We start from the raw sequence: 72089 nt of genomic DNA on the forward strand, positions 1-72089 counted from the left end.
GTGATCCCTGGTCAAAGTGATCACTGGTCTAATGGTCCCTGGTCAAAGTAGTCCCTGGTCAAGTGGTCCCTGTTAAGTGGTCCCCGGTTAAAATGGTCCCTGATCAAGTAGTCCCTGGTCAAAGTGGCCCCTGATCAAGTGGTGACTGATCAAAGTAGTCCCTGGTCAAGTGGTCCCTGGACTAGTGGTGACCGGTCAAAATGGTCCCTGATCAAGTTGTCCCTGGTCAAGTGTTACCTGGTCAAAAAAAGATTGGGAACCACTGGACAGAGATCAACCTCAACTCAAACCCGATCCAGCTATCCAGACTGCTCCAGAGCCCTGGGATACTCAAATTTTCAAGCAAACTTTAGAGTGCCCCCTGACTTTGCCTAAATGGAGCAAAGCCTGTTTAAGCCAAAACAACAACAACAAGAAAAAAACTGGGATATGACCAGAAACTGTTATGCATTCTGAAAAGTGCAATTGGTGCATTCATGCTGAGTACAGCTTTTCTGTCCCATGTAGATAAGCCCTTAGATTGCTTCTGTCAGGCACAACAAGAATGGTGGACTTTTCATCTTACCATCTGCCAACTGATGAATGGTGAGATGGAGAAAAAATATTTTGATTTATGGGATCTAGGTCTTGTAGGCAAGACCATAGTCTATAAAACTTTTATTCTCATAAACTTCATTACTGTTATTATTCAAAGACATCGTCTTGTTAGTCTGGATCAGTCTGCAAGGGGATACTGTGGCAGCTTTGAATCTGAGAGAAAGAAGTTTGTAACATAAGCTTTCATAAACTGAATCTGCTTCATCAGATGTATAGAGATGCATTACTGTTAATAGTTTTTGAGAAAGCAAAAGAGCAAATATAACTGTATTAAAGCTAATAGACAAGTTTGGCTATAAGAATATCTGTTTAGAATGTCTTGAAATTTCATTGAAGGCTGTAAGGAAAGGCCAACTGGGAATTAGTGTTTTAGGTCGTGAGTTAATAGTTCTTCCAAGTCTATTACAAATCTTTTCCCCTACTCTTTTTCTCTGTCACAGACAATGATAAATAACATTGACAGTGTAGATTTCTGATGCTGTCTGCTGAAGAAGGTATTTGTCTTGCTTTACACCTTCTGTTGCTCTCTGCAAACACAAGCTGTTATAATGACCTTAACATTTTTTTTTAGTTTTGCTTTCTATTCAAAATCACGGGATGTTTATGATCGAGTTGCCTCCCACTTCTTTGCAATAAATACCAACACAGAGAAGACTTGTAAATCTGCTATTCAAGACATAAAAAACAACATGTCAATCTTACTGACTCCCTTCCAACACTTTTCTTCTACAAAGAAAGCTTTTTCTCTGATATGCCGGAGAGTAATGTTGGCCAGAAGCTATACCAGTAAAGGAGACAATTGGTGTGGAGGAAGATGAAAGATCACATGAGGTTTAAGGCCAAACTAAATCTTCAAGCAAATATGTGACTGCTACCCCCAAATGACTAACTCCCTTCCCCTTCTCCATATGGTCTCACTCTTTAGTTGTGCCATGATGCCATACTAAAATATTACATTCATCCATCACTGCTCTGTGTCATTTAAAGATGTTGGTTGGAGGTGAATTGGAGAAATGGGGTACCTCGTTTTGTTTGAGTCTTTCACAGCTAATTTTTTTCCCGTGTCAGGGGTGACTTGAGAAACTGCAAGTTGTTTCTGGTGTGAGAGAATTGGCCACCTGCAAGGACGTTGCCCAGGGGACTCCCAGATGTTTTACCATCTTGTGGGAGGCTTCTCTCATGCCCCCAGCATGGGAAGCTGGAGTTGACAGACAGGAGCTCACCCATCTCATGGATTCCCACCAACCTTCACGTAAGCAGTTCAGTCAGCACAAGGGTTTAACCCATTGTGCAACTAATGTTGACAACTCTCTCAATTTATTGCAATTTATTATAATTTTGGAAGTAATACACTTTATCTGTATTACTGGCGCTCCATATTCACTGATATTATATCTATGAAGTCCACCATCTACAAATTAATATTTTTTTTAATTCCTGAAAACAAACTTTGATTTGGCCTTTTCCTGTAAGGGACGCAATGTTACTCCACAATTATATTAATGGGACATGAGCACTGATGGATTTTGGTGTCCATGGGGGGTGCTGGTACCAAACCCCAGCATATATCAATTACCTCTACAAACAGTAGTACACCAATTACAGTAGTAATGGGTTTTTTTTACAACTTATATGCTACAATAATGGACATATATACAAAGAACATAAAACTGTTGTAAATGCAGAGTCTGTCACAATGATTCCCTTATGGAGCGTAGTGTAAAGATCATTAAAAAGAGTCACAAGTTTATAACCATAAATATTTTAAAGAAGACTTTTTCTTGAGGGCTTATATTCTTTACTCTCTTGTTTCGACTATATTAAGTCTATATTAAGTTCCATAGCAGTGCTTGCTATGGAATCAAACGAATGCAGAGCACCTTTTTATGAAAATCGGATGTCCACTTCATTGTAATAACTTTATACTTTTCTACCAAGTTCTCCAAAATGTTTAATTTTGGAGAACTTGATGTCCATTGCATTTTGTGATTTTCATCACAAGGATACCATCCATCCATCTTGCCCTTGCCCTCTTACTTTTTCCTTCCATTTTGGAAGCAGGCTAAACCCTTTTTATTCAGACAGGCTTTTAAAGATTAAGGTGTTTAATCAGGGAGTGCTGTGGTTTTTAACTCTGAATATGCCTCTGAAGATGCCTGCCATAGATGCAGGTGAAACGTCAGGAGAGAATGCTTCTAGAACATGGCCATATACCCCGAAAAACCTACAGCAACCCAGTGATTCCGGCCATGAAAGCCTCCAACAATACATTTTAAATACTGTTTATATTTAATCCTATTTTAAAGTTTGCATATTTGTATATTTTAAATTGTATGCTGATGCTTCTATGCTAAGCCATTTTGAGTCTCCTGCAGGAGATAAAGCGTGGAATAATAATAATAATAATAATAATAATAATAATAATAATAATAATAACAATAATAATAATTGTTGTTGTTGTTTTTTGAATTGAGGAAAAACCACAGCAAAAACTCAGCCTGGCATAAGCCAGTACAGGCGATCCCAGTGGTCATCAGCACACTGGGTGCCATGCCAAAAAATCTCAGCCGTCATTTGGAAACAGTAAACTTTGCCTAAATCACAATCTGTCAACTGCAAAAGGCCACCTTACTTAGATCTGCATGCATCATTCGAAAATACATCACACAGTCCTAGATGCCTGGGAAGTGTTCGACTTGTGATTTTGTGATACAAAATCCAGCATATATATCTCATTTGCTGTGACATACTGTGTTTTTGTGTTAGTAAAGTAATAATAATAATAATAATAATAATAATAATAATAACTGCATTATATGGTTAGTGTAGCAGTGCCTTTAGTCTATCCACCTCCAATGTTGTATTTTTTCTCTCTTGCATTCTGCTTTATCAAGCATTGCACTATATAACAATATTTGAAAAAAGATCTCTTCCTGGTTTGAAAGTGTTATTCCCTGTTTAACTGTGCAGTATTTACTTTGAAAGTAGTCATTGTACTTCAGAAACTTTGTTTTTATGGCTGCCACAAACTATGTTGAATTGGTTGAGACACGATGAGATATCCATTGAAAAACTAGCAAAATGTGCTGCAGGATAACCTTTTCCTTTTTTAATGATGGAACCAATTAGGAAACAACATATATAACCCAACATGGTGTAACATGGTGTTATTTTCTTTTCTATTGAATCATGTCTTCTCATGATGCGTCCAAAGTATGACAGTTCCAATTTTGTCGTCTTGATTTGCTCTTGGAGCCATTTATTTGTCTTTTGTTTGCATGGTTCAAAGGTATGTTAAGCAGCTTTGGCCTGTATTAATCTGTAGCTAGCTGTCACAGAGAAGATCCCTCCTCCCTTTCAGGATAAAGTGTCCATGTAGATGTGTTTGTGAATAGTCCCTAAGCTGGATAATCAAAAGAAATTGGCCTGTGAACTCTTGAAAATCTGTTCAGCATCTCTTCCCCATCTTCCTCCTTGCCTTCTTCCTCTTCCTCCTTCTTAATGTCAAGTGGCAGATTATTCCATTGCACCGAGGCAAGAACCAGATGGCGAGAGATATCTTTATGAACTGCAGAGTACTAGCACATTTCCTTTCTCTGACTACCTTCCTTGAGCCACATTTTATTCACTTTCTGTGTTGATATCAGGCAAGTAGCAACATTTGTGTAGGTTTATGGACCATGTTAGGAAAATGTCATATAAGGATATCTGTGATATATGATGCCACCATAGGAAAACTAGCTCATGTTACAACAGACCCTCGTCTTGATTATGATTTTTTTAAAAAAAAAATTAAATGTAGGGCTGAGCATACAAAATAAAAGTGCTGGACCATCTGTTGGTTTTCCATCTGTGCTCATTTGCTAAATACATACCGAGTTACCCAACCCCCACTATTTATAACCTTCCTTTGAAAACAAATATGACTAATGTATTGCAAACTAAAGTTAGTTGTTGGTGTGTTGAAAATACAAGTGGCTGTGTGCCTTTAGTAACTGATCACCTCATGTGACTTTGCATGCACTTTTATGGCTTTGGGTCTCATATGAAAATTTTCATTTTGTGTTGTTTCATTCACAGTAATAAATAACCTCAGAGTGGGCTGAAAGCAACCTGTATTCAAATGCAAGGGATCGCTGTAATTTATGGAAGGCAAAATATCTGTGGCATGGCATTTTGTTTGTGTTTTTTTAAAAAAAGATTATAAAACTGTTTTCCAATGGAAATTTCAGGCTAAAATTCTATTACTTATTTATTATGCTATAAGACTAAATACATAAATAAATAAACAATATTCACAATATTTCAAAATACATTATTTATTTGTTGAAATATTTATAGCCCATTTCTCATAATAAGATCTTAGGGCTGTGTACAATAAAATCAATTTATCACACTCTAAACCAATTGTAATTAAAGCATAAAGAAACAATTGAAATGTTGATATGTCACAATTTTAAACAAATTAAAACAGTTTAAAACCATGTGTGTGCATGTGTGTACCTTCAAATCACGTGTTAACTATAGTGACAGAATTAATTTCAGTGTTTTCAAGAGGTGGTTTTGCCCATCCCTTCCTTTGAAATATAGCTCACAGCACCCAGTATTCCATGGCGGTTTCCCCTTCAAGTATTAATCAGGACTGAACCTGCTCAGCTTCCAAGATTAGATGCCTTTAAGGTGCACATACCATAGAGATTTGGACAAAATCCCTGTTTTCAGTTGAAAGTGAAATACATCTTATGTTCAGACATCTTATTAAAGGGTATTCCAGAACTGGGGCAACACATCAGAAAAGGTCTCTCTTGCCCTCTCACAATGTATATTGCCCACTTGTAGAACATGGAAGAGGGCCTTTCCAGCACATACTGGATAGAGAGTCACTCCCTGAAATATCAAAGTACCAGGCTGTTTGGGAGTTTAAATGTGCAGCAATGTTCATTCAGACTAGATGCATTTTTGTCTCCAGAAAATGAGTTCTGATTACCAAAACAATATTTGCTCCAATATTGTTTAACACCATTCTTCATTATGAACAAGGAACCCCCAGCGGTGCAATGGGTTAAACTCTTGTGCTGGTAGGACTGTTGACCAAATGGTCAGCGGTTCAAATCTGGGGAGCAGGGTGAGTTCCTGTTTGTCACCTCCAGCTTCTCATGTGGGGACAGGATGCTAAAACATCTGGGCATCTCCTAGGCATCCCTGCTGATGGCCAATTCTCTCACACCAGAAGAGATTTACAATTTTCTCAAGCTGCTCCTGACATAAAAAAAAAATAGGAACTGAGTTTTGGGACCCTTCTACACAGGCACTAAAATCCAACTTGAAGCCAGCTCAAGGTTGGGGTGTCTATATTATGTACACCCCAATAAACACTGCAGCACACATTCAGCCAGAAACAGCATATTTTAAAAACTCACCAGAAATTCCAGGTCAAACCATAAAATCCACTGAAGCCGATCAGTATATGAACAATGCAGAGCAGGAATCCGAGACCAAAAATGTGAAGTGTTTGCAGAGGCATCAGAGAAAGAAACCAGATACACAGGTTAGCTGGAAGGTAAACAAACATATCCCCACCCTGCCCTGAGAGGAAATCAAAGTGTTCCTATGGGAAAACTCACTTTCACTTTCTTCCTTTGCCCAGCTTCCCTCCAGTGCTCATTCCTATCATTCTTTCTGCATTTTATCAGTTCATTTTGTTGGAGGAGGTAAGAAAAAATGTTCCTTGGGTCAGATTGATCCACAATCAGTGAATCTTTGTAGCCAATATCCCATTGAACAGGTTTATGGGATGCATGTGTAGGCACTCCACAATGTTCTCTTTAATCCAAATCCTGACCTGGATTAAATACTGTAGATTTGGAGAAGCAGCCTTGGACTCCCAAGAGTAATATTGATGGTCTGAGAACTACCACAAAAAGGAAGTGAATTCACTGTATTCATAGGCAGACAATATAATATACACATAACAAGCTGAATATATTCAGTCACCTGTGTGTACCATCTCATTCCCCCCATTAGCCTGAAAAGCTTAAATTAAATACACACATACACCACACACAAGCTTGTATTTCTTTTTGTATAATAATAAGAATAATAAATGGTATGTATCCATTTTATATACAAAGGCTGTTTGTGTATGCTACTTTTGACAACAGACACATTTCTACATGCATTCTGTGAGCTGAGAAATGGCTTGCAAAGGTCCGTTATCTCAAAGCTTGGAATCCATATAATAAATGAGCCTTGATGTACAAAGTACAAATTTCTGGATCTAATAGTCCAAAAAGTACAAATCAAGTTGGTTTTGAGGCCAAGAGAGTACTTAGGCCCCTTCCACACAGCTCATTTGAACTGGAATATATGGCAGTGTGGACTCAGTTAACCAAGTTCAAATCAGATCTTGTGGGATTCTCTGCCTTGATATTCTGGGATATAGGGCTGTGTGGAAGGGTCCCTTGATGCCTGGGGTCTCATTATAATAATTATTGGAAGAAAGGTGGGATATACTATATTTCATTGCATAGTAGTCATATTTTTAATCCCTTTTTTTGGCTAAAAAAGGGGTGTTGACTATCATGCCATGAAAAAGTCCCGACTACCACACCTCCCTCACCTATGTATCACTCGCCTCCTTTCAGCTACAGTACTTCATTCAGCTAAATCCAAAGTGGGGCGAAAAGATATCGTATTGCTTTCACTGGAAAGGAGGCAGATGATTTGGCAAGTGAAGCACTGTAGTTCAAAGGGGGTGGGCACACAGGTGAGTGAATCAATTATAAGACTATAGCTCGGTGAAATTAAAAATCAAAATTGGGGGACCAGATAGGGAGTGCGACTACTACACGATGGTGACTATTATGCAGTGAAATATGGTAAGAAAATACATAAAGACGAATTAAGACTCACTCAAAGTCATCCAATAGGTTTCCATGGCCAAGCAGGACTTCAAGCCCTGGACTCTAGTCATGGTCCATCACTTTAACCATTATACTTTACTGGCTCAAGAGGGATAACCAAATTGGTATAGTGGTTTGGTTGTTGACCTACAGAAGTGTCATGAAACTATGGATACCCATTTGGTAATCTTGACCAAGTTATTATTTCTCTGCCTAGGAGGAAGGGTATTGGAAACTCCTCTAAATCAATCTTGCCAATAAAACCAATTCTGTGATTACTCATAAGTTGGACTTGACTTGTTACAATAATAACAAAGGACATGAAATGTTACATGCAAAAGGTACCCATGATTGATTGATTGATATTGTACATTTACATGTCTTAGTGGAATAAAATACAGTAAGAGCATCATAACCATAGGGACCATATCTGTGGTTTCATTTTCCTGAACCTGGCAGTGGAATGGAAGATGGTTTCCCTAGGAATTTGTTAGGTCCTCCAAGTGATTCTATGGTATACTTCCACCAGAGGATGTCACAGCATTGCCTTATAGGACCTAGCAAATTCCTAGAGAGTGTACCTCTCTAGGTTTCCAATGCAATTCTATAGTATCCTGGGACCAGAAATGGGGTAATTCGATGGTGGTTGGCTATGTCCGCAATTACACATAACCACAAGGCAGCTGGAAATGTAGCCTTCACAAAGACAGGGGTCTTACTGTACATCCAAGTATAACTTCTATGAATTATTGGTTGAGTTCAGTGGGAAACACTAAGGATGGGGTTGTACTTACTAGTTGACTATAAAAATAGAGGGAGAACGAGAGAATAAGCAGAGAAAGGTAGACATAATGTTTAAAAGTCCCTTGGAACAATGAATTAGATAACATAATTTTAATGTATGTATTTAGGATGGAATGGAAGCATAAATTCACTATAATGAAATTGCTTTCTTTTCTTTTTTAAAGGCCTTTGGGGCTGCCTCTAATATCTGTTGATCAACAAGATTTCTGCAAACAAAAATTTCATTTATAAACCAGCATATCAGTTGAAAAGGCTATCTAAATATTAAACATGCAATCCTGCCTATATTCTATTGTAACTTGACTACAGTACATCCAATCAGTGGGATTTATCAATATGTTGACACGCCATCCAACAATTGATCAAATCGGGCTGTTCTAGTTGGAATTAAGCTACAGAATGCCAAACTATTATTCTCTTTGTCTTACTTTCAAATGATTGATTGATTTGATCTGTTTGTTAAAATTTCAACAATGTTGTACACAAGATATAGCCCTCGTGATGTGGATGTATAGATCAGTTTGGGTTAAGGAAGTTTGGTAAGGGAAGCCAGTCCCCTGTCTTACACTCTCAACTTATCTGTCCTTCCTCCATCTGTGATGTCCGGGTCCCCACTTCTTCTCAAGATTCTTGCCCTTTCCTTTGAATTTTCCACTTCTGTGTCTTCCCAGGAATGAACTTAGCATAGCTAGCTTTAGGAACCTAGTCTATACTCTATCAACAATGTAGATCTCCTAAATAAAGTTTACTTTTAACTTTAGTACTGGTATTTGCTCCTTAAGAGTGGCATCTCATAATTCCTCTGATATGCACTTTCTCTGCTAACACTGTGTTTGGTTTATAGCCCACCTTTCTCCCAAAATCAGTACTCAAACAGGCCACAAGAAAATTAATATCAAAAGATATAGACAAAGGATAAAAAATAATACATAAATAATACTGAATAACATTCATTTACACTTCAGTTCAAAAACAATGAAAATAACAGCAATAAAGTATTGCATCCTACACACTGAAAATTCCTTCCTCAGCAGCCAATTAATTCTCAGACAACTGACACTATTAATGATTCAAATGTAGGTAACTAAAAATGTACAATACAATAGTTCTTCCTCTCAAATCAAATAGATTTTGACATGCATCTTAGAAGCATTATTTCTGTCTCTCATTACAGCAGGCCTGTGAAAACTAACAGCCCAGACTGGCAACCTACCAGGCACCATCTTGTTTTAAAAGCTTTCTCCCCCTCACTTCAGTTTTTACAACTTTGCAACTAACAAGCAAGCTGATGCCGTTTTGAAATCTTAGTGGTTTTCTGTGCCAGCTTAAAGCCTTATCTTCTGGAGAGAGAAAAGGGTGTGTTTTTTGTCAATTAGACCTTGGTTACCAGATGAAGCTCAGCATCTTGTACCTGTTCCCAAGGAATCCTTTTCCCCAGTGCAATCTATAAACCCGAAGAAGGCAGCTATTCACTCACAGACCAACATGGGTCCTTCTCTGATTTCTGACAGAGCAAGGAAAGTTATCAATAATTGAGTGACCATGCTACAGGAGAGAGAAAAATGGTTCTTGTTTGCGAACCTCATGAGGGATTTGAGAGGCAAATTAAAATCACCTTTCTACAAGTATGTGAACTTAATCACATTCTTTATTTTATCTTCACAGCTCTATGAGGTAGAGGAGGGGGAGGGGAGGGGAAAAGGAAGGGGCAGGGAAGGAGATCTAGATCAAGGCAGATCAAGGAAACGTTCTGATCTCCATGGCAGATAGGAAATATTGATCCAGGCCTCCCATGTCCCATAAAAATAGAATAAGCACTATCAGGTAGCATAAGATGAGAGAAGAAAGAAGGAAAAGAGAGAGATTTAAAAAAACTACTCATTGTCCTTGAATTAAATTAGAACCATAAAGATGGAAAGGTCATTTTGTCCAACTCTCTGCCATGTGAAATAAACAAGTAAAAAACTCTCTAACATCTATTTAAAGCAGTGATTCTCAACCTGCAGGTCCCCAGATGTTTTGGCCTTCAACTTCCAGAAATCCTAACAGCTGGTAAACTGGCTGGGATGTCTGGGAGATGTAGGCCCAAACATTTGGGGACCCACGGGTTGGAAACCACTGATTTAAAGATCTCCAAACGAGAAAGAACCAGAGCAGTCCACTGTCAAACAATTCAAACACTTCTTAGAGTAGAGAAGTCCTTCTTAATGTTTAGATGGATTTTCTTTTCTTGTAATTGGAATCTATTCGTTTGTGTTTCGGCCTCTGGAACAACAGAAGCTTGCTACATCTTCTACATGACATCTCTTCAGATATATAAAGACGACTATCATGTCACTTCTCCATTTTCTCTGACTCAAGAACATATACTTTTCTCCCCTAAAAAGGGTAAGATACTGGACATTTATCTGAAAATTGGAACTAAATGTCCTGCTCAGTGACACATTTGGATGTAGCCTTTACCTCGTTTTTCAGGAGCAAACTTCATTTTCTCCCAAATGGAACATACTGAGAAGTCAATATGCATCCTTATGTAACATTATGAAGCTTTTAATGGTTTTATGTTCTGGAGAGGAGTGCTTTTCTGCTCTCATTCAGTTGCTAAGCATGGTGGCACTGTTGCACCAATCATGGAAGGAAATTTCCCCCCTATTATGGATCATGGCAGATGGGGGGATTTACACTCCAATCACAACTCCTTCCCTGAGTCATTTACCTGTTTTTGTTTTATTTGTGTTTTCTTTTTTGGCTGAGCACTCCATTCTCCATGGCCATGCAGTGGCCAGGAAAGGACAAGCAGTGGCCAAACAGCCAAAAGCTCTGAAGGAAGAAAAGGCGTTGTGCAGGGCCTGGAGCCCTCCAGAAGTTCAGGTGGATGACGCCATATCCCTGAGGTTGATGGAAGAGACAGAACTGGCTGGCTGCCTGCTCCCCCTCCTCTCAAGGCTACTGAAAGGTCATTTGGGATAACCATCCAGAAAATATGAGGGTTGAATGAAAAGTAATGTCTCCACCTTCGTAACTCCTCAACAGATGGCAGTACTGGTATGCGGCAGGTACTGGCTTGTTCAGTAGACTCTCCTCTACAGTTCCATTTTGGCAGGAAGCCTTTGTATTGAATGGTTGTGTTGTTAAAGTGCGAAGTATGGAACCCTGCGCAGATGGTCGGTCGATGTGACTTAAACAACATGCAGTCATTGAATTCTTGAGAGAAGAAGGTGTCACCCCAAAAGAGATTCATCAGAGAATGCAAGCTGTTTATGGTGATTGTGTTGATGTGAGTACTGTGCCTCATTGGGCAAGAAAGTTTAAAGATGTTGAGATGGGAACATCTGACTTGCGTGACAAAGAGTTGGATGTCCTGTGACAGCAACCACTGAATATCACGAGCAAAGGGTTGATAGATCGATTCAGGATGATCGTTGTATCACTCAGAGAGAAATTTCAAGCATAATCAGCATTTCACAAGAACATGTGGGTCACATTATTGCTTTGCTTGGCTATCAGAAGACCTGTGCACGATGGGTACCCAGGATGCTGATGCCTGAAATGAAAGCGCACAGACTTGAAACTTCAGAGACTGGATCTCACCACTGTACAACATCCTCCATACAGTCCAGATTTAGCACCATCTGACTTCCATTTGTTCCCGATAATGAAAAAGATATGGGGACATAATTATGCTTCTGATAAAGACATTGAGAGAACTGTGAGGTGCTGGTTGGGGAAACAGAGTGTCGACTTCTTCCATGACGGCTTCAGAAAACTTGTTCATCATTGGCAGAAATGTATGCAATTGTCTGGTGATTATGTGGAAAAGTGAATAGTGGTAGTTAAAGAGAACATTCTAAGGATTATTTCTGCATTTGATTTATTAAAATATTCCCATCCAAACCCAAGTAATGAAGGTGGAGGCATTACTTTTCATTCAACCCTCATAGATAGATCAAGTGTGCGGGGAAGGAGATAAGACATAACTACTCACGGTGGAACTTTGTGATCTATCAGTGTGATACAAGAAGTTGGTCAGTGGTTTTGTGTTGTATTCACAGTGAAGCATTAAATCCAATACTAGAAAACGATTGATGGAATGAACAAAAAGGGGTGGAGAGAAGTCTGAAAAAGTTAAGATCCTTGAAGGGTCTTACTGATATTCTGTGCAATTAGCATCATTCTAAATATGTCAATTTCATAAAGCATAACCGTAGTGTTTATGGTAGGTCTTTAGGTGTTTTTAGGGCATTTCACATTTTTAATTAGCACTGTTCAACTACTCCATCTATTTCTCTTCAATAGTTTTCCCCAAGTGAGGGGCGGGGGGGGGGGGGAGCTGGAACAACCAGTGGGAAAAAATGGAGGATTATGAGTGGAGATTGAAACCATGCAAGGGTACTGAAAATTCAATGAATGAATGATGGAACATGATAAAATTTTCATCTGAAATCGCTCTTATCTAAAAGAATGCTAGCTAACAGCTCAGAAGTGAAAATCATGTTTCTTTATGAGCTGGCAATATTTTCCAGTAGATTGTGTCATTTTAAAAACTGAAGACAAAGATGGCAATAGAATATCAGTTGTAACAACCCTTTCACAGACAGGAACATTATGCTTTTGTTCATCCAAAACCTAAACGTCTTATTTATATTCCTTTACAACAGGAATGGACAACCACCAGCCATTAGAGAAATGTTCTTTCCCTGAATAATTTTTAGGGACAGACCCCCATTGTATCCCCACCAAAAAAAAAACAAAAACAAAAAGTGATTTTTGGCTGGCTCATTTACTGTTTTTTTAAAATGCCTCATTGTGTGTTTCTGTGTGCATGTGAATGATGGAACATGATACATGGTACAGGCCTTCAAAACACCTGCCAACTTATGGAAATGTCATGAATTTCAAATTGTTTTCTTAGATAAGGAGTAACTCAGACAGTTTCCACATAGCCACTTAATCCAAGTTTGGATATGGATGGAAGAGAACCAGTGTGCTGTAGAGTACCTACATAGGCATCCCTCCAACCAGCACCAAGCTGGGATGGTGACCATAAAGATCTACCGATTCTGGATTGTTTTCCTACCTCTTCTGGATAATGTGCTGATAAGAAGCAGCCTGTCCAATGAGAACCAGCAGTGGATGAAACCATGACAGAGAAAGGAAGGAGTGAGCCAGAATGCTGTGGTTTCCTCTCTTGGGGGGCGGGGGTGTATAATTTACCTTCTCGCCGAGCAGTGTATGCAGCTTCTTGCTCCAAATCTTTCAGCGCTTGTGCCCTGCATATTGGTCTTGAGTCCTACTCTGCATGGGATCGGCTTCAGCAGATTTTATGGCTTTTATATGCTGTTTCCATATGCTGGATGGGAATTGCATTGAAGGTGCATGCTTTATAGACACCCTGACCTTGAGCTGACTTCAAACTGGTTTTAAGTGCCTGTGTAGAAGGGCCCTCAGAGAAAATTCTGCTAGTACTTTCCTCTGAAATATAACCTACAGTATCTGATATTCATTTGTGATCTTTCATCCAAGCACTAACCAAGTAATAAGCTAGATCTAGTACCTTTAGACTATTTAGGCCAGGTCCTGGACCTTAAATGGCTCAGGAGGGTCAAAACATGGCAAACTGCCCCACATCCTCCAAATAACTTTTCAGACTAAAAAAAAAGAATTTTAAAAGATGGGGACAAGGAAACTTGAGAGCCAATAAACCAGCCATGGATGCTGCAACTGGTCCACAGGGTGCAGTCTGCCCACTCTTGCTTTATGGTACAATCCAAGGGACCATGGCAAAACAAGACCTGTCCTGTGTGTTCTCCAATCTAGTCTCTCCAGATGGTGAAATACACAACAGGGTCTCTTGAATTCCAGAAAAGGGTCATATATATGGGAAGAGGTGGACTTCCAGATATCCCATCCTTAAACCAAGATTCCAAGTCTTCACTCTTCTGTCCAAAAAACAACAAGAATTAACACTGCTTGGCTTTCAAAAATCTGACAAGGGTAGGTGCTTCCAGAGTGAAACAGTTGCCCATACCCACCGCTCAGTGCCACCGAAGAGAGCAGAAAACATTCAGTTAAAAGGAGACATCTTGTGCCATATAATTCCACAAAGCACTAAACAAACCTCTCACTTTTTAAGAGCTGCAATCCGTCGCTCTCTAGTTTCAGAGAAAAAATGGTTTTCAGCGTATGAACTACAAAATGATCATTTGGGAGAGCGAGTCTTTAATTTTCCACCATCGGCAACAAAACCGACTGCCATGCTTCAGAATGCTGTGTACATTTTGGAAAGAAAGAGATAATCAGAACAGATGCGAGAGATATAAAAATGAGATAGCCTACTGGGTTTGAATGCCTAGAACAAAGCAAAACAAAGCAACCCCCCTACAAACATTTTAAGTGTTTACTAACAATTTAATCCTGCTACCCTGTGCCCGTACTCTGATTTTTCCATACTATATGGCAATACTTCTCCCTAAAAATGTGTCAACTCGAGGTCATATTTCCTATGACATCAGCCCCATGTAAACAGTTGGGCCAGTTTCAAGACAGAATGGATCACAATTGTTTATACTGCCATCCCATGTTTCCCAGGATAGGGCAGGCCAGGGACTTGAGATGGCACTTACTGTTCCCTCCCATGGCAATCTCTGGGCAAAACATGGGTCCTCCTTTGGGTTGCCACCTTTTGGCTCATTTTAGTTGTTGTTGTTCAAGTAAGCATTCATGCAAACATTCAGGCTTTGCCTGGTTTTCCTTTCTTCTGCTTTATAGGTTTAATATGTGTATTATCACACAAGTTTAGCTGCAGATCTAACCTCTAAAAACTGTTAGTTCTAATTCCTGTTATCTTTAGTCCTCATTTTGTAACTTATAGTGTTGTTTCTGTTGCACTTAACCTCAGGTATTTAAACCCAGAGAGCTCTGATACATTATCATTTGGTAAAGGAACATCTATAGAGTAGTCAGTCCCCAGTGGAATGCATTTGGGAATCTTTGTGTGACATATATAATATCACGTGGATTTTGCAAGTGAAGCTCAAAGTGTTTATCTTAAACTGCTCAGGATTTGTGATGCTGTAGCATATATTAGGGTCACCTTTTGAGAAGACAGGCCTTGAAGCATGGTTCCTTAAGCATCATCATAATTACTTGTCCTGACAAGAACACAGATAAAGTTAAGCCATGTTGCAGTATTGTCAGGGCTATGGTTATTAGTATGATTATAATTGGGATACAGGTAAGTAGATGCTTTTAGAATTATGCATTCATTTATTATTTTCTCATACCAAAAAGCCAGCTTGCAGAATCATGCAAATCTGATTATATTTCAAAACATGAAAGCCTTCCAGAAGAAATATTAATCAGGCAGCCTGAGGTATGTGCATGTATTGGATTTACATTATTACATTCTGGCTTATATCATTTCATTTTTCAATATGTCTATTCACAATAATTTACGCCTTGACACTTTTAACATTTTCAATCATTTTGTTGCTTTTAAATAAACACTGATTAATATCAGATGTATCAGCATGCTGTTATTAACTTTTACACAGGTTTCAACTACCCCTTCCTTTTGCTTTGCAATGTGCATTTATTCAACAATTCTAGTCGGGGAAATTAAAAACAGGTATGTTTAAAAATCATTCCTAAACAAGGAGTAGTGCATAAGCAGGAAGAGCAAGTTTCAAAGACATTATGCAGGTAGAAGATTATGCATTTTAATGTTCTGTCTGGAATTTAATCTTGAAATAATTTGAATAGTGCTTTAAATAATGGTTCTTTAAACTTATTAGAGGTTATCCAGTAACACCTAACCCGGTGTGCCTATATTATTACAACTATCATATTTCCTTATTAAAGAAAGAAGAGGTACAAGGAGATAAATATATCTGCAATTAATCACAGAACTATGGAAATTGCCAGAGCTTTGAACTTCAGCAAAACAAGTCATTTCATGTTTGCTGATAGTGGTGGAGTTAAATGTTCACTTCTGGTGTGGGGATGAGTCTAATGGGTGGATTAGATGTTTGTTCCAAACATTAGCCCCAAATGTATGCTAGATAACAAACAGGAAAGCCCGGGATTGCAGAAGCACTTGTGAGTACTGATGGAAACAGAAGAGTGGATAAAGGTTGCCATTTTAAATTCCTCACATCGCCTTTCACTAGAGCATTCTGGTTGATTTTAAATGGCAGTTCACAGCTTAAGAGCTTCTACACAGGCTGCAAGCCTCAAATTGTGCTAGAAGTTGCTTCTGGGTGCCCACATGATGCCCAGGAACTTCCAGCATTAATAATAATCATCATCATCATCATCACCATCTGCACTACAAACCAAAGCAGACAGATGGCACAACAAAGCATTGCATGGGCAGTTCCTTGACAAAATTAAAGGAAAGGTTGACAAGGAGAAGACCTGGTTATGGCTCATAAATGGAACACTGAAGAAGGAGACAGAAGAAGCCTGATTCTTGCAGCCCAGGAGCCAGCCATCAGAACAAATGCCATTAAGGCCAGGATTGAAAAATCAGCTGATGACCCAAAATGCAGACTGTGCAAGGAAGCAGATGAAACCATTGATCATATCCTCAGCTGCTCCAAGAAAATTGCACAGATGGACTACAAACAGAGGCACAACTCTGTGGCTCAAATGATTCATTTGGAACTTATGTCACAAGTACCACCTGCCAGTAGTAAAGAACTGGTGGGATCATAAACCTGCAAAGATAGTGGAAAATGAACAGCAAAAATACAGTGGGACTTTCGAAAGCAGACTGACAAAGTTTTGGAACACAATATGCCAGACATCACGATTGTGGAAAAGAAAAAAGTTTGGATTATTGAAGTCGCCATACCAGGTGACAGTCGCATTGAGGAAAAACAACAGGAAAAACTCAGCCATTATCAGGACCTCAAAATTGAACTGCAAAGGCTCTGGCATAAACCAGTACAGGTGGTCCCAGTGGTAATCGGCACAGTGGATGCCAGCTCAAAAGACCTCAGCCGGCATTTGGAAACAATAAACATTGACAAAACCACGATCTGTCAACTGCAAAAGGCCACCTTACTTGGATCTGCGCGCATCATTCCAAAATACATCACACAGTCCTAGATGCTTGAGAAGTGTTTTGTATAATAAAATCTTGTGATTTTATTATATGAAATCCAGCATATATATCTCGTTTGCTGTGTCATACTGTGTTTTTGTGTCAGTAAAAATAATAACAATTTTATTTCTTACCTGCTTCTCCTCATGGCTTGAAGTGGGTTGCGGAATAATAAAAACTCAAAAACATTGTAAAAATACTACAAATGCACATATTAAAATGAATATCTATAAAATATGCATATTAAAATGAATTTCTATAAAATACATATTAAAATAAACAAAACAGATTAAATGAAGGACACACATTTCCCAGTTTAAAAACTGTCTGGGTAGGCTTGCTGGAAGAGATACATCTTTAGATGCTTTTAAAATTCCGACAGCTAATCTAGCTGTCTGAGCTCTTCCAGCAGATTGTTCCATGGTCTTGGGATGGCTGATGAAATGGTCCTCTGGGTGACAGTTGTCAGTTGTTTCTGGTGGACTAGAGCAGTCACCACCCTGAGGACATCAGTGTGTGGGGCAGATTGTACAGGAGAAGACTTTCTTGTAGGAAACCTGGACGCAAACCATGTAGGGCTTTAAAAGTGAAAACCAACACTTTGTCCTTTGCCTGGAAACTAAATGGCAGCCAGTGGAGTCATTTTAGGATAGGTATATGTTCACTCCTAGATGTTCCTCTAACCAACTGGAGTTTCCAAACTTGGTACAGATATAGCCCAATGTAAAGCACATTGCAGAAATCCAACCTTGAGGTTACCAGTGCACGCACCACCAACTTAAGGTCCTCCAAGTCTAAGAAACAGCACAGCTGGTGTATCTGCCAAAGCTGAAAGTAAGCACTTCTGATCATCGCACCTACGTGGCCTGACATTTGGAGAGACAGATTCAGGAGCACTCCCAAGCTGTGAGCACTGTATTTGTGGGGGGGGGGGGGGATATAACTCCATCCAGAAGTGGTTGACTCACCACCATCCCCAGATTAGGACCCTTGATAGCAAGCACCTCTGTTTTGTCTGTATTCAGTTTCAATTTGTTTTTCCTTGTCCAGCATTCATTCAAAGGTTGAAGCTGTTTTTGAAAGCATGGAGAAATATGTTTGGGTGTCATCAGCATGCTAACACCCCACCCCATGCCTCCAGATGATCTCTCCTCACAAGCCTGGTTCAGCCCAACTGGATGGTCTGTATTCTACAGACCATCCAGTTGGGCTGAACTGTGCGATGCTGCCACAGTGAGTGGGCAATATACCTACATTTGGGACTGGTCCAGAGTATTGCCACTGCAGCCTTCTGTAGATACAGGATGACTGATTAATGGCAATGCCAATAGAACTGCTAGATAACCAGGAAAATGCCCATACATGGCAGATTATGGTAGTGAGCCAGTCAATAAGGCCCATCTGTACTGTCATATAAAATCCTGATTATCTGCTTTGAACTGGATTACATGGCAGTGTGGGTTCATATAACCCAGATTCAAGCAGATAATCTGGATTATTTTCTTTCATAATCTGGATTATATGGCAGTGTAGATCCAGCTTGTGTCTACTCAGATTGCATTCATCAAACCCTCAAACTGGAGTAGTCCATGTGCCAAAATGTTTTTGATTTTTTGGAGAAGACATAAACTCATTAATATTAACTACAAGTACATGTTGTCTGTGGCCCCTTCCACACAGCTGAATAAAATCCCACATTTTCTGCTTTGAACTGGAATATATGGCAGTGTGGACTCAGATAAACCACTTAAAGCAGATATTGTGGATTTTCTGCCTTGATATTCTGGGTTAGATGGCTGTGTGGAAGGGCCCTATGTTCATTGGTGCTTTTCACAATCATCCCCTCTTCAGTAAAATGTCCCTTAAAGCACTATTCTCATTGTGTCACAAGTTATTGGATTATACATTCCTGGGTATTATTATCTTTTTAAAAGTTTGTAATATTTTCTATAAACTTTTCCTGAAACAACTGTCCAGATAATAATACAGGATTTAGCTTCCATATATAAGTTCTGCCAGAGACATTTGAAAGGTATCAGTTCATAACCCCATGTACCAAAGTGAATCCTAAGGGGACTGAGAAAACAAGAAAGCCAAGCATTTTACCATCAATTTCTGATTCAAAGACAACACTACATGAAAGAAACATCCTGAGCTTAGAGGTCTGGGAGAGTGGAGGTCAATAACAATTTTCTAAACAATAAGCCATGCCGAATCTCTTGCTTTCTTCTTTAGTAGATTTTTCCTTTCTTCTTTTCTTTCTCTAAGTTCTTGATGCCTTGTGTTTCCTCCATGCAGAACTAGAGCTAGCCTTAAGGAGCTGCTTCCATATAAATACGCTTGTATCTTTTAAAATGAAAAAAATCCCTCCATAAAGTTTTGATTTATTTAACAATAGATCTTTATTTTGGCACAGTGGCTTTTTTCAAAAAACAACAGCAACAACAACTTTGTAATTTATATAGCCATTTGTTGAAGCTGTCAAAGCATTTTTAATTTTAATTACTGTGCATCATGCCTCTGGGTGTAAAACTGTCAGATAAATCTGAATCTTTGCATAAACATGTGGGGATCTAACATGTGTTATTGCTCACCAATTGCTAGTGGGCAGTTAGCAAATCCTTCTTTCTGTCTGTCTCTTTCTTAAACACACTCACACTGGTGGCACAGGATGGCACTAGTACTCTTGATGGTTGATTAGTTGTCAAGCTGCATGCCATAATGCCCTTGATGCCTTCTGAAAATGGCTAGCTAGCATGATTGCAGAGCCTTTCAGATGTGCAGTTTATGTCAAATTGCAAAGTGCCTCAGCAGGATGTCCATCACATCAAAATGGTCTGAACAGTTGAATAATCTCACTATTTCAGAAAGGAATATTATGCTTGGCACAATGGCAAGGCTGAATGAGTCATTATGATTACTATTCCACCACTCAGGGGTCCTCATATATTTGGGTCTTATGGTGGTGTGGTCAGTATATCAAATTTTCCGGAATGAAAAGAAATATGTATAGATTTTGCTTCCCACACATATGGAAATGTCTGTTCTTTTGGCCTGCTTCCTATCAGAGTGTGAGTTTTTAATGCACATAAAGTAAGGTTGATAAACACCAATAAAAGCAGTATGGAAGCAAAGTCTTTCTGACTTCTTTCCTCATTGTTCTGGAAAGGTATATGGACAAGAGTTATGCAACTGCAGCTGCTGGAAGATTTTAACAAGTGAGCATTTCAGAGGCACTGCACCCAATGTTTTCCTCTATTAGAATGTGAACTAGGTTTGGGCCCAAATCAGTTTGAATGAAAATGATTTGTAATATTCAGTGGTCCATTTCATATAATCTCTGAAAACAGAACAATTAGGATGGAACCAAAAAGCTTGGCAAAATGAATTAAGAAAACTGGATGTTATTGGCTACTGGAGAGAATAGAGTTAAATCTGCAATATACCTGAGGCAGGGGTCTATTGTGGGGCTCCTGGAGAAGATAGGATCATTGCAGTATCTTTTTCTCCCTCCCCAACAACAGGAGTGTACATCCATTTCTTTTTGGAAAGTTTCCTGGGCTCCTCCTCAAGAGAGGGCCCTGCTGGGAACTTGGTTTCCCAGCAGCACTTGCATGGGGCTGGCATTGAAAAGTCTTTGAGTTCCTCTCGGAGCATAATGGGAGTTGAAGTTTCTCTCTCTCCCTCTGTTTCTCAGCCAAAAGAAAGCCTGGTTGTGTCCATGCTCTGATTGGCTGAGAATGGACACAACCGGCAACTACAATTTCCAGAACCCTCTCTTGTGGTTTGTCTTATTTGAAAAATGTTATGGTTGAAACTTAAAATAATTATTTAAAAAATCAGTAGATTGGTTGATTGTTTGAAACTTGGTATGCCTTCAGTTGTAAATGGAGTCTAAAACTGAGGTAGGTTTCATGCAGTTAGACCTTAAAATGGCTGATGATTGAGCCTTTAAAGTTTCCTATTGTAGCCAATGGGCCAAATCTTTGCTGAATGGAAATGGTAACACCCCTCCCAATTCGAGTAACTTCCTGGTAAACACAATGAGGGGTTAGCAAAAAAAAAAAAAAAATGGACCCTGAAACGGCATGCCTTTTGGCCAAATTGTACACCTCTAATATTAAAGAAGAATTGTATTTCATGTACTTAGAAAAGAAGAAGATGAATGAGGGCCACCACTTGGCCAGCAGGAAAGAGTCTGACAATTTGCCAATTAAGAGAACAACTTCTTAACTCTTCTTTTGAATTTTGGACCACCTGAATTGGCATATATGAAAAAAATTAAATATCAAGGTGATTGTGCCCAAGTCTTTAAAAATTCATCTATGTTTCATGTACACCTTACAAACTTAGCCTAATGGTAATTTTATACCCAATATTTTTATAGTTTTGTGCATGGGGCAAAATTTGTGCATATTGAATCATCAGAAAGCAAAGGTATCATTATTTCAGCCACTGACGAGGACATTTTTGGATTTGGGAGTTCTTTGGATTTCAAAATTCCTGTTACAGAATGTCATGATTGACATAATGTACAAATATTCTTAAATATGATTAATTAACTATTCCCCTTGTATCAACATATATAGTTGGTGAACTCTCTTTCAATCACTTCACATTTTTTGTAGTCCTTTTATTTATTTTTGTGGACATTTTCCTCTGAGGATGCCATTTTACAGTTCTCTCAGCAGAACAATTTCAGCCCATGTGCTGCGTTTTTAATGTCACAATTTTCTTAGCTTGATTTTCCGCCTCAGGTGCTCACACTGAATGAACTTTACTGCCATCTGGAGATGCATTTCTGTTTGTCATTCTGCCTCTGAATTCACAGAGATCTCATTTAAAAGTTCTGCTTAAGAAACAAACAAGCATTTGATTGTATTTACTTTAATGCAGCACACATCCGCATAGCACTGGGACGCTGTTGGCAATTAAAGCTAATATACCTTAAAATGGTCTCAGAGAGAGATAGAAAAGGAGAGGAGGAGAGAGGAAAAGAGGGGGAGAGAGTCAAAGAAATGAGTGAGTTGCAGACTTATTCCAAGGAAGTTGATTTAACTGAACAGAACATGGACATGGAAAGGGACATAACATTTGGAAGCAGCGTGGAAAGAGTTTTACTCACAGCCCAACCCTTGTGACGCATGAAAGAGTCCATACAGGAGCGAACCCATACAAATGTCAGCAGTGTTGGGAATGTTTTGGTCTAAAGTCAGACCTTTGAGACATCAGAAAGTCAACACCGTAAAGAAATGATTGAAATGGCAATAATGTGGGAAATGTTTAAAAACTGACTGGGAAAAGCTTTGAATGCAATGCTATATGATTTTATGCTCTGTTTATATATTGGTATAGAATAATATTGCCTTTTAAGGGGTTTAAATGTGTTTAACTTCACAAATTGTTTAGTCTTTTAAATACTGTATCTTTTTTATTCTGAATTCAAGTTTTTGTACAGTTTTCAGTGTGCATTGTTGTCAAATAGGTTGCAAGCAGCCTTGGGAGAAAGGTGAAATAAATGAAACTAACTACCTAACAAATATTTGTAGACCAGTGGGGTCTATTTACAACAGTCTTGATCTATTCACTTAGAAATACCTTCTGTGTCTTCTGCGGAAAATTCTGCAAGAAACTTTTTTTTTTTACTACCACCAACATAGAGGGAAAGAGAGAAAGGGAGATGTTATTTTTCCAGATGACAAGTCTCAGGGGTAGGAATATTTAGTGCATGTATTCTGACAAAGTGCAACAGGGCTACTGCAATACAAATTTACAGTAGAAACCCATAATTACTCAGGATGATCTTTTATGATAAAGCAAAAAAATGTGTTATTGTCTCAGGAAGCCCATCTTGGAATGGGAATGAGATAGATAAAGGACATTCACTTATTATATTTCTACCTCGCTCTTCTCACCACGAAGGAGACTCAGAGTAGTTTACAATTATGGCAAAATTCTATGCCGTATTACAAATACAAATAAACAAATACAACACATTTGGCAATAAAAACAGATAAAAAACATGTAATACAATAAAACAGATTAAAAACATAATGCCTAGTCCCATAGTCATTATTTGACTATGGGACATTCAAGTTGGATTCCATATTGCACCACTTCCCAAATGCCTGTTTCCAAAGCCAGGTCTTTAACTTTTTCCTGAAGACCAGGAGGGAGGGGGCCAATCCGATGTCCCTGGGGAGGGAGTTCCATAGCAAATGGGCCACCACTGAGAAGGCCCTGTCTCTCGTCCCACCAGTCGCGCTTGCGAGGGGGGTAGAATCAAGAGCAAGGCATCCCCGGCAGATCTTAACTCTCTAACTAGTTCATAGAGGGCGATATGTTTGGACAGGTAAGTTGGGCCCAAATTGTAGCTTTCTTCTATTGGGGTAGGATAGCAGTGTAGTTGGGATTGGTCCCATGGTTTTTTTTCCTTCCTAGACAAAGGGAAGAAAGACCATGCCTCCACAAATTTTAAAAAAGCATACTTACTCAGTAGCTGGCACTGGCAGGCTTTACAATGCTTCTGGTAGTTCTGGTCCCTTTGGAGTTTTTATTTATTTATTCATTTATATTTATACCCCACCCTCTCTCACCCTGAAGGGGACTTAGAACCCTTAATTTAACTTGATTCTGCACTAACCAAATTTGGGGGATACTACAGAGTTTGCAGGAGACACTGAGGTGTCCTTGGAATTTGCAACCATCTGGACTGCTGGGTTGGGTCTGTTTTGACCCGATTCATAGTCCGTATGCTACCTTTCTCTGTGCTGATCAACAAAACCAACCATTAGCCCCTAAGCATGCTATGGTCCTGACAATTACCTTGTTTGATGAGGACAGAGCAATTCTGTACCACCTGTTGGCACAGAACTGACACCAGGGAACAGGATCATCCATCTCTCCTTCTCTCTTCCATTCCCTCTCCCTGTAAATAAAGGTTTTTTAATTTTTAGATTTCCCCCTTAAACTTTGCTAAAGCTCGCTAAAAATAATTTTGAAAAGACTTAGATTGATATGGAATTGCAGGAGGGCAGAGTTCCCTCCCCAACAGCAAATCAGGCTGTGGAACGCCATCATGCAAGCATGCAGTAAGGAAGGTGCCCATCTCAGTAAGTGCCTAGGATTGTTGGTCCCACGAATGCCATGGGATGGCAACTTTGTGTGATAATGTCCTTAACATATATTCTTGTATGGTGGAGAGTTGGACTGGACAGCATTTGCAGTCCCTGCCAATTATGTGATGCTTTTATTTTACACATTGCTGCCTCTTCACTCTTGAGAAAGCAAAATGGGTGTTATTAGAAACTCTCTGAATCAAAAACACATACCTCTCTGCCTCTATCTCTTGTTACTGTGTGCTTGCTTAGATCCCAGCAAAGCAGAGCATATCTGAAAGGGTCATCATACTGACAATGCCAGATTATAGCACAATTACGCATTTGATTCCAGAGCTGTGTGACCTGCGTGTTAATTATGTGTTTTTCCCACACCCTTCCTGACCCAGTTATTAGGCAGCGTGTGCAGTCTGTGATATCAGGGACTTAATGTGTCTCACCATTAGTTTCCAGTTATTACTTGTTCAAGGGTTATCAAGCTCGTCCCTTTAATTAGGCAATGAAGATATAAATGGCAATATCCTTTCCAAAGGCAACCCAGTGGGAACTCTATGAAGAGCCTACTACTGCTTTATAGTAATTGGACAAGGTTATAAGATGCAGAGTTGTAGCAGAAATTTTAACTCCAAATGTTAGCATTCTTCTTTATCCAATTTAAATGAAGGGAAACCATATATTATCTCAGCAGTTCTAAGGTAGTGCATTGTAAAATAATACAAAAAATAAGGTAGTGTACCAGCTAAAGCAGTGATTGTTAAAATATTGTTTCCCACTGGCTGTTTGTGAGCAGACTGCTTAATAAATATCATTTTAAAAAATCTGAGCCTGAAAACCAAAGCATATCTACAATTCACATTTTAATAACATTTTCACTTCAGTACCAGCATTATCATAGGCAATATCAGGATATGAAAAGCACAAGCCCTGGGCCAGGATGTTGAGAAAGGTCCTTTTTATTGGTGGATAATTCTGGAATAAATAGTAGGCTGCATCAGCACCATATTGTGAAAATAAGATTTATGACTTCATCACACACAATAAAATCAGTGTTTCTTCCAGGTATTTCGCCATTTCTAAAGTGTGGATTTTTCCAATGAACTCCCTGTGACCAACAGTGACATGGAAATGGTCAAGTTGAGGCAGCTGTATCCTTTAAAACCATGGTTCTCAACTTTTTTTTTTTACTAGGGACCACTTTGACTGGGGACCACTCTCCAACATTAATACCAAAAGGGTTATGAATCTGTTTTTGGTCAACTTTAGATTTGGCTTGAGGTGCTGATTCAGAAAATTGCATAGGATAGACCATAACAGCTCTAGTTTCTCATACATAACATATGCCATGGTCAACGATAGGGAAGAGTGGCAGGTGGCATAAAAGGAGCAGAAATAAAATAAAATAAAGAGAAAGGAGGGTCATGAACCAGATTTTTGTCCTCGCAGCCCACTGGTGGTCCATAGCCCACAGGTTAAGAACCACTGCTTTGAAAGGTAGATTTGGACAGGAGTGTGGGTTAGTACTGGAAAGTGTCACTTTAGAGATGTAGCTACATACTTGATGGCCCATGCAAGGTATGAGTTAAGTATGAGAGGAATTTCATAATAATTAAATCAGCATACAGAAGAAAATAGAAAAGGGGAATTAGTATATTTTTACCAGTTTTGTGCACTTTTTTATTAGAATTTCCTGCTAAGCTCCACACTTTCTCCTATGGCTGGGCTCCATGGGTATTCAGCTCTTGAGTACTTGCCCAGCATGAACAGTGTGCCCTCAGCCCTGTGGAAGTTACCAACCCCATCTTAGAAAGACTGAAATACACCCCCATGGGAAATATAACTTTTCCACAGAATTGTGATATTAAAAAGCTTAGGCAATGTACTTTTGGCTCCATCTTCCCAAGAATTCTCCAGCTTGCATGGCCATGATGCTGAGAAAATTCTGGGATCTAGATGCCATAAAAGAGTATTTTTCCAAGCTCTGTGATACTGTACATGTAAGAAAGCTGAATCCAAACTCTAACTGGGTTTCATGGAGACAGAGATGGTCTATTGTTTTAATTTTATTACAACCTAGGCTATTTTCATCAAGCTGTGGCGAGTGTGGGCATGTTATTTGAATAGATTTTTCTTCAAATGCAACACTAGCTTTCAACACCTGTTTACATTTTCATAGCGACTCAGATGTGAAGGAAATGCTATTCAAAACCAAAAGAGACGGGAACATTGTTCTATTGAACTTCGTTGTTTCTGTTAGCAAAGGTGCTTTTCACCTTTTCCCTGCCTGAGATTCTCTTTATATAAACACTTTTATCTCTGACTGCCCAAGTCTCTATAAGCCTTAGCCTATATTCAAAGTGATCCCGGGACAATGTGTTTCCCAAGACAAATGAAAGTCCTCATTCTAGATATCAAAATCAAACAAATGTAATGTTTCTTTAACACCAATAATGAGACAATGTCCTCCCTCACACATATTATTTAGGATGTACAGAGTTAACCATTGTCCCAAAGAAGGAATGTTCCAGAGAATCAAAGAAATATTGTATATACTATGTATAAGTCTAAACATTTGAGTAAAAAAATCAAGTAAAAAAACAGTTGACTAATAATAATAATAATAATAATAATAATAATACCTAATTTCTCTAATCAGAGCTAAAGCTGTTTTCGAATTGCTTAGGTAAACAATGAGCTAGGCTGACAGTTGGCAGCTCACACCAACCCAGGGCTTTGAACTTGCAACCTTTTGGTTGATAGATCTTATAATTGCTGATGATTTACCAACTGTGCTAAACTTCCGGCCCACAGGTCAATATGAGTACTGTAATATATATAGAGAGAGGGGAAATTATCCTGTTCTCTGAGTAGAATGTTGTTGTTGTTGAATGTGGTAGTTAAGGGGGTGCTGTTTCAGTCCATCTGTCACAATCCACTTCCTGATGTAATTTGCTTCATGATAGGACTGGGCTTTTCTAATATCTCCTGATGTATCACTCCATGAATTCCATGATCTACCACCCAAAATTACCTACTAACTCATCAGACATGGTGATTTTAGTATCCTAGGATGCTTTCACCCCATATGGGGCTGGAGACCAATGCTGGACATCACATGATGTTGTGTGACATCTGGTGGAGGCCCTGCCCACAACCAGGTTGGAAGCGTCTGGAGGCTTCCCTGTTGCCCAGTATCCTCTTAACTACCCCTCAAAGGGCAAAACACTGTGCGTGTGTGACCGATTTGCCCTCTTTCCTCGCAGAAGCCTGGCAAAGTGATACGCTTCATCTGGGCTTTCTGAGAAGATCCCTAGTAATTGGACCATACCCCTGAAATACATTCTTGATAACACTAACCTATGCTCTTAAAAAAATGCCCAACAAGTCCAATGAAAAGTAAGGTTTGTGGTTCAGGCCTCTATGTACTTGCAATTCCTTTTGATCAAGGCCAGCCTTCTGTAACTGCCAGTTTAAGATTAAGTTGCTGCCTCATTTTAAAAATGAGGCATCAGTATTTCTGCAAGGCCATGGATAAGGACAAAAGGAAGGTCTCTGATTTGACAGACTGTGGTCTTTTGTTTCTGAGCCGTGATTTTCCACCACACAAATGCATGCTGCACATGTTAAATCTCTCCATTCTTCTTATAGATGTTATGTTAAAATATTAAACTGTCCCTAAAGCAAACAGGAAAGAGGAATCAATGAAATGAAATCTTAAACACTCGCAATATGACATTAAAAAGCTTTTAATTTTTTCGTTTTAGTAAAATCACCAAAGAAAGCTAGAAAAAAAATAACTTTTGCAATCATTGTTCTTTCTGTGTTTACTTCATATCTTTTTCTGTTGATGCATATCCTTTTCAAATTAAGAAACTTGACCTTTCTGCTTGAGTTATTCTGAAAGAATAAAGCCCCCAGAATTACTTAAGATCTTAAGAGAGTATACTTCCATTCAGTTTTTAGAGAGATGTTTGTATCAAGGCTGGACAGGATAGAGTGAAACATTCTCTGCTGGAGAAAGGCCAATCATGTCCTCTATGCTCCAGTGAGAGAAGGTGCCGTTTCCTCTTCCTTAGTACCTGAACATTCCCAACTGAGGATCACAAAGAGGAAAACTTGGTCATATATTTATCACATTTCTTTCTGGGAGAGTTTCTCTATCAAATACTGATCATAGTACATAATTTTCCACACCTATATATTCTGAATTTTTACATACTTTCCAGTGTGATTTGTTGTTGGAAGGTACATTTGTAAAACTGATTTCTGAGGAACCTTGTTATGGGAGGAAAAACAATTTAAGAAAAGGAAAAATAAATTCACTATGACCCAGAAATGCTTGTAAAGAAATATTACGGGATATGACCAGGGAAATGTTGAAGAGTAACTGGGGAATCTCACTTGGACATTCTGCTTCGAGCTGCTTTTGGAGTACGTATGTATATTTTACTCCATCACACCTTGGGCACTTCCCAGATTAGGGATGATAGATAGATAGATAGATAGATAGATAGATAGATAGATAGATAGATAGATACGTTTTATTGATTGGCCTATTGGCCGTATCAAAACATTTAACACATAACACAATTAACACATTGTCATACATAGTCATACATACAACCCTCGGTATAAAAGAAGTTAAAATAAACAAGCTGTTAACAAGATCTCGTTCAGGTCAAATGTCTGCGTCACCTCCACAGTTTACCCCAATTGATCGAGCGTGGTCTACTCCATGAGATTAGGGATGGAAAGAATATTTGGTATTTGTTCCCTAGAGTGAAAAAAGGTTTTTCTAATACTAGGAAACCTCTTTAAGAATACTTATGCAGCAGCAAGATGTTTAAAATAATTTTCCCTTTGCACATACACATTTTGAAATGTTCCGGGAAATTATACTGTGCAAAATTTCAAGTGATTTTCCTGCCTAAAACCCATTTGTTTTTCACAAAAAGTAGTGCCTAGTGTTCTGCTCAATATGTCATAGAATCACAGAACTTTAGAGCTGGAAAGGACCGCAAGAGTCATCTAGTCCAAACTCTTACATGCATAGCTCAACCACACCTTAAAGATCTTATAAGTTTTGAGATTTCACATTTTTGGTCATTAATGACCAAAAATGACATCAAAAGCCTACCTTTTAAGCCAGGCAACTCCTCAGTCAAAGGGTTTTGGAGGCCCTGCAGGTGAAGGTGCTGGGAAATGACAACTGTGGTTACTTTCCAGGTCACTGGCCAGATTGGGATAAACTGCTGCAGCAGCACCTCAAAAAGTGTCTTCAGCTCCCCACTTCAACATGTCTTGAAAGCAGGCAAGCATAACAGCCATCATTTACTAGCATCTTAGAAATACTCCAGATGGGTGCTTAAGAGGGATCATATCAGCAAAAGTAGAAGTATGTCTGATGGCACAGGATATCAGCCAGTGCATTTTGCACAAAAAAATACTGTTTTTCTGAACAGAAAACGTGTTTCCAGTATAGGTTTTCCCCCCAGGAAAAACACGTGTATGTCCCATGATGTTTTCCTGTGTAACACTTCACAGTGTGCAAATATAGGGAAAATAATATGTAAAAATATATGTGGTTTCCAATAAGTATTGTCTAATATTCTTTCTGTGACTATCCATCCATCAGTCTTTTTGCTAAAGTTTGTTTTAAGTTATTTATTTAAAAATTATATTAACAGTATCTTCATCCTCAACAAAATCTTACATAACCATTTGTAAGGGAGAGATTTTGATCCTTAAAACCGGTATTTGTTTGATAGGCCCAATATATAAAACAACTGCTCTCATCAAGTTGACACCGCCTGAAATAATTGGGCCCAGAAGATACCAGGCTTCCGTTTAAATTCAGTAAGCTAGAGGAAGCTTTTCCCAGACTGAAAACATGAGACAATTTGCATTTGTTGTAAACTGCTACCAATTTTATTCCTTTTCAAGGAGTGGAAACCATTAAGTGGGAGAGTCACCTAGGAAAAAATAATACTATGCCTTGGAAACCTGGGAATCTGGGATCATTAACACAGCAAAATTATAGCGCTATTGTTCCATTCAAAATGCTATGATTCCATCCTATGGGACCCTGGGGTGTAAATGCTCCTCTCTAAACTGCAAATCCCAGGATTTCATTGGACAGAACTATGGCAATTAAGAATGAATTATACTGCTATAATTCTATAGCTGTGGAACTCCCACCCAAGTGAGGTCAGATTGCGCCCTCCTTCCTGACCTTTAGAAGATAACTAAAGACCTGGCTGTGGAACCAAGCATTTGGCCCATCATTGGAATATTTAAAGTTAAAGTGAAAGTTGACAGTGCAATGATCCAGGATTGTTTACAGACAACAGCTATGTCTTTGTGTGATATGTGATGCTCTTTTATGTGGTGTGTTTAATAATGTTTAATGTTTTATCAGGGGAGGGTCAATTTTGATGTTTTATACTGTTTTTTATCGATGACATTGAATTGTTGCCAACATTGTGAACCGCCCTGAGTTTCCTTTGGGGTTGAGAAAGGCTGTATACTAATACTGCAAATAAATAAATGGGCCCCAACACTCATGATGTCAGGCCACATTTTAGATATGGTAAGAGAATGAGCTGCAGAACTTGCTGACTGAAAGGTTGGCGGTTTGAATCCGGAGAGCAGGGCGAGCTCCCACTGTTAGCCCCAGCTTCTGCCAACTTAGCAGTTCGAAACATGCAAATGTGAATAGATCAATAGGTACCAATTATGTGGGAAGGTAATGGCATTCCATACAGTCAAGCTGGCCACTTGACCTTGGAGGTGTCTACGGACAACACCGGCTCTTCAACGTAGAAATTGAGATGAGCACCACCCCCCGAGTCGGACATGCCTAGACTTAATGTCAGGAGAAACCTTAACGTTCATTTTACTAAGAGAATAGAGGTCCCTGTAGAAAACTACTCTATAATACAAGCCCATGGTAATGTAGATGCCGGGCATTGATTTGGGGAGCTCTGCCCAATGAGTTAATACTTACACCAAACATAGAAGTCATAGAAGGAATAGCAGTAGTTCGCATTTTGACCTGAAGCAGACAGATCTTTTAGGAAATGGAGTAGATTTCATAGTTGCATAAACATTTCATATAATGATAGCTGCTTCCTTACAACCTCAGTGAAAGAGTATATGGGAAGTTGGTTAGTGCCACTGCCAGTGGATAATTTATATCTGGTACAAGAGCTTGTTCTTACACAGGTGATGTGATATATTGGTACAGTAAAGGCTTATTAAAGACTAAGCCATACTAATAAAATGCAAAGGTTGTCATTTAAAATGAAAACCCTACTGATTTAAAGGTGTTGGGGAAATATTGGATCATCTTACATGCTCTTAATAAATCAAAGCAAGGGAGGTGCAGGATGTCTGGTGGTGTAAAACTCAAAGGCAGTTCAGGGCTAGAAGGAGCCCCAGATTTGCTGCACTCTTGCACATTTTCAGGCTTTCAAAGAACAGCAATATTTTCCTTCTCTTACTGAGAATAACAAACAATCAATGAGAAACAGCCTTATGTTGAATCAGACCAAAGGCCCATCTGCCTCAGTACCAATAGAGCTTGGAAAAGTTACTTTTTAAAAACCTCAGCTCCCAGAACTCTACAGGGTTTTTTGGCAGAGGGCTTTTCCTCAGGATATGGAGAGATCAAAACTAGAGCCTTTTGCACGTAAAACACATGCTGTACTACTGAGCTACAGCCCTTCCCTAAAGATATAAAAATACCTCACACCATTCAAACTCTTTTTCTCTGAACCTGTATGAATTGGTTATAAGCAGACTGCAGAATCCCAAGGTGTAACATTTCACTGTAAAAAATCAATCAGTATTGACAAAGATGTCAGTCCAGTTCACCTCTCCATCCCCATGTTGCCTTAACATCTTTTATTTCCAAAGTATACATATCCTAATGTAAAACAATTAAGTCAAGCTGCAATCTTCTATGCACCTTGCTGGGAAATAAGTTTCCTCAAATGGCAATTGTTGTGTTATAACATCACATTTCTATGTTGGATTATCTAGCCTGAATGTTGCAAATGGTTTGTGTATAGGGAAGAGGATTCTGTGTAAAAATGTTATAATATGAAAAACTAACCAAGGTACGTTTAGCAGGTACGAGGCTTTCCGGTGAATGCTCCCAGATTTTGGAACCCCCTTCCTAGGGAAGCCAAGATGTCTCCTTCCTTGCTCTCCTTCCACTAGCAAGTAAAAAATGTTTCTGTCCTAACAGGCTTCTGCTACAACAGATATTCAAGGATGGGTTGCAGTGAGCTATTTTGTTAATTTTTATTTCCCATTAGTATTTTTAAAATTCTGTGAATTTCTTAACTGTATTTTAAAAACAATGCATCTATGTTTTGACTGATTTTTTTTTGTAAGACTTTCCATCTGTTTAAATGTTAAGCCACTTTGCGTGTTGTGAAAATGTGGGATAAAAAGAATGGGTGAAGGGGAGGGTGCTGCCTGGAAGATCCTGGAAATTTTATTCCCATATTCTGGATGTCCATCTAGTGACATCAATAGAAAATAACAACAACAACAACAACAACAACACTTTATTTATATTCCACCTTTCTCCCCGAGGGGGACTCAGACCGGATAACGGCATATAAACAGACACAGGCAAAGATTCAATGCTTTGTTATAGTGAAATACAATGACACACAAATACACAGACAAAGGCAAAGGCTTCTCCTTTCATTTCCAGCTCTGAAAACGGTGCTCATCTCTGGCTTTTGGGAAGGTGCTCTTTATTTCCAAGTCAAGGAGCCTGTAGTATCCGTAGACACCTCCTGGTTGTGTGGCTGGCATGACTACATACAGCATCTTTAGCCTTTCCCACCGAGGCAGTACCTATTGATCTACTCACAGTTTTTGAACTGCTAGGTTGACAGGTGCTAGGGCTAACCCCATCCCATGGATTTGAACTGCCAACCTTTAGGTCAGTAGTGCAGCAGTACAAGTGTTTAACCCATTGCTCCACCTGTGGCACATATGAATAAAAGATTTGTTATTTGTTGAGAGGGAAGTGTTGTACTATTGAAATAGATGGCATATATAAAGAGATTCCACCTAAATATGAGGAAGAACTTCCTGGTGGTAAAAGTTGTTCCATAGTGGAATGTGGTGCCTCAGAGTTGGTAGAGTCTCATTTTCTGGAGAATATTCAACACTGACGGGAGGGCCATCACTTGAGAGTGCTTTGGTTATGTATTCTTGCATGGCACAGCATTGGACTCAGTGACCCCCGTGGACTCTTCCAACTCTATGATGTTATGATTTGCATATTGATACATCTTTATTGGTAAATACTGTATTCAACTGAGCTATTGTAAATGCAGCCCTTGGCTCTTGGGACAGTATCCTGGGACTATTTCTCAAACAGATCAGAAAACAACCCCCTCCAAGATTTGGAGGCTGAACCTTCATCTTGGAGAAAGGGTTCTCCTCTTAAATCCCTCTTTCTGTGTCCATGGTGAGATCCATACAGATCCAGAGCTTTGATGTTGAAGAGAGGAAGAAGAGAGTTGAAGCGGAGAGCATAGTGTAAATGGAGCAGAGAACATTTTCTAAAGTCAACTGGTTTTTAACCAAATTCTTTGCAAGGATGGAAAATTTAGACATGGCTTGAATTCACACCCTCCCATTGTTCTGAATGAGAGAGTCTGAAATAAAGTATCCAGGAGGAAAAGCAATGGACATTGGTCATTCTCAGCAGTCTGCCTATGGAGGATGCAGACATAGCAGAACACTAACTGCATCCAGATACTCTCATATTTGAACATACTGAAACCATCCAAACAATTTTCCGAATCCTGGCCTCATTGCCTGTACAGTAGTTACACTGTGGGTCTTTCTACATAATTCTATTATTTACAGGCTAACTAGAGTGTTTATAGCACATCGTCCCCACATTTTCTCTCCAGAAATCACACAACAATTTGAGAAGTCTGCATGTACTTTGCCAGCAAATCCCTGTATTTTCCGTTTGGAAGAATTTCGGCTCCCACCCCAACTGCTCTATATTCATGCCATTGTAACTGCAGGGTAGAGGTTACATTACACAAATGTCAGGAATAGCTACTGGGGCTAATTTGTCATTAGTAACCATGTCTTTCTCACATCATAAAAATATGATGGCACTACAATATGCCAGTGCGAAGCCCCAGATGTTGTTGTTTGAATGTGATAACACCAGGCAGATGCAAGGCAGATATGTAATGCAGTGCATGTCGCAGATGCACTGATATGCAATAAAACCAAATGCAAACAAACCTAACTGAAAGGGTGCTAAAATAATGATGGGTTGGTTCATTGCCACAGGGCTTCAGAATTTATCAGGCAATAAAAAAATATTTATAGCTGTGTGTCCTTACAAGCAGGCCATTAGCACTAATCATTTGACTTCCATATTACAGGAAGCCTTGATGGAAACAGTGTAAAACTGCCTTCTTTTCTTTTTTACTTCAAAGCCAACATAACAAATCACCAGCAACAGTGTCATGGCCACAGATTATATAGGTAGGTGTAACCAAACAGAATCAGTATGTTTACATTTTTGTTTCCCTTTATGTTTGTTCACCTTTCTTCCTGCTTTATCAATACATAGCACAGTGGATTCATAAGAAAACTTCCATTATAATGGGCTTTTCTAGATCCTCCTGCTGTGGGCTCCATGAAGTTGTTTACATTCAAGCATATACAATTGATTAATTAAGAGCCTCCAGTGGTGCAATGGGTTAAACTCTTGCGCTGGAAGGACTGAAGACTGATAGGTCGGAGGTTTGAATCCGGAGAGAGTGCAGATGAGCTCTCTCTGTCAGCTCCAGCTCCCCATACGGGGACATGAGAGAAGCCTCCCACAAGAATGGTAAAACATCAAAACATTTGGGCATCCCCTGGGCAATGTCCTTGCAGACTCTCTCACACTGGAAGGGACTTGCAGTTTCTCAAGTTGCTTCTCTCTCATACACACAGAGAGACAAAAGATTAATACCCATTACACATTATAATTTATTGAAAATAATATGTTGTCATTATTACTGATTATAATATAGAAGAGGTGACTAGTTTTTTTCTGTTGAAAAGAACCACTGATTTGATAAGGGAATGACATAAAATGTGAAAATATACTGCCCGCATACTTAAAAAACTGCCAGCAAAGTAACTTTCTCCCCATATTACATTTTTAAAAACCTCAGCTTCATTCCACCTTTTTTGCACCTAAAAGTAAATGGGTAATATAATTCCTGGAGTTTGCACTGCTTGGAAAAATGATGTGTGAAGACCTAATGGCTAGTATCTGTTAATAGAATCATCTTCCATTCATTTGTGAAAAGACATCTAGACTTGCACCAATCCTCACATCAGTGTGTTTCTGGAACCATTTTTCACACCTCTGATGCAGAGAGGTTAATATAAAAATGAATTTTCATGCATAGGATGTTGACGTCTGTAGCCTTGGACAATGTGACTATGTACTAGCCATCTGAAACTATTAGAAATATTGGAAAGTAGAAAGATTCCAGGTGATTTCTCCCATTCAGCAGTAAATATAAGAAGCAGAGGAGTGGAGATGTTTTGCATACCTGATTTAAACTGGGAATATTTGGATCTCAAATCCCATCTCAGAAAACAAAATTACTTTATGCCAGCCGCTGTCTTTCACTAGAGAAGCCACCATCATCGTGTTAACCATGCCACTGGATGTGAACCTCATTCTGTGAAAATTGTATGTTGATCGGGTGTGCACTGACCTCCACACATTAAAAAACATTCACACACACATGTCTTCCTAGAAAAAAATTAAACTTTCACTTGAGCTTTCCCTACAGAAGGTGCCCCGAAGCTCTGAACCCATGGCTGAAAGCAAGCCTCTCCAGTTAGAACAGTGGTTCCCAATCTTTTTTTGTCCAGGGACCACTTTGACCAGGGACCACTTGACCAGAAACATTAGTACCAAAAGGGTTACGTATCAAATTTTGGTCAACTTTAGATGCGGTTTGGGGTGCTGATTCAGAAAATTGCATTGGATAGACCACATCAGCTCTAGTTTCTGATACGGAATGTATGCCATGGTCAGCAACAGGGAAGGAGTGGCAGGCAGCATGAAAGGAATGGAAAACAAACAAACAAACAAACATAGAGGAAAGAGGTTCGCGGACCAGATTTTTGTCCTCGTGGCCCACTGGTGGTCTGTGGCCAATGGCTTAAGAACCACTGAATTAGAAAGATATAGTAGGCCCTTGGTATCTGCTGGGGTTTGGTTCTAGGAACAACACCCTCTGTGGATATCAAAACCTGTGTGTGCACAAGTCCCATGGCACTTAGCTCTCCATATTTGCTAGGGTTAGGGGCACCCTGTGAAAGTAATAAACCACAATTTTTTAAAAAATCTGTTTATTACCTGAGAGAACACCTCTTTAGGAATTTCTAAAAACGTTCACACATGAGTCTTCTAAAATGACTTCTGCTTTGGTAAACCCATCTTGCATGAAATAGGAGCATACCTAACCTTTTTCTTATTACACAAAGCATATTTGAACACACTTCTGCTTTGGTAAACCCATCTTGCATGAAATAGGAGCATGCCTTCTTCTTATTACACAAAGCATATTTGAACACACTTTGAGAAAGTTTAAAGCACGTTGACCTTACTGGACCTGCGGGCATCAAACTCCCCTAAATGCATGCTGTCCCCGTCTTCATACACACATGCCCCATCACACACATACACTTTGCTTTTTTAGAACATAAGAACTGTTTAACTTGGAGAGTTCAGATATTCAAACGCTAACCCAATTTTTTTTCAGGTTTTCATAATACTGAAGCACCAGTCATTTGCAACTTGATTTTTTAAAAAGCACTTTGCAACTTAACTCAGCATCATGGGAGAAGAGAAGCGAGAGCAAAATCTTGGCAGAAGCAAACTGTTACAGCTTTTCCTAGCTTGCATGTCCCTCCTCGTTAGTACTTTTTGCCATTTTGACCACACACTAATGTTGCTTGATCACACATGTTTCTATTTTTATCTGTGAAATGCTGTTGGGAAATATGTATCCATTAAATACTGCCCTTTGATCTCACCACTGTAACAGGCACATGAGGTATGGACATAAAAGGGTGGTTTTCTTGGCAACTTCTCCTACATTGTATGGCATTATATCATCTTGTGAAGTTTTGAACTTTTAAAAAAACTCTTATATTTGTGATTGACACTTGTATCATTTTAATCTGCATTGTTTTAATATATATATTGTTAGCAATGCATAATAGAAATGAACAAAATGCATACATAGATCAATCTCTTCTCTTTTTCCATTGGTTGGCTTTTGGCTACTTTTTATACAAGATTTCAACAATTTGTTGGTTGTGGGAGAGCCATGTTTTTCAACCTTCCTAATGCTGCGACCCCTTAATACAGTTCCTCATGTTGTGCTGACCCCCAACCATAAAATTATTTCCATTGCTACTTCATAACTGTAACTTTGCTACTGTTATGAATTGCAATGTAAATATTTGATATGCAGGATGGATTTTTATTCACTGAACCAATTTGGCACAAATATCTGATACGCCCAAATTTGAATACTAGTGCGGTTAGGGGGTATTGATTTTGTCATTTGGGAGTTGTACTTGCTAGGATTTATAGTTCACCTACAATTAAAGAGCAGTCTGAACTCCACCAATGAACCAAACTTGGCACACAGCATTCCCATGACCAAAAGAAAATACTGGAAGGGTTTGGTGGGCATTGACCTTGAGTTTTGGAGTTGTAGTTCACCTACATCCAGAAAGCACTGTGGACTCAAACAATGATAGATATGGACCAAACTTGGCATGAATATTCAATATGCCTAAATGTGAACTCTGATGGAGTTTGGGGGAAAATAGACCTTGACATTTGAGAGCTGTAGTTGCTAGGATTTATAGTTCACCTGCAATCAAGGAGCATTCTGAATTCTACTAACGATAGAATTGAGCTAAACTTCCGACACAGAACCCCCATGCCTCCAAGGGACTTGCTGGCGTGAGCCTCCCTCCACCCTCGCATGCTCTCCCTCACCTGCACATGTGCACTGCGCTGCCATGAGCTGAGCATGCCTGCTCTCCCCTGCCCACTTAGAGTCTCAGAAACAGGTTCCCCCTTGGCCAAGAGGCCAGCCAATCACAGTGGAGGTCTTTTGGTGAGAGGATTCGCTGTCTATTTCCAAAAAGAAAGAGAAGGACAGACTGAGAGATCTTCAGCCTTCTCTTCCAAGGGGGTTCTAAAACTATCAGAAATATATGTTTTCTGATGGCCTTTGGTGACCCCTCTGAAACCCCCTCACTACCTCCACCCCAAGGTCCTGACCCCCCAGGCTGAGAAACACTGTGGTAGAGGATTACTTTAATGGATAGTGGTGTACTCTTATTAATATTACTGGGGTTTTTTTAAGGATAGCCTTTAATTGGGTTATTTAAATGTTTTATTGTTTTAACTATATTTTATTTTAATCTTTGCTTTAAATCACTTTTGATCCCAGATTGACTGGTTTTATATCTTGCTTTTCATTCCAGAAATACTTGAAGTCATTTCAGCTTTTCGAGTACACGGGACTTGACTGCAGTCAGAAACAAGTTGTATTGCCAGTTGTTTTACGTTGGAAGCTGCCATTTCTCTTCTTGGAGGACACAGCAGCCCTGCCTTGTGAATGCAAAGCTCTTTTTCTTCTGGCACTGACTGGCCAAGGAGGTTATACATCGAAATCATGGCTGTCTTCTGGAGAATGGCAGCTGTGGAAGTGCATATTAATAAATGAGATAGAGTTGCAAACGATTCATGAAGGCACATCTGAGCCATAGAAGAGACCCATCCCTACCCCAAATAGTCCAAAATGTAACTGCTCTGTAATGAATGGTTTCTGTAGATATCTTCAGCATATTCCCCTCATTTATGCACTGTGTTTGATGTGAAAAGTACCTTAGAGTCTCTAAGGATGCCTATTATACACTCCTGTCATGTTCAGTTCTGCTAAACAGATATTGTAGAATTTTGTGGTCTTTCAAAAACAACAACAGTAACCCTTACCCATGCAACAGCAGGCAGCAGTGGATCAAACGGATCTATGTGTGGAAAACAATGACTCTCTTTAAAATATTTGTTTAGTTCAGCTTTTATCCCGTTCCTTTTGAGTATTATATGAAATACAGGAAAGCTTTGAAAAGTTGCATTTTGAAATATAGCTTCAGCAGTTAATGAGGCCACTACCCAGGCTGCCTGGGAATCTCTGAGAGTTGTAATCCAAATAGGATATTTTCCAATTGCTGTAACCAGTCCATAATAATTAAATTTTAGTGTTAAAGAACAAAGTTTGAAAAACCAAATTAACCAAATCCATTCTGGAAAGAAGTGACGAGTGGAGTGCCACAGGGTTCCGTCCTGAGCCCGGTCTTCTTCAAAATCTTTATTAATGGCTTAGATGAAGGGTTAAAAGGCATAATCATCAAGTTTGCAGACAACACCAAATTGGGAAGGATAGCTAATACCCCAGAAGACAGGATCAGAATTCAAAACGATCTTAACAGATTAGAGAGATGGGCCAAAACTAACATAATGTAGTTCAACAGGGACAAATGCAAGATACTCCACTTAGGCAGAAACAATGAAATGCAAAGATACAGAATGGGGGATGCCTGGCTCAACAGTAGTATGTGTGAAAAAAATTTTGCGGACCATGGCAAAGCTGATGTAGGGTACCCCACTTCAGATCAGCTTCACCATTTGTGACCCCTGAGTTAATTTTATTATTGAGATGATGATGATGATGATGATGATTATTATTATTATTATTATTACCCCACTTTATCTCTCCAGAAAGGGGCTCAAAGTGGCTTAACATAAAAGCACCAGCATACAATTTAAAATATAAAATACACTATTATGCAAACATTAAAACAAAAGTAAATATAAACAGTATAAAAAACTTCACATTTAAAATCCATTAAAACATATTAAAAGTTAAAAACCACTTTAAGTACAGTAAATATGTTTTAACAACCAACCATGGATGATTCCTATGAAAAGCCACAAGATGGCACTGTTTACTGTGTTACCTTCCAGGAATTTCATTCACAGCATGGAAGGAAAGACTCAAGAATAAGGTTATTATAGATAAGCAATATCTTTTTCTGTTTCACTTATTCCCCAAAAGCCACTGATTATAAAGTAATACAAAATGCACTGAAATTTAAGATGGGCAGAAAATATCACTTGATTGTGATTGTTACAAACCAGGACAAAGCCAACAAGGATTGGGTAATTTAAGTGTCTAGACATGTGAGAAATAATACAGGTTCTTTTAAGCCACGTCTGATTCTTTAGTCAACAGCAAACAGTGAATGGGTGTTTCAGAATATTGCATTTTCTTTGTGTATCAGCTATCAGTTTACAGTTTTAAAACGCAAGTTACAATCCTACGCACTCTTATTTTGGAGCTGCCGAAACATCAGCAGCAGTGTCCTCCCAAGGCACAGACCCTTTCTCCACCACCTGCCTCTCTCTTTGCTCACACTCTTTTCCTTGCCACCCAGACCCTCTCTCCTGCTCACCTTCTTTACTTCCAAAACCCTATTTCCCTCCCACTGCTCTGGGAGTACTTTGATTGTGCTTTTCCTGAATGGTAGAAGGGAATTGAACTGGGGTTACTACTACTACTACTACTACTACTATAACTACAGAGGATGGATAGTCATCTGCCAGGGGTACTTTGTGCTTTTCCTGCATGGCATAAGAGGATTGACCGATTGGCCCCTGGGTGGTACTTTGATTGTGCTTTCCCTGCATGGCAGAAGGGGGTTGGACTGGATGGTCCCTCGGGTCTTCCACTTAAATACTATTAAGTTTATGTTGGTTAAAATCGTTCTTAATTTTAAATATTGTATCATTATTTCTTTCTTTCCTTTCTTTTTTTCCTACTACAAATGAGATATGTGCAATGTGCATAGGAATTGGCTCGTTTTTTTCCCCAATTGGTTCACACAAACACTCTCCATCCATCTGCCTCTGACCCAGGCCATCTGTCAAATTTTAAAGCACAATGCAGCCCCTGTGTCCAAAAGTTTGCCCATACCTGAGATAGATAGATAGATAGATAGATAGATAGATATTATATTTGATATATAATATAAACATTTCTTGGGGCTCCATAAAAAAACTTTTGCTTTAAAAAAGGGCTCTGCGCTTGAAAAAGTTTGAGAACCCCTGATTTAGATACAATGGCTTTGCATGGACATAGGGACTTGTATTCCCACAAAGTGGGTTATATCATTGTTGTCTAGTTCCCTATAACAGCCATCTATTTGTTGTTGTTACTGTTGTTATTTTTTGTTGTGTGTTTTCAAAGAATTTTTGAGGGCGCTTCCATACTCCACCTAAAATGTGTGAATGCCTGAGTTTTTCCATGGGGCATCTGTAATGAAATCTACCTTTAAGGCGACCAGGCTGAAGCCTGAGTATCAGTAGCTGTCATCTTGAAAGACAGGCAGAAGCAGGAGGAGGAGTCAAGCCGACTCCTGATTGGTCAGAGCAATTAGGGGAGGAGTCGGTTGAGAGAGGGAAAGAGGCTGTCAGCTTTTGACCAAAGGGAGAAGTGTCTTGACATCAGACACAGAAGGAAGGGATTTTAAGGAGAGGAAGCTAAATAGGAGTCTGACAGGGAAAGAAAGCTTTAAAGTGAGCCTTAAGGATAGGGAATAAGTAGCAGACAAGGGCTAGGGTTACTGTATTGCGAGGATCAGTAACAGAAAGACTTGTCTTCTTATACTTAGGGAAAGTATAAGAGAGATTATTGCCCTGTGTGTGAGACGGATAGGGGCCTGTTCTCTAGTATATACTGTTTCCAAGAGGGAGACAGTGTGATTAAGGAAATTCACAGTTAATAAAAGCTTTATTGTCAGTAGAACTAACTGCTTAACCCAACTAAGTCTCTACAACTGAATCAAGTTTCTGTACCACTCATTCTATGAGTTGATATTTGTTTAAAGTTTAATAAACCTTTTCTAGTTCACTTTTAAATGGTGTATGCCTCAGTCTGTCGATCTCCTCAGAACTAAGTCAAGTCAATAATAGAAACCTTTTTAAAGTCCAGTCAGCCAGTGAAGAAGCAATAGAAGAACCAAGGGCAAACACACCTTACCTACAACACATTCACACCTTTGGGTCCTCAGACCAATAAAACTGAGGTGGTGATATATTTAACCTATGGTCAGCCGCTAAATACGTTACAGTGGTGTCCAGCGGCGAGTTACGTCATGTATAGTCTAAATTATATTACATTGGTGGCAGAGGTGGGATTGAAAAGTCTTCCCCCCTGCCAAAGTCAGAAAGGTCAATGCTAATTTTCGTTACAGTGGTGGCAGCGGTGGGATTCTTTGTTCCCCCCCTGTCCCAGATATCTTTAATTTTCGTTATAGCATCCAACAACACCTCAGGTAAAAACAAATTCCTTTGGGACAAAGCAGGAAAACCCTGCTTTGTGCCAAAGAAATTTGACACCTGGAAAGACCCAGGTCTTTCCAGCTGTGGACATCATGCATCAGGCAACTTCCCAATCCACACAGCTGTCTTGGGTTTTTTGGGCTAAAAAAAAACCCTTTAAAAAGCCTTAAAAATTAAAAAGTTTTTAACTGGCTAGCATTTCTCTGCTGCCTGTCCTCTTCTGGCACATAGAAATGACATGCTAGGAGAAGGGAGGAGGAGCAAACTCATTCCTGCCCTCCCCCACTTCTCCTGGTGCATCATTTCTATGTGCCAGGAGAGGGCCGGCAGCAGAAAAATGCCAACCAGGTAAGTAATTTTTACATCTAAGGTTTTTTGGGGGGGATTTTGTTTTGTGTCTTGGTGCCCTACTGAAAGGTTTTTTAAACCTAATTAGGCCCAAATTAAAGTTCTGCCTGGAACTGCCCTGACTTATGGTTATCCCAATGCAATCCAATTATGGGGGTGGGGGTGGCCTCAGAGTGGGTTTCTATGGCTGAGTGAGGGAATTGAACCCTGGTCTTCAGAATCATCTTTCAATGCTCAAACCACTACATCATACTGTCTAAATGCATCTATCTGTACTGGCTTCTGTATTGTTCTGGAGACTTTGATACCAAAACTCTTAGAAGCAACTTTGGGGGAGACCCAAAGGGAGTTGGGAGGGGTGCAAGTGGAAGTTGGTTGCCCTGAGTTTTATGAGTGCTTCCTTCCTTTCTATTAACACCTCGCCATCATTGGCTACAACCTGGTGTCACATTTAAGGTTGGAACTAGAAAGTATTTTTACAGACCCTGCTGTGCCATCTTAATCCATTCTCAGCGCACTGAGTTCCAAAAGCACAACAATAACATTAACACTATTTGGAGCCCCGTACTTGCTTCATTTTGACTGTTTTCCGAAGTTCATCGAAATTTGACCTGGAAGCAGCTGTCGTAGAAAAACTAAATGTAAAGCCAGAAAATGTTGTTATTTTATGAAAGAGAAATAAATCAGTCTCTCCTCCCCCTTGCTTCTCTCAGTACTACATATTCAAACTTTTTTCTTCCACACCACATAACTCAATCGTCTTTCTGTTACAGAGTTATGGTCACATTTCTCACTTTCCTTTTCCTCATTTTTTTTTAAAAAAATTAAATAACGGTTCTTCTATATTACCCTGACACTTTTATTCCTGCAGCTCGGGGCTTTGGGCTGTGGAGGACACTGCTGCACAAAAGGATTTAAACTGCTCTCCAGTAATTGAGACTTGCTATGCCTAGTGAAATCTCTTGGCCTTTTTTTAGCTCATTTGCCAGCCTGAAATCTTTGGCATTGTTTCTGGCCAGGTTTTTGGCAATGAAACTTTGCATTTGATTTTTAAAAGAAAGCAGATTGCTTTATTTTTGTTAAAAATGATGTGGTTGAAACAAAAAGTGCCATAAAGCAAGCCCTACGTCTTAAATAATCTGGGATTGTTGTTTATTCAAAACCTCAAAACCATAGCAAATGAAACATAAGCATATATTGGCAGGTGTAATGTCAGGAGATCACTATAGCCAGTATATAGTTACAACACAAAATGCACAGACTGCAAAGTGCTGTATCCACAATTTTTAACACATTGGCTACATAAGCTACTGGAATTATTTCTGAAAGTGCCTCATCGTAGATCCTAGGAATACCCTTGAGCAGCAACTGGTGACTCCTGTGACCTGCTCCATATGTTAGTCTAAATTTTAATGGAATGTTTCCAAAGAGCTGAAACTATTTGGGGCAGAGGTTTCACCAACTTGCATGGCTCCATTAAACACTCACTCAAATCAACATGCACATATGCAATGGATGGAAAGCAGGCATTTGGAGAAGGATTAGCAAAACATTGCTGGGGAGGTTGTGAGTGAGATTTTAAAGCGAGCGGGGGGGGGGGGGGGCAGGTTGTGTTTTTTAAAAGACATTTTAACTGTATGTATTGTATTTTAACTGTATTTTTAACATAGCACACAGAATACTGTTTGTTTGTTTTTTTAATTTTTGTATTTGCTTTGTTTTAAATTGATCAAATTGTGTGGCTGTTAGCCGCCTTGTGTCTCCTCAGGGAGAAAGGTAGGATATTAATCTCTCCTTCCCCCCCCCCCCCCCAAACAACTATATCCTGATTTTAGATATTTTAAATGACATTTTAGGGATTTAATATGCTAATAATTATGTGGACTTGTTCACTTAGGTTGGTTTATAATTTACTGAGTTGTTTTTATTTGTTTATTGATTTGTTTATGTATTACTGTCGGCATTGAATGTTTGCCATTGTACATTGTATTATGAGCCGCTCCAAGTCCCTTCAGGGAGATAGAGTGGGCTAGCAATAAAGTTTTATTCATTCATTCAGATAATAATGATGATGATGATGATGATGATCAATAAAATCCCAGAAATGGAAATAAGTTGGTAATTATGCCTTCATATCTTTATATGTAAAAACAAGTTGCATATTTGGGTTCATAATATAGCTGATTAACATACTGAAGGCTGAATCCTATTGTTAGTCTCAGTTAGAATAGAATAATTGAATTAAGGAAATTTACTTACATATCCATTCACTATCCAATTAATATGCTTTAGTTGCGATTAATCAATAGGATTCAGGTCAATAGGAACCATTGAAAATGTTATGGCCTCAACCCCACATCTGGCCTCATCAGACAGGTGAGGGGAAATGGAGGAAAGCAGAGGGAACCATCTTACACACCACCAAGTCCCACCGAAAGTGCCCTTATGTCATCTGATGGCCTCTGGGGGACTCCTGTGGGGTTCCGTTTCTGCATCGAAACAGAGCCACAAGGGAGGAAATTCTAAGTGTAGTGTGGGACAAAGTCTTAAGTGTATTGTAAATACATGTGGACATATGTCACAGCAGCACTACACAAACCCCATGTAGAAAAGGACCATTGTACAACACATATCAATGACTGGATGTAATGTGCAATACACAATGCACAAGTACAAGATGCTCAACCACAATATGTGATCACAGTGCAGAGTACAGGATGCACAACCAAAAATGTACAATGTGTAACTTGCAAAGATGAGGGGCAGATGAACATACTGCTTGTACAATTCCACTTCCTTTGCATGTCACATGCACAACATTATGGTGGCTTTTTAATCCCAGATGCATAGCAGTTAGATGTGCAAATGTCCCTAACTCAGATCTGATCTCTATCTGTTTCCGTCCTCAGAAACTGATTGCTGACTGAGATAAAGTATATGGTGTGTGCTCAAGTGGGTTGTAAGTAAAGTAGCCTTGTGGAACCTTGTGGAAATATTCTGTGTGGAGTGAAATTGTCACCCTTGTTCTTTTCTACAATGTAGAGATGGGGAAGAACTTCCCTCACATTTTGATAAGAGCTTCTCAAGACTGAATTTCCTGGGTGAATATACAAGCAGACCTTTGTTTTTCACATTTTTTCACAATTTTTGTGTGACATATTCTTATTTCTTCCATCCACTCCACATAAAAATCTATATTTTATTTTCATTTCTTCCAAATATTCTATTATTTATTCATGTTCTTCCAATATTATTCATATACAACAGTTCATCCCACCTATCCACAGATAATCCTGATACTAATAATTTGAACGTTTAAAATGTAATTTCATTCTTGTATTTTTAACATTGTATATTTATCACAACATTCCCCTTCCCAATTTTTTTCCTTTTGATCGTAAGTAATCTTACTATATTTAAACAATTTTCTATGTATTGTCTTATAACCAAAACATTCCTTTAAAAAGGGAATTCTTCTTTTAATTTAAATCTCCATAGTTTCATTTCCTATCCATTGTCGTTTTTTTCTTGTACAAAAAGCCATTTTAAATGTAATTTTTATTAAGTCTTCATCATTTGCAAGAATTCAGGGGCAAGACTTTCATAATTACCAAGGGGGTAGGGGGTTAAGCAGGAAAAGCAAGATTCCCTTATGACAGACACAAAATTTAGAGAGACAACATTATTATTGAAGAAGCCATTGTTCACAACCTGATGTATTGTGTTCCAGGTTAAAGTCAGGAGTATCAAGTTAATGGCCAGAAATGAAAGCCTATCACTTTTTGCCTGATATGCTGTTATTTCATCTACCCAGTAATTTATTTTCAGAGAAGCAGGCTCACTAAAGAACAAAAGGCTCACCACATTTATGCAGACTGTTGGAGAGCTGGACCACGAGAGACAAATCAGCAGTGCTTCATTTGTCAATGCACCTAAATCAGTGGTTCTCTACCTGTGGGTCCCCAGGTGTTTTGGTCTACAACTCCCAGAAATCCCACTGAGTTTACTAGCTATTAGCATTTCTGGGAGTTGAAGGCCAAAACATCTAGGGATCCACAGGTTGAGAACCACTGGCCTAAATGGAGATGATGAGCAGAGTTTTTGAAAACTTACCTGTCTGAACGTATTCCTCCTTACAAACTATCTAGGAGATTAAGATCGTCTGGGGAGGCCCTGCTCTCAATCCCGCCTGCATCGCAAGCACAATTAGGGGGGACGAGGGACAGGGCCTTCTCAGTGGTGGCCCCCCAGCTATGGAACTCCCACCCCAGGGATATTAGAATGTTCCCCTCCCTCCTGACTTTCCAAAAAAGGGTAAAAACTTGGCTCTTTGAGCAAGCTTTTGAGAGTGCAACAGAATAGATAACATGAAACTATGAATGTTTTAATTGTTTGTATATATGTTTTTATATTGTTATGTTGACTGTTTTTAATTGCACTTTTATGAATGCATGGCATCGAATCGTGCTAATCTGTAACCCGCCTTGAGCCACTGTAAGGTTGAGAAAGGCGGGCTATGAATGTCGTAATTAATTAATTAATTAATTAAATGTTATTTTCCTGATTCCCCTGCTCTCTCTGCTGGTTACTAAATAGCTTTGGGAAGTTGCTCCTACATTAAAAGGTGGCTTTGAGTAGGGATTTTATCACTGCCAATGCTGGTAGAGAGTTGAGAATTCTGCAATGACCAAAAAGGTTACTTGCATTGGCATATATTCGTGTATTGTAAGTCACCCACAGGAAGCCAGCCAAATGTTTTAGATTTGACAATCATTTTCTGTTCTTTATAGGCTGGTAAAGAAAAGTAATAACAAAATAAATAATAAATCTGCCCTCCTGACTCCATATTAAACAACACAGGCCCAAGTCTTCTTGTTATTGTGTGCCTTCAAGTCGCTTCTAACTTATGGTAACCCTAAAGTAAAGATATTTTCTGGACAAGGGTTGCTCAGAGGAGAGTTATCTTTGCCTTTCTCTGAGACTGAGAGTGTGACTTACCCAAGGTGACAGCTAACCCATCATGCTGATTCAACTCAAAATGATAGTTCAAATAATAGGTCATCATTTTAAAAAAAGCTTCTGGCAATTATATCACAAGATGAGAGATTAAACTGTATTCATGAAAGCAAACACATATGTGGGGGAACCGTTTTTCACTTTAGGACAAGGAAGTTGCGCCTTCAGTAGTTTGCAGTGAGTTTACAGAACTATGAAGGATATCAATACACTACCATATAAAATTCAGATTATCTGCTTTGAACTTTTATATGGCAGTGTAGACTCATATAATCCAGTTCAAAGCAGATAATCTGGATTGTCTGATTTGATAATCTTGATTATATGACAGTGTAGAAGGAGCTATTGACAGATCTAGCAAGTCAATGAGGAAATCAGGAAATTTTGCCCATATGTGAAAAGAGAGATGTGGAAGTGGTAAAGCATTGCAAAGACAATAAAAGGAGGAGATGTAAGGCACTGTACATTTTCTCACCTTAGAAATTTCTTGTGTATCTTCAACTTATTTCTGATTTATGGCAACACTAAGGCAAACCTATTACTGGTTTTCATGCCAGGATTTGTTCAGAGGAAGTATGCCTTTCTCTTCCTCTGAGGCTGAGAGAGTGTGACTTACCTAAGGTCATCTGAGTGTGCTTCTATGGATTTAAAATAATTTCAACTCTATTTTCCAGTGTCATTGACGCAGTTTTAATAGTGAGATTAAAACAAAACATATGCATGAGCAGATTTTGCTACTGAAAAAATTGCTGGGGGCTTTTTACTGTGGATTTTCAAAACACTAAAGCACAATAAGATCAGAAATTTCGCTGTTCGTATTCTACAAATCCTCAAACAGCTGAAATTTCTGGACCTAGGCTCAACATGAACAAGCCATTGCATCCACATCAGGGATTAATGGGTACTTCCATCAGAGACTGATATGCCACAGAGAAAACCAAGGCTCTTTGGTTCCTTTGCAATCCGATGCCCTAAAACAGCTGACACAGATGGAGATTTCCAACTGCTCATGGCAAGTAGGCTGATCTGGTCTGGGAACAGCCAAGTAAGCCCTCCTGGCTCCATTTCATGTATTTGCTGCTTTTCAGTGCTTTCCAAAAAGCTTACCCCTTCGATGCAGCTTTAGTTATAATGTCGAAAGCTTACACACGGAAACAATCCTCTCCAGCCCAGCTTATCTCATGATTTTATTTATTGGGCTGGCAAGACTACACAGTCTTAGACTTCCTAAAATGATATTGTTGCAGTTACATTTATTTAAAAACCTTTTCCCCAAAAGAAGGTGCATATGGAGTCCATGGGTCCCACAATAGAATACATGTGGAATTTTTATTTTCATTTTGTTGCACTGAAGGAAAACCTTTAAAACCAATCAAAAATGTTCAAAAATAAATAAGTTTTAAATTTTTATAGGTTAATTTATTTCATATTTAAATAATATTTTCCAAAAGACATTTTAGTAATGGTACATTTCCTAAGCCCTTTTTGTCATACTTAAATTATGTAGTCAGTTCACAGAGGCTGTAAGATAGTGACAAAGTGCTTGATGCTTGCAAAATTTTATGCATATTTGCTTATATTTGTGTGCAAATACAGAATATGAGATGAAAGCTTATTTCCAGGTGGCTAAGGGTTGATGTGAGAGCTGGACCTTAGGGAAGGCTGAGCGAAGGAAGATTGATGCTTTTGAGCTGTGGTGTTGGAGGAAAGTTCTGAGAGTGTCTTGGACTGCGAGAACATCCAACCAGTCCATCCTCCAGGAAATAAAGCCCGACTGCTCACTGGAGGAAAGGATACTAGAGACAAAGTTGAAGTACTTTGGCCACATCATGAGGAGACAGCAAAGCCTAGAGAAGACAATTATGCTGGGGAAAGTGGAAGGCAAAAAGAAGAGGGGACGACCAAGGGCAAGATGGATGGATGGCATCCTTGAAGTGACTGGACTGACCTTGAAGGAGCTGGGGGTGGTGACGGCCAACAGGGAGCTCTGGCGTGGGCTGGTCCATGGGGTCACGAAGAGTCGGAGATGACTGAACAAATGAACAACAACAAGGGTTGATCCCAATGTTACATGTAATATTTTCCCTCCCAGAAAGGAATTTCCTCAGAGATATATTCCCCAGCAATCAGGCTTGCAGAGTAAAGACAAAGGTCCACTCAGAGGAAAAGTGTTCATGCCATACATCAAGGGAACCACTGACCACATAGGGAAGCTGATGAGGAAACACAACCTACAAATTATCTATATACCCATTAAGAAAATTCAACAAATGCTACGTTCAGCAAGAGGGATCCTCTCACCACTGCAGAAGTCTACCATATACCATGCAGCTGTGGACAAGTCTACATAGGGACGACCAAAGTTAGCATTGCCCAAACACGAATCAAGGAACATGAAAGGCACTGCAGGCTACTTCAGCCAAATAAGTCAGCCATAGCAGAGCACCTGATGAACTAACCTGGACACAGCATATTATTTGAGAACACAGAAATGTTGGCCCACTCTAACAACTACCATGCCAGGCTACACAGAAAAGCCATTGAAATCTACAAGCATTTGGACAATTTCAACAGAAAGGAAGAAACAATGTAAATGAACAATATCTGGCTACCAGTATTAAAAAAAACCTCAAAAGTTATAACAGCAAACAAAGAACAATACTCAAACACAGGGGAACTTAAGACAAGAAACAATCAGGGACAGCTAATCACCTCTCAACAAAGGATTCCCCCAGGCAGTAACAAGCCACACCTAAAAACCGTCATGCCATCAAATGCTTATCAAGGTGGCCAATTGGAACATTGGCACCTACCTCCAACAGACAAGAGATCTTTCTCCCACCCTGGACCTTCCACAGATATATAAACCAAATTTTCCTAGTTTCTAACAGACCTCGCAACCTCTGAGAATGCCTGCCATAGATGCAGGCCAAACATCAGGAGAGAATGCTTCTAGAACATGGCCATATAGCCCAAAAAACCTACAAAAAACCCAGTGATTCCAGCCATGAAAGCCTTCAACAAGACTTGCAAGATGTCCAAGATCCTGCATGGATGATGTATCTATGGTGACATATCGGTGCTTTTCATTTCCTGATTTGACCCTCCACCCATTTAGAAGTTAGGCAGCTGCATCAACCAAGGAGTTCTGAGTTCATCATAACCACATTTAACTGGTGGCAAAGGGCTGAATGAATTCACCATCCTCCAAACACCCTGCACTCCTGCACCTCGGGAACTCTTCGGTTGGTACAGCTGTCTGACCTCTAAGGTGGGTCTTGGCAGGCATTTGCAATTTTGAAATTGATGTAATGACTATAAGAACCTTATCACATTGAGATCAGGATTAGCCGCTGATCATGGCAAATCCATGGGATCCCAATAAGGGGCATGGAGAACCTGTTGTCCCATGCCCTGCATCACCCAACTTGGTGATGGCCCCATCTACAGGGGGAAATGTCCTCTGCCTGGCTTCCCCCCATTGTTGCAAAGGCAACACGGGAAGCCTCACATTATCATTTCTTAAGACATGGTAAATTATAATCTTATCCTGTGGGGAGAATGCACTCATAAAGGCAAGGGGCATGACTTGATCTGGATAGAGGCATAGTTTTGAGGATGCATTGATTCAACAGCCTAAATAAAAGGGGAAATTGTGCCAAATACTCACAACAGTTCAACATTGATAGATGGTAGTCATGTCTGAGCCAAGAGAGATATCTATGGTTATAATCAATGATGCAAGGTCCAAGAAAGACTCCAGGAGGCACCATAACATCATACTTACTAGAAAGAAATGGTGCTGCTAAGGGCCAGTCAATGGAAATGTAACTGATAGAAACAAGAGTGTCTGCCTTGCCAGCAAAACAGATAAAGACCACAAACATAGCAAAGGCCACTATAACTCCTTTGAGTATTCCTTTGAAGGGGTGGAAGGTGAAACCAAAAGGAGGAGCTGTGTTGAGTTCAGAAGGAAAGGAAAAGCTGGAGAGGAGTTGCAATTCCAGGGCTGAGGAGCAGGCTCATTTCACATTGAGTAAAGTAATGGTGTAGTGGCTGGACTAGGACTCTGAAGAACAAGAGTTCAGATCTTGATTAGTAGTGGAAACACACTGGTTGACCTTGGGCAAGTTACAGTATCTGGCCTCAATGTTCATGCTGGCTAGTGCCACCAAACTCCATACAACTTGGAGACGGGAGCAGCATTCCCCGTCTCCTTCCACCCTCCCCTCTCCAAGTCATGTGGGTGCTGTTACTGACATAGGCAAAGGCTCTGAGTGATAACCAGGAGCTCTCTGGCCTCAGCTGTGACAGCTAAAAACAACACAGGTAAGGGTCGCAGTCTAGTGAGTCCATACCAGATTCAACCACACTGGACAATCTGGACTCTATCCTACTGCCACTTCATTGGCTCTGAGAATAAGAATCGTGACAGACATGGAAATTCATAAACAGAATAATAGTTACACTGGATCAAATTATGTCTCAGACAGTACAATATTGTTATTAGCATAACACTGAAGCAGGTACACCTCCACCATTGTAGGACTGCTGTTATCTATTTGTAAGCTGCATCAGCATTTTTTTTTTGTTAAAGGACAGGGTATACATATAAGAAAGAAACAAAAATTAATAATAATCAGAGATATTCTATGATTTCAATGGCCAGATTCCTCCCTGGAAATATAGCCAAATTAGCCATGTTTCTTAAAATCTAGAACTCATTAAATCATATGTCAACATCATTTGCAGGCAACACTCATGCTATGCAGTGCTCACATGCATACTCTGATCATGCCAAAACATGAGACAAAACAAAACAGCATTTCTGGAAACCCCTAGTGTGATTTTCAGCCCACATGAATCAAACGTACTAATGAATTCAGGTGAATTTATTTATTTATTTATTTCAAGCATTTATACCCCATCCTTTCTGACCTCCGAGGAGGGACTCAGAACGGCCTCCAAACAAGCAACAAGTCAATGCCAAACATGATATAAAACACATAATGAATACATCCATATACATTAAAATAGTTTAAAAATATACATTAGAACTAGTTTGCCAGATTAAAATCACCATATTAAAATCAATGTCCCAAACAGTCCAAAATCTTGTCTTCCCAGTTAAACAACTATTCTATGAACGCTTGATCCCATAACCAGAATTTAAGTTTCTTCCAGAAGGTCAGAAGGGAGGGGGCAGATCTAACATCATCAGTGAGGGAGTTCCACAGCTGAGGGGCCACCACGAAGAAGGCCGTGTATTTTGTCCCCACCAAACAAGACTGCGATGGCGATGGGATCGAGAGCGGGGCCTCCGCTGATTATCTTAAGGTCCTAGATGGTTCATAGAGGGAAATACTTTCGGTCAGGTAAACTGGTCTGTAGTATGGATATTTATCCTTTACAAATACATAACCTGGTTTAAAATGACAAATTATTTCAAATAACCAAATGACCAATTGGTGACTTCTATTCACCATTTCTGAAATACTGGAGTAACATGACTACAATACCCTAGACCAGTGGTTCTCAACCTGGGGTCCCCAGATGTTTCTGGCCTACAACTCCCAGAAATCCCAGCCAGTTTACCAGCTGTTAGGATTTCTGGGAGTTGAAGGCAAAAAACATCTGGGGACCCCAGGTTGAGAACCACTGCCCTAGACTAGAAATCAGACTAAAATGTATACTAGTATGACCCCCTTACCTACAAATTTGATACCCACAGTTTCACTTACCATCATTCCAGAATTATTCCCTCTCTCAACCAGAAGTATTTGTGGATCTCTCTAGATCCTCCAATGTAGTTTCTCCTGGCAAAGTGTAATAAAAAAATATAGGATTCACTATTATGCTTTCAGATATCAGCTGTGTGCGTGCTTTGAACATACAGCTGTCTACAGGTGATATGTTCTAAGGACGAACATATCACCTATGGACAGCTGCATGTTCAAAACAGCATTTACCATTAGGATCCCATGAGTATGGAGCATGGCTACACTAAAATATCTGGAGGATCCCCTTTCATGAAACATCACTAGTTTTAAAATGAAATGGACCTCTTAAATCAACTGGGTGCTCAGTGATCGTGTGGAAAACAACCAAAATGTGCCTAAACTCAATGAATCAGAACTGTCAGTATTTGCCTATCCCCAATACCAGACAGCTTCTTCTCCAGCAATTCTGATCTGAGGCAAACTACTGGTACAATGAGCTGTTTGGCAGTGAGCATGTTTGTAGACTACCCCATGTTTAGTAACAGTGCCCGCAATTTCCTCAATCTGTTACACCGACTGCTTGGTTTGGCTGGAAGCCCAACAGTTACAGGCTATGGATGGGAGAGGACTGTGAAAAAAGGGAGGTTAATTGAAGTACACAGTTCATCAAAATGAGCTGGCTTTTGTACTGTGACAGCCTGTGCAGAGTTCTGCGATACAGTGCAAACAGCCACAAGCCAGAATCCTATTGCTAGTTCCAACTAGTGTATACTCATTAAATCAAATATTGAATAGCGAGTCAACACATTGGTAAATCCCACTAATTCATAGGATCTACTCTAGTTGGGACTACCTGTTGTCAAACAGTGTAACCCCCCCCCCCCCCCCCGAGATTTATAGCTTGCATAGGACACCTAAACAAAATAAGATGAAATGATTTTTCCTCCCTTTCCGCAAGGCCTCTGTGACCCCCTCCCACCCCATGGACCAGCAGCAGCAAACCCCTATCAGAGGGTTATTTCTCATTTTTATATTTCTTTTACTAAAACTCCGTAGACATGTGCCGATTCATACCAAGGGATGTATGGACCAAGTCTGCAGCAGTGAACCACTTGCAGAGGCAACACCTCCAACTTTTTTGAATAAAGTGTATCCTTCTGTGTTTCTCCTGCCTATAGCGTATCCCCTATCAGACATGGCAAGGTTTTAAATAAGAAAATCAGTCACTTTATTAATAGGCATCTTCTTCAATCCTGAAAACTGGCACAGGGGCTTTAAGGACAGAGATAAGAAAAGCAATGTTACTGTATCCTAGCAGGGTACAGAAATTATTTTTTTAACCACAACTTCAAATGACCATGATAGCTGGCAGTTGTAGTGTGAAATAATAACTTTACCCAACTCAGGGTGATGTAAAAGACTCAATTAAGCCATAAAAGCGATTTTTCTGAGCACTAACCAGATGCTTATATGGAATGTCTTAAAAGTTACATTCAAGGTAGTCTGTAGACAGATCGTTAGAGTTTAAATCTCTGTTAGCAACTATCCCAGCATACAGTATAATAGTTTTGCAAAAGCCAAACCCACAAATGTGGAGGGGAAACTGTACTTACATTGCAATACTTCAAATTCAAATGATTGTTAGAGTTTAAATTATAGTCCACTCTCCACATTTGTGGATTTGACTTTTGTGGATGTGATTATTCATGGATAATGTCCTCTCTAGGAATCTCTAGGTCCTCGAATACAACTCTTATGGTCAACTTCTGGCAAAAGATGAACATAACTTTGTGTAGATCCTAAAATTCTTGTAGAAAATACTTCTCTAGGAAATGTTTGGTCTTTAGTGCAAGTCTATGGTCAGCTTGCAGCACAAGTTGACTATAGAGTTGTGCTGGAGGATCTAGAAATATTAGCAATAACTTTATTCACAGTTTTTCACTTTTATGGTGGTCATGTGCCTCTAAGTTCTGTGGATGTGGAGCGCACACTAAACTTCTGATTTCAAAAAAGTAGGTACGTTTTCACTAAATATATGAGTACAAGCAGGGCCGTAGCCAGAAAAAAATTTCGGGGAGGGTTGACAATTTGGGGGGGGGGTGTTGAAAATTTCGGGGAGGGTTGAAAATTTCGGCCGGGGGGGGGGTTGAAACCTAGCTCACGCTGAAGCAAAGAGCACAGCAGGGGGTAGAGCAACCTTCAATAGCCTGCAGCTCCGCCCCTGTCAACCACCTCCACCAAGTCTGGCCTCCTTAATGAGAGCATTCAACACACACACACCCAACTTGGTTGCTTCACTACATCGGCTATTGCTACAAGTAATGACAGTATGAATAAATTGTCAATATTTGCTTGAGATAGGGCTTGCAGTTCTGGAGGGACTCTTAATTTTTGCATCTCATAGACTTAGCATGGGGTTTTGGTTAATCAGTTAAAATTCATGAGTAAACCAGGGTTTTTTAAAAAAATCTGAAACATTTCGGGGAGGGTTTGAACCCCTAAAACCACCCCCTCGCTACAGGCCTGAGTACAAGCAATGAGCATGAGCAGTAGCCTTATCCTCTTTTACATTCTTCCCTGCTTTGACTTTTTTTTTGTTTCTCTATCTGTCAATCAAGAGAGATGATTATGTCGCTGCTTTGAACCACTGGCTTGCAAATCCTTGTTGGCAACCAGCTCCATGGCAACAGCACAATCAAACCAATAAAAATGACTTTGGCCCCATTACATCCTAACATACATTTTCACAGCTGCTCCTTTGATCCAGTCGCAAATTGTACCAGGAAGCCATACTAAGCAAAATGGGAGGAAGTACTTGCCTTTCATTCCTGACCTTATCACTACACCATCTATGTTCTTTTTCAGCCACACTAAACAGCTGTACCAATGGAAAACATTACAGATTTCCAGATAACACCTCATTGTAACTGAACAGATTCTATCTAATGCCCAGGATATGTGAAAGGAAGCAACATTCATCCTGCCAGACCCACTTAGTATTAATCATCTTTAACTGATATGACCAATAGCTATCAAGCTCAAACATGCCAGCCTGTTTGCCTGCAACCTAGTGAGACTATGTAAGCAACCAGCTAGTAACCCACAAAATCATACCTTATTTTGGTGTTATTTCTTTCCTTTCTGAAGGTATAAAAATGTTTGCCCTTGCTTTTAGCCTAGCTTACATATTCATTTTTCAAAATATTACACCTATTAGCTTGCACTTCTATTTCATTGACCTCTCCCACAAATACGCCTTCATATCCTTGTGAAAAGACTTCAGCTAGGACTGTGGTTAAAGGGTCTGTGCCCGGTGAGGGTAAGCTAAACCAGATAGGCCAGGACAGAAAAACAAACTCACCAGGTTGAAGAAAAGTCACAGATTAAGTCAAAAAGGATGCAAGTATGAGCAATTTGCTTCAAAAGGTACAAGCATAAACGTACAGAGAGGTGCAAGAGATCTTATACAGCTCTGACAACTACATAACCCCCTTTTCTCTCTCCTGATTGGTTGCAAAAGAGGCTGTCCAGGATCCATGCTGGGATTGGCTGGGAACTCTGTTGACATCACAGCCTCCAGTTGGGGATTCCTATGGTGGGGAGAATGACAACTGGGGATTGGCCAGTGAGAAGAACTAACCAGCTGTAGAGACACCTCCTGGGAGGGTGCAGTTCATGAGGAAACAACAGTAAAGAAATGCTGATGAATTTTCTGATTAACTCAAACATCCAGTTCCATGTGAAACAAAAGTTGGAAGACTCTGAAGACAAAGGTGCTGGTCCTAAGCAATCAAGGGTCTGGCTATCAGCAAAGAAAGTTAAGGTATGCACATTTTCTAATCCCCCCATTTCTGCAGGAGTGGCACATTCTCAAACTCACATTAATTAAGCAAACATCCTGAGTTTATCGGGCTGATAAAGAGGATCATTTATTTTTACACACATACACACAATGGTCTTGGTAGTTGTCTGTCTTGAGAAATAACTAGAGGGATTTGGCCAAGTCCCTGTTCCTAAGGGATTATGCAAACAAGGTGACCAGGAGGTGGGTGTCTTCAGGATACATTCTGATGCATGCAAGCAACAATTTATATACCTCATATAAGAAATTGTTACAACACACAGTCAGGAAGATACAAATTATACAGATATCATTAAATTGATAAAAAGGGTAAAAGACAGAGTTTAAATGGTACAGCTGCTGCTGGGTACATTCCCAGACTTCTGATTCTTCAGAACTTCGCAAATCTGGACCTCCAAAAAAATTTTTTAATAAAAAGAATCAAATCATATTTTTATTTGTGGTCTCTTAGTAAATTATAAATCCTTTGGGGAGGGGGGTTACTGTGGTTCGATAATACTTGGTCATCTGAGTCAAAGGATGGACAAAACTCCAATGCCCCCTTCAAAATATTTTTTCTTAAACTTGAGAAAGAAGGGAAGGGGAAAGCTGTGATCACCGAACTGTGACTAATATTGGAATTTAGCAAGAAATCAGCTCCAGTTTCAGAAGATTGCTCCATGAGTTTGGGACCCCTTTGCTACTAAAGCTCTTGACGAATGACTTCAGGAAGTATAAATGGCAATATTTTCCTCTTTCCTTCCATCTTTTCTTTCAGAGCTTATTTTATGCAGAAGATAATGGGCAGCCAGCATCAGGCAGGCATGTTGCAAACTTTCCTGTGTCACATGCTCAACAGTGCTGCTCAGTTATTCTTCAGAGTCCCAAGAAGCAGTGGAACTTCTATTCTAAGAACATGGAGCTCAGAAAGTTTACTTCTGGGGACTATAGCATCCAAAATCCATTGAATAGCAAGGCCAGTTGTAGTTCCAGAACCCAGTGTCTAGGACAGGGGTCCCCAAACTACGGCCCGCGGGCCACTTCCGGCCCGCCAAGGGCCCTGATCCGGCCCGCGGAAGAGGAGCGCCCCCCCCACACACAGTGCCCCTCCATTGGCTGGCTCAGGCTATCCGTCAGGCCTGATGGACAGCCTGAGCCAGCCAAGGGAGGCTGCTCCGCGTGGTCTACTTGCGTGTAAAGCACCTCGCGAGGTGCTTTACTCGCAAGTAAGCTGCGCGGGCCTGCTCCTCCCTTGGCAGGCTCGCGCTGTCCATCGGGCCTGAGCCAGCCAAGGGAGGCTGCTCCGCGTGGTCTACTTGCGCGTAAAGCACCTCGCGAGGTGCTTTACACGCAAGTAGACCACGCGGAGCAGCCTCCCTTACTCGCAAGTAAGCCACGCGGGCCTGCTCCTCCCTTGGCAGGCTCACGCTGTCCATCGGGCCTGATGGACAGCCTGAGCCAGCCAATGGAGGCTGCTCCGCGTGGTCTGCTTGCGCGTAAAGCACCTCGCGAGGTGCTTTACTCGCAAGTAGGCCACATGGGCCTGCTCCTCCCTTGGCAGGCTCACGTTGTCCATCGGGCCTGATGGACAGCATGAGCGAGCCAAGGGAGGCTACTCCGCGTGGTTTACTTGCGCGTAAAGCACCTCGCGAGGTGCTTTACTCGCAAGTAAGCCGCGCGGGCCTGCTCCTCCCTTGGCAGGCTCACACTGTCCAAGGGAGGCTGCCCTGGTGCTCCATGCAGCCATGCTGGCCACATGACCTTGGAGGTGTCTACAGACAACGCTGGCTCTTCGACTTAGAAATCCAGATGAGCACCACACCCCAGAGTCAGACACGACTGGACTTCATGTCAGAGGAAAACCTTTAACCAGGAAAATCTTGGAAGATCCAGGGTGGGAGAAAGAACTCTTGTCTCTTGGAGGTAGGTATGAATGTTTCAATTGGCCACCTTGATTGCCATTTCATAGCCTGACAGTTTTTAGGGAGAATCCTTTGTTTAGAGGTGATTAGCTGGCCCTGATTGTTTCTTGTCTGGAGTTCCCCTGTGTTTGAGTGTTGTTATTTATTTACAGTTATAATTTTAGATTTTGTTCAGACTAGAAATATGAAGATTTCCCATTCTCTGCTCCTGGAATTACTGCCTAAAGAGGTCTAGAAAGAACCGCCTCTAAGGGTCCTTCCACACAGCAAAATAAGATCTGTGCAATGTGCATAGGAATTTTTTAATTGATTTTTTAAAAAAACTATAGTCCGGCCCTCCATCAGTCTGAGGGACAGTAAACTGGCCCCAGTTTAAAAAGTTTGAGGACCCCTGGTCTAGGAGATATAGTCTAAAAATGCAACTTTTAAAAATTCTGGTTATAGTTTATGCCACAGCAGAGACCAGACCTGGTAAACTGAATAAAACTGAAGGAAGTAAAATAAACAGTGAAGTTATAAGGAGATCAACTAGTTTGGGTATATACATCAGGAAGAAAACCTTATACAATTTAAAAGTTGTGGTTCAGACTCACACGTATACAAGCTGTAAATAAAGCTGTGTTACGTGAATTCTCTTTTCCAGAAACTTCTAGAAGCAATGGCTGACTTGAAATAGGCTATAGGTGATCTCTAGCACTGTTCAGCATACAAATGCCAATATTTCAATATGTGATTTTAGTATTTTTCCATGTGATACCAAGAATATTCCTGGAAAAAATGGACTCTGGATGTATTGAAGTTACCCATCTGTATGTAGATTATATTGGCCAGAATTGGGGTGGTGAATGTGTGGTCTATTATTATTATTATTATTATTATTATTAAACTTTATTTGTACCCCGCTAGCATCTCCCGAAGGACTCGATGAGGCTTACAAAGGCCAAGGCCTCAACACACAACATAACAATACAAAACCTAAAGCAAATTAAAAACAATTAAAGCAATATAAATAACAAGCAATAAACAATACACTAAGACACAATAAAACTGGGCCGGGCCAGAGTAATGGGTACAGAATTAAAAGTGCCGATGTGACAGGTGGTATATAAGGCTTATAGGGTAAGTGCAGTGTGCAGTGTGCGGCAATCTTAGTTCAGATAAAATGCTTCTGGGATTTGGTATTGGAGATTTCCTATTCTGGGAAGGCACATCGGAACAGCCAGGTCTTCAAGTTCTTTCTAAAGACTGCCAATGTAGGGGCCTGTCTAAGATCTTTGGAGAGGGTGTTCCAGAGTTGGGGGGCCACCACAGAAAAGGCCCTGTCTCGTGTCCCCACTGCGACGCAGGCGGGATCACGAGCAGGGCCTCTCCAGATGACCGAAGTGAACGCGTGGGTTCATAGACGGAGATGGGGTCACGTAGGTAGGATGGTCCCAAACCGTTCAGGGCTTTGTAGGTAAGCACCTGCACCTTAAATTGGGCTCGGAAAATAAACGGCAACCAGTGGAGCTCCTTGAACAGAAGGGGTGACCTCTCTCTGTAAGGAGCACCAGTTAACATCCTGGCCGCTGCCCGTTGGACCAGTTGAAACTTCCAAGCCATTTTCAAGGGCAGCCCCACGTAGAGCGCATTGCAGTAGTCCAATCTAGAGGTGACCAAGGCATGGACCACCCCGGCCAGATCAGCCTTCGCTAGGTACGGTCGCAGTTGGCACACGAGTCTCAATTGTGCGAAAGCCCTCCCAGACACAGCCTCAAGCTGGTCTATGTATTGTATGTAGTCTCCAGGGTCATTTTGTGTCCCCCGTGGCCTCTATAGGTAAAATATATCCCTGCCAGAAGTTGGCTATAGAATCCTGCTGAAAAACCTATGGATTCCTAGAGAACTGCTTTCTCAGATGAAACCCCAGTGAATATGGAGGGTTGGCTGTATTCTTCATTTCCAGAGCTGTTCAACTTGGTGTTCCTTTAGACAAATCTTGATACACATAGTTTAAATCAGTGGTTTCCTACCTTCTTTTGGCCATGCCCCCACCCCACAAACATCTCTAAAATCCTGATGCCTGGGAATTCAGGGAAACTTCCATGTCCAACTTCATTGCATGTATTTGGTGAGAATATGCAAAAGTATACTGTCACCTGATGTTTATTTTCTTGCTGCTGATAATCAGAGATTTTTCATATAAAATACTGTTTTATCTCTGAAAGTAATAATTGTGCTTTGACATTTTCCCCTTATATAGCTTGTAATGTGAAAAGAACACTAAGAAAAGTGTTGGGAATGAAAATTGCCTCCCTTTTCTGTGATCCTGCACTCTCTAGTTAACTCGGTGCTCACCCTACCCCTCTCTATTAGCGGGCTTTCCACCTCTCCTGTCTCACCAGCTGAGTGCTGTTTATTTCTGATTTTAAGTTTTAAAATGTGTATGTCACAATATATATTTATATACTTTATATGAGGCACCCTGAAACCATAAGAAATGAAAAATAAAGTCACTGTCTAAATTGATTGACATCCCCGCTCCTCACAGTTTGTCTTAGTAATTTTTTTTGTGTCAGGAGCAACTTGAGAAACTGCAAGTTGCTTCTGGTATGAGAGAATTGGCTGTCTGCAAGGACATTGCCTAGGGGATGCCTGGATGTTTTGATGTTTTACCATCCTTCTGAGAGGCTCCTCTCATGTCCCTGCAGTGGGGAGCTGGAGCTGATAGAGGGAGCTCATCTACACTCACCCCGGATTCAAACCTGCAGCCTGTTGGTCTTCAGTTCTGCCGGCACAAGGGTTTAACTCATTGTGCCCCTAGATAATTATTGATGAAATAGAGATCTCTCACATAACCACCATATGATTGTTCTCTTTACTGACTACAAGGCATGAAACCTTATTTTCCCTCCTCACAATTCAATGTTTCTAAATTGTTCCTTGTCTCCATGATTTGCACTCAAACTCAATGGAAATGGGAACAGTTTAGGTCTGTGGAAGCGTGGTGGCAGGTATTTAATTGTTCCACTGCTTAGTCCTTTCTGTGTAACTTCACACCCACATACCAGTTCTGTGGTTAATCTGTCTTTTCTTTCCTTTGTTTTACATTGAAGGCAATTTAATGTCTGGAAATATCTCTTGCTGAGGAATGTGCCATACAGTGTAAATCAAACTGATATAACCTACACAAACACACAAATGCACACCTCTACCTTTTCCCACTGGTGACCTTACTGAGAGCACTTTTTAGAATATGAAGCTTTGAGTGGGGGAATCTGAGTAAATTTTGTGACACTTTTTTGGCATGTATTCACAATGATTTACCCATCTGAAAAGATTCTGGAACTGTATTCACATGATCTATGAGTGGTGCTCATGTCTCAAGCACAAAGGTTGTTCTGAGAATTATGGGTTTGATACATAGGTGGATGTTTTTCAAAAAGCACACCACCTTAAAACACTTCACATGAACTAAATCTCTACTATGGGGGAGTGGGCAGCAAAAATGGCCCTGGATTTTGTACATCCAGTCCAACTCCCTGCCATATAGGAACACACAATCAAAGCACTCCCAACAGATGGCAATTAGTCTCTGTTGAAACATTTCCATGGAAGGAAGTAGGAAAGTCTGCGTTTCTTACAGGCTCCATGCAGTCCGTGGGAGCCCTACTCCAGCACACACACGAACATATTTGGGGGACACCTCCCATTCTGGACTATGCACATGCGCACACATCATTTTAGATTCCAGCTGGCCTTAGTGATGGTGAACCTTTTAAAGACTGAGTGCCCAAACCAGAGGGGGGTGAATAGGGGATGGGCAAGCAGACACACGGGAGAGCAAGCAGGGGCTAGGAGACAGCATGCATGCCAGGAGAGAGGCACTGCATGCCCCTTCTGGAATGGATGCTATAGATTCACCACCACTGCTTTAGAGGGTTCTATGAATGTCATCACCTGTGATCCCGATGAATCCCTGGTCAATAAATGGAATTAAAATCTAGCCAGGACTATTGACATGATCACTCCCAAACATCCACTCCGTTACAAATCAGACTCCCTGGTATACAAAGTCCTACAGGGAAATAAAATGGGAAAGATGACTAGAGTGCAGATGGCAGAAAAGCCGACTTTTATGCAACAAGACACGGTATCGAGAGCACCTCTGCTCCTATAAGATGGCAATATGTGCAGCGAAGAAAACTTTCTTCTCTGCATGCAAAACTACTAATAAATATTAACTTTTGTATTGTCGAAGGCTTTCATGGCCGGAATCCATGGGTTATTGTAGGTTTTTCCGGGCTATATGGCCATGTTCTGGAGGCAATTTTTCTCCTGACGTGCAGGCGAATTTAGATGCAGGCGAAACGTCAGGAGAAAAATTGCCTCCAGAACATGGCCATATAGCCCAGAAAAACCTACAACAACCCAATATTAACTTTTGTTTGAAACCAACAATGTACTTATTCCGATGTACTCAGGATATTCCATTTCCTTCCCAGTTATTGTTTATTGTACTTTTTTCAAATAATTGCCCTCTGGTGGGATTGGAAGCAAAATAAAATAGTAGCATTAGTTGAATGATGCTCCACCTCTTCATTAAAATGCTGATAAATGAAATAGCTACATCTAATTTATTTAGTGCTGCTTCATTGTTATTCCACTAATTGCTTGAGTCCCTTAATTGCTTTCCACCTTTACCCTCATTAAATTCATATGACTGGTTGATTGCTTCTTTCTTTTTGTATTTGAATATTTAAACTCTAGGGGGTGGTGTTTCAAGATGCCAGCTCTTTTTCATAATGGGTTGCTGTGAGTTTTCCATACTGCATGGCCATGTTCCAGAAGCATTCTCTCCTGATGTTTTGCCCACATCTAAGGCAGGCATCCTCAGGGGTATAATCTGCCCTGCTATTACTGTTATTATCTTAGGCACATAGCATGCCCCCATAACATTAACAAGAAAGCAACATGGAAAGGACCAATACCTCCCTTGGCTATGTGGAATACACTTTGGTTCACTGCACATGGGATATATGACAGTGAGGGAACAAAGTGTAGCAATTATTCTGGATGGGACTCTTGAGCGTTAGTAAATGGCACAGAGGTAATATGTTGTTGTCGTGTGCCTTTAGGTTGTTTCCAACACATGGCAAGCCTAATGCCATGGGCCTTTTTGGGCAAGATTTGTTCAGAGAGGGTTGTCTTTGCAGTCTCTTGAGGCTAGGAGAGTGTGATTTGTCCAAGACCACCCAAGCAGTGATTTGAACCCTGGTCTCCAGAGTCATAGTTCAAAACTCAAACCATTAGACCATGCTGGCTCTTCATAGCGATTATTTATCTTACTCTCAACAGTTATTTCATTTTTCACTGTTATTAAGTCTTGCCCATCCCCTACTTTTTATTTCAGAACAGAAGCTGGACCTAATATATACCTTCCATCTGTGAGGACCACCCTTTTGAAGCTCTTTTGACCCAGTGGGCATTGTCTTGCTGAGTGCTAAAACACTTTTTAAGTAACCATTAGGGAACAAATCATAGCTGTTTTCTCTCTCAAGTCAACACCTTAATTTTTTTAAAGCTGCTGATGTTTTCATGGAAAGGAAGCGAGAATGACAGCTCTCTGACAGAGGATTATTAGGAGAAAGAAAACAGAGCTAATGGTTCCAATTTCACTTTCAGTCTCCTGGATGAAGGGGAGGTCATTGCAAAGTAGGACCACTCTTTTTTCTTATGTTTTCTTTTCTGGGTCTCCCATACATATGCAAACCCATGCACATCAGTATCACTAAATCAAGAGATTTGCAAGTTAGCTGATGGAAATGAGTTAGTTTCTGAATGAACTCTGCCATGATTGTGTCCCTGAACTTTCTCAGAACGCCATCAGATCAAACTAATTATGATGCTATGTGTGCTAAAGAAACATTCAGTTTGAGGTTTTTCCACATCAATTTCTGAAAAAAAATGTTTCAGTACAATTTGTGTCCAACAAAAATTTGCTTTGTTGTTGTATACCTTCAAGTTGTTCCTAATATATGGCAACCCTATCACTGGATTTTCTGTAATTGAGAGTGTATGACTTGCCCAAGGTCAGGCAGTGGGTTTCCATGTCCAAGCAATGTACTGAACCCTGGTCTCCAGAGTCGTAGTCCAATGCTCAAATCACAACTTCTCTCCATGTGCTACCCCATTCCTAAAATAAATGTGTCCGCAGCCTCACCATTACTACACTGTTGACTTGAAACCACACAGCAACAAGAGTGACTGGTCTCAAGAAACCTCCTTAGAGTACTGAGGCAATGGGGATGTCGGGAAGGGAGAGGCTGACTACCTATGAAAGATTACTATTACCACATCAGCTCTAGATTATTAAATATGGTTTTTTGTGGGTGAGCAGTTCTGTATCAGAAACCAGAGCTGATGTGGTCTATTCAATGCAATTTTCTGAATCAGCACCCCAAATAACCAAAACTAAAGTTGACCCAAAACTGATTCGTAACCCTTTGGGTAATAATGTTGGAGTGTGGTCCCTGGTCAAAGTGGTCCCTTGTCAAAAAAAGGTTGAGAACCACTGAGCTAAGGGGACCCCAGTGATATTTTAGATCACTGCTTCTTATACTGTGAGTCTGGACCCCCAAATGGGATCCCCTTAGCTCAGTGGTTCCCAACCTTTTTTGACCAGGGACCACCTGACCAGGGACCACTCTCCAACATTAAAATATCCAATTCACATATCTACTTCAGAGGAAAAGGAGGGCTACAAAAGAAGGGTACATTCTTCTTACACTTTATAAATGTCATCACACATTGGAACAGCAGGTAAAAAAAGAAATTGTGCTTGCACATAACAACATAACAAAAGCATGGTATACATTTTCCTGCCTTCAAACAATTGATGTTCTGAAAATTGGTTTTCATGAGAAATCCTGCTTTGAGGAAAAACAAAAGAACATGTTGCCATTGAAAAAAACTCACCCACCTAACCCTTGAATAATTTACATGGGAAGGAGGGGAACCAAAATAATCTTCCACTGAGAATCAGGGTAATAAATATTGTTCTTGTGGATTGCCTTCATGACATTGTAACATAGCCAATTCTGATTGCCTACATTGAATTATATGGGTGTAATGGCAGCAATACATTGAGTATGTGATTTCCGATTGGCTGGGATCTCATAATCAGCATTAGATTTTTGTTTTAGGAGAATTGTGCTGATGGAGACATCAATCCAGTAACAAATCACACTCAAAAACTGCAAAGAAATCATAGTATTATAAATAAGTAATGTAAGCTTGTCCTCTTTTTTATGGCTTCATTATGTTGCTGTTTGTCATGCGGGGATCCCAGATATGGACCCAAGCTCCTGCTGCTCGTAGCTCAGTGGGTGGAAGTTCCCCATTATGGTTCTTCTCTGCTTGCATTTGTTATTTCTTCCAGCCAGGAAAACAACTATATGGGAGGTTTTGCTTTTGCAAGCCAGATAAACAAAGATGGATTTCATGCTGCAGTATGTACTATGAGTAAGGCTGCTTTGAAACCATTAAGTGAATGGGCAATATCCCCGGGAACAAAAATCTGTGATCAAATAGAATACTGTGGGCTGGCAGGGAAACAGCACAAATATAGCCAAATTCTAGACAGAACTTTGGATAGTCAACAACAGATTTAAAGAATGGAATAGGCTGTTTTAAAATGCCATTTTTACTTTATTATATGCATGTATAGATATCTATCTAAATGTTTTGTGTATGAGCAAGAATAGATGAATTCATCTTTTATGGTTTATCCTAGTTGCTCATTTGTTGCTCATTAGGTTTGTTTCATCTCAAGCTCATTCAATTTATATGTCTTTTAAAAAGCAACGGTGTGCAGATTTTTGCACACATTTCTCTGTTTATGTGTTTGGAAGCATTTTCCCTAGTATGAATATTTATTTATTTATTTATTTATTTATTTATTTAAAACATTTATATTCCACCCTTCTCACCCCAAAGTGGACTCAGGGCAGAGCACAACATAAAAACATTCAATGCTGGGACATAAATAGATTATACACATACATAAACATCAAAAACATTTATCTCAACATTAAAATAGCTTTAAGAAGAAAATGTCCATGGCATTCCCTAGGTCGAAAATACTTCAGGATGTTAGTTCATTCCTAGGACTAGCAAATCCATCCTGATTGTAGAGAAAATGCTGATAGTTATGATGAAGAATAAGAGTTTTCTCAATGGGAAGAACATTTTAATATGGAACAAATCTTTTATCATCTCTTACATTGAAGCCCCTGGTGGCACAATGGGTTAAACGCTTGTGCCAGCAGGACAGCTGACCAAAGGGGGTGAGCTCCCATCTGTTAGCTCTAGCTTCTCATGCAGGGATATGATGGAAGCCTCCCACAGGATGGTAAAACATCCTGGCGTCCCCTGGGCAATGTTCTTGCAGACAGCCAATTCTCTCACACCAGAAGTGACTTACAGTTTCTCAAGTTGCTCCTTATACGAAAAAATAACATTTCTTTAAACAATTAAAATGAATATGTGTAAATAGATAATGAGATTTTACAAGCCGTCACTTCAAAAACTTTGGGGACTATAGTTCTGTTAGGAAAGGAAATTTACACATTTCTCCCAAGGACACTTTGAGAGGGTTTAATAATGATTAAAGTAAAATAAAGATATCTGTTTATACAGACTTTGAGAGGTGAATAATCACAATCTTTAAGTAGATTGTCTATAAAAAGTTTATCCTACAATTAACCTCAAAAGATGCTACGAAAAGCTCCTTTGCATGCTGATACTGATGGTTACCTACAGGTGGCAGTGAACCTTCACGATTAAGAAAGAAATTATCCCTTTTCTTCAGGCTTGGGCATGGATGAGTTTGTGGAAATCGGTTCCATTTGTACCAAAGTCCTTTTTCAGGTGCTGGGATTCAGCTTATTACACTATGTAACGAAATATGAAAAAAATGTTCCTGGTTTGAAAGTATTATTTCCTGTTTAATTGTGCTGTACTTACTTTGAAAGCAGTTCTTTCAAAGATCTTCGTTTTCGTGGCTGCCTCAAGCAATGTTGAATTCACTGAAAAAACGATAGATAATGTGCTGCAGGATGTTCCACAAAAATAAAGTTTTTTCATGTTTTTATGATAAAACCAATTAGGAAATGACATTTATAACCCAAGAACAAAAATTGTGTTAGATAGTGTTATAAAACCTTCAGAAGCCATTGATGGGTTTGGAAAGAGTGCTTTCCAGAAAGTTTGGAAAGTTTGTTTTTAACTGGAACTACTTTCAATCAAGTCATTTCTTCATTTAAAAATGTATATTGTTATTATAGTTTTAAAGCTGTATTTTGTTTCAAAATCTCTATAGCAAACTCCCTCATTAGAAGAAAGTCATAATATAAAATAAATGATAGATGTTTAAATCCCATATTTCTCCCTAATATATCTGCTAGCAAGTGAGTGGTCCCTGCCTCACTTTAGACCAGGGCTTCTTAAACCTTTTCTACTCATGACCCCTTTCCACCTAAGAAATTTTTATATAACCCCAGGTATATAGATATATAAAATAGGTATAAAAATCAAACATCTACTGATAATAAATCAGCATTTGCAAGAGTTGCCAACAGGCTGATTTTTCTTTTTGTGAAGTACAGATGAAGCATCTTCTGCAGATTCCACTATAAATACTGCATGTTGTTGCTAACAGATTGTTGTAAATGTCTAGGTGGCCTGCATCAATAGGAGTATAGTGTATCGATCCAGGGATATCATGCTTCCCCTCTATTCTGCCTTGGTTAGACCACACCTGGAATACTGTGTCCAATTCTGGGCACCACAATTGAAGAGAGATATTGACAAGCTGGGATGTGTCCAGAGGAGGGCAACTAAAATGATCAAAGGTCTGGAGAACAAGCACTATGAGGAATGGCTTAAAGAACTGGGCATGTTTAGCATGAAGAAGAGAAGGCTGAAAGGAGACATGATGGCCATGTATAAATATGTAAGAGGAAGTCATAGGGAGGAGGGAGCAAGCTAGTCTCCTGCTGCCCTGGAGACTAGGATGCGGAACAATGACTTCAAACTACAAGAAAGGAGATTCCATCTGAACATTAGGAAGAACTTCTCAACTGTGAGAGCTGTTCAACAGTGGAACTTTCTGCCCCCAGAGTGTGATGGAGGCTCCTTCTTTGGAGGCTTTTAAACAGAGGCTGGATGACCATCTGTCAGGGGTGCTTTGAATGCAATTTTCCTGTTTCTTGGCAGGGGGTTGGACTGGATGGCCCATGAGGTCTCTTCCAACTCTATTATTCTATCTGGGAATTTAGTAATATTATGAACATTATTTAATGAATGCCTTCTTCCCATTATGAGATGCTTCAGTTCTAAACAGAAAGCTAATCCATGTCAGAAAAAAGGCACAAGTTCTGACAAGGAAGGGAAACCCCAGTTGAGGAACAGCTTGGAGGCCTGATTAGTGCCAATGCTTTTGTCTTTCAAATGCCAAGAGTGTTCTTGCATATAGATTAATTCCATTAAAGAAGTGGTTAGACACTTCTGAATATTCATTACACCCTTTGAAACCTATTTGGTTTTACACAAACCGTTACATGAGCATGGTACAAACTGATTTAATTAGTTTCAATTGGTGTGTTTTTTAAATGATTGATACATGATTCAATATTTTGTCCTTTGATTTATTATTATTATTATTATTATTATTATTATTATTATTATTATTATTGCTTTTACACTATTTAAATTTGTCATGCTAGTTTTATTGCATGCCTCCCTGAAATCTCTAGACAGATTGTGGGATGTTGTTGCTGTTTATTTGTTCAGTCACTTCCGACTCTTTGTGACCTCATGGACCAGCCCATGCCAGAGCTCTCTGTCAGCTGTCACCACCCCCAGCTCCTCAGAGTCAAGCCAGTCACTTCAAGGATACCATCCATGCATCTTGTCCTTGGTCGGCCCCTCTTCCTTTTTCCTTCTGTTTTCCCCAGCATCATTTTCTTCTCTAAGCTTTTCTGTCTTCTCATGATGTGGCCAAAGTACTTCATCTTTGCCTCTAATATCAATTCCTCCAATGAGCAGTCAGGCTGTATTTCCTGAAGTATGAACTGGTTGGATCTTCTTGCACTCCAAGACACTCTCAGAATTTTCCTCCAACACCATAATTCAAAAGTGTCTATCTTCCTTTGCTCAGCCTTCCTTATGGTCCAGCTCCCACATCCATAGGATACTATGTGGAATACCATTGCTTTAATTATGCGGATCTTCGTTGCCTGTGATGTCTCTATTCTTCACTATTTTATCAAGATTGGCCATTGCTCTCCTCCCAAGAAGTAAACGTCTTCTGATTTCCTGGCTGCAATCTGCGTCTGCAGTAATCTTTGCACCTATATATTTGCGGGATACAAATATATAAATTAATAAATACCTTCATGGGAATGGAGAAGCAAGATACAGTCTCCAAGTTATGAAGAAGATATGTTTGTTCTTAAATTGAATTTGTTTGTAAGTCGGAACAGGTACTTCTTAAATATAAGTCTCTCTCTCTCTCTCTCTCTCTCTATATATATATATATATATGCACTTTGGATAGCATAAGGAAGGGTTAAGACCTCTGTGATATCTGTTTTGCTATCTGTGCAAATGCACATCTGAAAAATATGGCTTGTTGTGGAAACAAGGATTGGTGAGAAAGCTTCAGTTGAGACCCCTTTTCCCTATGATAACTCTCCAGGAGTGAATTTCCCTTCCGAGGTGTAGATTTCTCTCACTTCCTGTTGTCTCACCCTCGTAAGTCGGATGGCTGTACAAGTAAGGCACTGTCTGTACAAGTAATGTTATGGTTTCCACATGCTTCTTTTCCATTTCAGTTTATTAAGTTCTTGACAAACTGGTATCCAAATAATAATTAACTCAGTTATGTAGTACTGCAAATCTAACTCACTAATTAACACTTAACTAGCCTGTTCTTTGAATATAATCAGATCGGGTTTCACAGATGAAAGAACATTTTTCTAGAAGAACTTCAAATCGTGAATGCATACGTATGGAAAGAAAATACCTTCTTACAGGAAAGGTTCTGCTTGTAACTTGTGTATATGAGGAAGTGCTTTTGATATTTGAGATGTGATTCTTACATACAGAATCATGTGTTGTAAAAAAAGCAGATGTCTTGGAAAGAAACCTCACGAACCATTTCCCTTCTTCTTGACA

The sequence above is a fragment of the Anolis sagrei genome, chromosome 2 (genome assembly GCF_037176765.1).
Source record: "Anolis sagrei isolate rAnoSag1 chromosome 2, rAnoSag1.mat, whole genome shotgun sequence".
Taxonomy (NCBI): domain Eukaryota; kingdom Metazoa; phylum Chordata; class Lepidosauria; order Squamata; family Dactyloidae; genus Anolis; species Anolis sagrei.